The sequence below is a fragment of the Chanodichthys erythropterus genome, chromosome 16 (assembly GCF_024489055.1).
Source record: "Chanodichthys erythropterus isolate Z2021 chromosome 16, ASM2448905v1, whole genome shotgun sequence".
Taxonomy (NCBI): domain Eukaryota; kingdom Metazoa; phylum Chordata; class Actinopteri; order Cypriniformes; family Xenocyprididae; genus Chanodichthys; species Chanodichthys erythropterus.
The window spans coordinates 24,952,059-25,015,222 of record NC_090236.1 but is presented as its reverse complement, the minus strand read 5'-3'; the positions used below and the strand labels follow the sequence as shown (position 1 = coordinate 25,015,222).

Sequence of the window (63,164 nt, the reverse complement as noted above, 5' to 3'; positions counted from 1 at the left end):
GGCATTCAGAATTTTTTTTTCACAGGAAAAAAACATTTAAATTTGTAATTTTGGTGATTAAAGATGAGTTTTAAGGGATAAAATGATTGACTACTGGTGGACTTTAAATGAATCACGCAAAGCGATTTACTAATGTTTGCGCAAGTCAATTTACGGGTATTTGCGTCATTATTTATTGCCCAAAAAAAGTATGTCTTAACCCATTTTGCGACATGGCTGCAATTGTTGCTGCTATAGGAGACACCGCAGAGAACTGAAAATGACAAGTTGTGCCTGTGTCGACCTGCACCTGATGAGCATCAGCTCTGCTTATTTGCAACCCACCGCTAATTTGCACTGCTCTTGGTAGATTGCGTTGGACATTATGTAAATGATTTGACTGCATCTGTGTTCTTTAATTTGCGCATCAGCAGATCACCCACAAAACCTGCCACTCCCATCGGCGCAATTGTGCTCTCGCGCTAATTTGCCCTGTTTAGTAAATCTGGCCCAATGTGTATTTTCAGGTTTGAAATGACAGTTTAATGGAACAAATGAAAGAAGCATGAAAAATTTAAAATACATGATGTACTTTCCAATGGTGGAATGATAAGGGACTCAAACATTACTCACCTTCATTTTAACAGATGCTGTGTTGTTGTTTGCATTAGCCAGGTGACATGAGAGATTTTTCATGTTGGAGTATTTTTAGAGCAATGGCTCTTCGCTTCAGGGCAATAACATGATGTGCATCGGCCCAATGACAAGCCCAAAAGTAATGGATCAGACGTCTATTAATCACATTTTCTCTTAGCTGTCTCTGTTTTCTTTGTTGTTTTGGTCTCTGATACATAACAGGGCTATTCAAGCTCTACTCCCCACTCAACACAATGCATTTGGTCTTCAGGGGATGCTGTATAAAATGAAGGGGAATGAGAATCTCTTCCTCAATTTAGGTCAGCTTTCTGACCTACTTAGGACCCACTGATTGGATTCAGCAATGCAAACCAGACACACTTTCCTGGATTTTAACACTTCCTAGAGGAATGTGTTTAATCCAAAATGCCACATGTCCTCCGAGCCAAACACTGAGCTTGGCAGAGCATATAAATAAAGATGAAGTGATTATGAAGGGAAGGAGACCTTTGATACCAGCTATGAACATAATGTGAGGTCATTTGTTAGAGCTGGTCAGTGTGTGTACTTAAGACATGCCCCAAAGACAGACAAGGCTTGGATACATACACTTGTACAAAGACATGAATACTAGACCTCTGGGTTCAGCACAGACAGACTAAAGCAACCGTAAAAGACACATATAAAGGGAAAATACTTTCCACTGTTGTGCAATTTCTGAAATAAGATGCTGAAAATAGGGTCTTTGTTCAGCTGTACCCCAATTTTTTAATTATTTGTAAATGAATTGGTTTTAAATGGGGTTCTGGCACAGAGATGTCAACTTTAGGGACATTTTGAAAGGCATCACTATCACTATTGTCATTAGTATTAAAGGGTTAGTTCACCCAAAAATGAAAATTCTGTCATTTATTACTTACCCTCATGCCGTTCCACACCCGTAAGACCTTCATTAATCTTTGGAACACAAATTAATATATTTTTGTTTAAATCCGTTGGCTCCGTGAGGCCTCTATAGGGAGCAATGTCACTTCCTCTCTCAAGATCCATAAAGGTAACTTACAGAAAACATTAAATCAGTTAATGTGAGTACAGTGGCTCAATATTAATATTATAAAGCGACGAGAATACTTTTGGTGCGGCAAAAAAACAAAATAACGACTTATTTAGTGATGACCGATTTCAAAACACTGCTTCAGGAAGATTCGGAGCATAAATGAATCAGTGTATCGAATTCGGATCGCGAGTCAAACCACCAAACTGCTGAAATCACGTGACTTCGGCGCTCCGAACTGCAGATTCGACACACAGATTCACAATGCTCCGAAGCTTCCTGAAGCATTGTTTTGAAATCGGCCATCACTAAATAAGTCGTTTTTTTTTTTTTTTTTGACGCACCAAAAGTATTCTCGTCGCTTTATAATATTAATATTGAGCCACTGTACTCACATCAACTGATTTAAATATGTTTTTAGTACCTTTATGGATCTTGAAAGAGGAAGTGACATTGCTCCCTATGGAGGCTTCACGGAGCCATTGGATTTAAACAAAAATATATTAATTTATGTTCTGAAGATTAACGAAGGTCTTAAGGGTGTGAAACGACATGAGGGTGAGTAATAAATGACGGAATTTTCATTTTTGGGTGAACTAACCCTTTAAATCCTAAACATAAATTCTTAATCATAATTATGCCAACATGCTAACAACCACAGAAACTGCACTGCAAAAGTGTTGGCAACCATGCCAAACACCCTGGCAGCATGGCAGAGAGTTTATTTCTGGGCAGGATCTGACTGACATATAAAGCAATCAATCACAGTTATTTTTGTGCATATATGCCATTTAGGAGCAGGTTTATATTATACTAAGCTTTATTATACCAAAATAAAAGAAGAGCATAGAAAAAATAAATAATGGCATGGCTCTATGAATGATTTTACAGAAAATAAAAAGCAGAAAATGCGTAACAGGACAGTATATTATTGGAAATAAGTACTTCACAGAAATATCTCTGAAATCAAAGCAGATATATACACCGATCAGGCATAACATTATGACCACTGATAGGTGAAGTTAATAACACTGATTATCTCTTCATCACGGCAACTGTTAGTGGGTGGGATATATTAGGCAGCAAGTGAACATTTTGTCCTAAAGTTAATTTGTTAGAAACAGGAAAAATGGGCAAGTGTAAGTATTTGAGCGAGTTTGACAAGAGCGAAATTGGATCAGAGCATCTCCAAAACTGCAGCTCTTGTGGGGTGTTCCAGGTCTGCAGTGGGCAGTATCTATCAAAAGTGGTCCAAGGAAGGAACAGTGGTGAACTAGCGACAGGGTCATTGGTGGCCAAGGCTCATTGATGCACGTGGGGAGTGAAGGCTGGCCCGTGTGGTCCAATCCAACAGACGAGCTACTGTAGCTCAAATTGCTCAAGAAGTTAATACTGGTTCTGATAGAAAGATGTCAGAATACACAGTGCATCTCAATTGGTTGTGTATGGGGCTGCATAGCTGTAGACCAGTCAGGGTGCCCATGCTGACCCCTGTCCACCACTGAAACAACAGTTGGCACTTGAGCATCAGAACTGGACCATGGAGTAATGGAAGAAGGTGGCCTGGTCTGATGAATCACGTTTTCTTTTACATCATGTGAATGGCCGGGTGCGTGTGCGTCGCTTACCTGGGGAATACATGGCACCAGGGTGCACTATGGGAAGAATGCAAGTCGGCAGAGGCAGTGTGATGCTTTGGGAAATGCTCTGCTGGGAAACCTTTGGCCCTGCCATTCATGTAGATGTTACTTTGACACGTACCACATACCTAAGCATTGTTGCAGACCATGTACATCCTTTCATGGAAACGGTATTCCCTGGTGGCTGTGGCCTCTTTCAGCAGAATAATGCGCCCTGCCACAAAGCAAAAATGGTTCAGGAATGGTTTGAGGAGCACAAGATGTTTGAGGTGTTGACTTGGCCTCCAAATTCCCCAGATCTCAAAACAATCGAGCATCTGTGGGATGTGCTGAACAAACAAGTCCAATCCCACCTCGCAACTTACAGGACTTATCTGCTGCTAACATCTTGGTGCAGATACCACAGCACACCTTCAGGGGTCTAGTGGAGTCCATGCCTTGATGAGTCAGGACTGTTTTGGCAGCAAAAGAGGGACGACCAATACAATATTAGGTCATAATGTTATGCCTGATCAGTATTTAACAAAACTGAGAATATTACATACTCTTACTCACAGAAATTTCCAAGCCAGTTAGATTTATACAAGATCGAGAAAGTGCTTACCAGTTTTGTGTGCAATATGCATCAGATGGTTAGTGAACGGACTGTGGGTGGTCCGTGGGCATGCCGCTAAGACTATATACCGTCACATATAGAAGGTGTATTTTACTTTAAATGTGGAAGAAACAGACCACTTCACAAAAAGGCACAAAAAATAATGCAGTGATATACTTTTTGATCTTTTATGATACTTTGAAAGTGTGTAAATAAAAAAAGGTTATTCTGGCTGTGATACCAAATATTTATTTCAATATATATTAAGACATATCATCCTCAGTCAAAATACATTGCTAAACAAAACCCCACAAGGCGAAACTTCCAAATATCTGTCAACAGGTTCAACTGAAAAGCCATTTTTCTGATTTACCGTATCTGGTTTGGAGCACTAATAATGAAAGTGTGTCAATGACACTCAAATAATAACCCACTGACCTTTCTCACATCTCAACAGTTTGCTGGCAAAGTTACAAATACCTATTTACAGGGGTAAAAAGATTTAATGATTATCCGGTTGATTCCGCAGAAGGTACCAGCCATCACTATTAAAGGCATCATTTAAAAAAGAAAAGCAAAACAAAACAAATCCTTTAGTTGCAGTACATTAAGTCACCATGCATATTTAAGGACAGGTTAAAGCCATAATGTGGGGTACAATTATACTGTACAAGCACATATAAAACTTTAAAATGTGTTGGTTCTGATTCACTCTTTTAAAACAGACACATTAAAATATGTATATATATATATCATTGAAATCTAAGTTCAATTAAAAAAACATATAAGTGACACTGTACATGAATTAACTAAATGTATCTGTCACCTTGTTCAACATACATTCTTATTTGGCAATATTTATGTATATTACAATATGATCCTAACAAGGATGTAAACAATGAGCTAGAAATACAAATACACAGTTTAGAACTGTTTAGAAATACACACGCCACACCGGACGAATCCTAACATCGTCTATTATGTGTATTTTATTAAAAGTTTAGTTTATGCAGCACTTGTCATTATGCAATGACTGTGCCCGTTTTCCAATGCAATTCGATAGCACAGACAGTAGTTATTTAAAGCGAAGTCAATGAACATCTGTCAATTCTGCACCATTAGCAACTTTTTGTACAGTTACTGCAAGATGGAGCTAAGTAATCACTAGCTAATAGGCATTTAGTTCTTTTTGAGGCACTCTATGAATATGATTATTAGTGTTTTTTTAGACGTTTACAAAAATAAGCAATGTATTCCCACTAGTACCTTTGGGGGCCTCCTATTGCTCTTATATTGTGTATGCTTCTCTGCAATGTGCAGTGAAGTATGAGTCATTTGTTTATGCCCACACGCTTAAAAATGAAGAGAACGACGCACCTCAGTAGCTATATAACCCCATCCTACCAGGCAAAATGGGGGACAACCAAGAAAATATGCACAATACATCACTGTAAATGTACAGCAATGGGCCATAAAACACAATTATACCTGTGCTCAAAGCAAACTAGTATAAAATACAGGGGCTTGCAAATCAATATATATGAGTGAAATAGTGCTCATTGGCCTGTGGAACCAAATAAAAGTTCTACATTATACAAAGGCAATACGATATTAATGTCTGAAGAATGTATTGTTCTCTGCATTACAATGCCAAAGGCTGAGTCTCTATAAATTCATTGTCTCTATGCCAGCAAAGAGCCTTTCAGCTGTCTGAATGTAAATAGCTCATTCATGGTCACCAAAACACACAGTGCATATGGTTAAACAAGCCCACTAAACAAAACATCCATTTGGTTAAAACACTGTCTCTAAAACCTTCTGTAAAAATCACAATAACATTGTCCTATTTGTCTAAAAGCTATGAGTCTGATTGAAAGCCCGTATTAAATATTTCATAGCGACATAGTGAAAACAATTATTTTCCTTAAGCATGTGATTGAGTGGTCCAGTATACATACAAATATTTATATTGAGAAAATATATATAAATTTACAAAGTTTTTAAAAGCACCCACGTTGCCATGAGACAACAGACAGATTCCGATAAGACAATGGATTGATTCAATAACAAAATTAATCCAGAAAAATAAAAGGCAAATCAAACAATCACCCTTACCAAACAGCTCCAAATGTCATATTTTGTGCTTATTTTTTCGTAACAAGACCTACAGAACGTAGACTGAAAATGCATGACGTTGCCTTATGTGTTCTGGAGAGTTCAGGTGTGTCTAATGGTCAGGGAACGTAGATGTATCCAGAATGACTGGCTCTACTCATTCTTTTAACAGAGCCTCCAGTCTTCAGAGTTCAGAGAGCAAGGCAACTCTTAGGATTGGTACAGAAAGATGTTTCTTTCACTCTTTGAAAGTCAAAATGGGGGGAGGTGTAGGGGAGGGTTTGAAAAAGTGAGGCAGATTCCTGGTGTTTTCAGGACTAGGTCCTCTGTCAGGCAGCAGGATAATGTTGCCTTTCCTGCGTAGGGTGGAGTCTCGACTGGAGGTGGTAGAGAGAGTTTCTGACGTGGCTTCACTGCTGGCTTCCACCGGTGTGACTCGGATGGTGGTGATACTCTGTTGGTGGTGGTGATGGTGGAAATGGGGATGATGGGGATTGCTGATGTCCGGTAGGCTCCGGTTGCCATCTATGGAGCCGTAGCCATCTTTCAATGACTCGCAGCTTTCGGAGTCCCGGTTCAGGTCATTGAGCTCGAGAGACTGCCGGATGCTGACCCGCTCCTGTGGTTTCCACCTCCAGGACCCACTGCCATCTGTGGATGGTGGTTTAACCACGGGCTTGTTCTCAGGGTGGGCCTCCACTCGAACAATGCCTGAGTTAGGTTCCTGATCCATCAGGGCTTTGTAACGGATGGATCCAGTACAACTCACGGTGCTGCCCTCACTTTTAGGACTACCATGCAACATGCCTTGCTGCTTGGACATTGCAATGACCTGCATGATACGTGGTTGGCTGTTAGTCCGGCAGGCGGTGCTCTTCTCTGCCACCTTCAACCATTTTGACCGTGCTGTCCCACCCCCTCCCCCACCATCATTCAGCTCTCCATCATCCTCCTGAGGTGAGTAGCTCACGTTCTCTTGGGTCTCCTCAGGGATGTGCACCAGTTGGGAGGATCCTGGTCGTGACTGGATAGATACCCTGGCTCCACCAGCTAGGCCACCAGAGTTATTATGATTGGCTAATGGCACAGCACTAGCAGCAAGCTTCATGTACTGTCCCGGTGGTCCACCACGGAGCTCACCATCCAAGCCCACAGCTGAGGGTTCAGAGCTGCAGCGGAGCTCCATGCTTCGCTGGGGAGAAAGCTGTCCAGCCTCAGCCTCCATCACCTGCAGAGACAGCTTGCGATTCTCATTCTTGGTCTTCCATTGTGAGAGCAGCTGCTTGGAACGTGTAGAGTCCATGGAGGCATGGATAGCAGCATGGCGGCGAGGCACTGGTTCTTCAATTCCGGTTGAATGCACGCGAGGCAGGGTGTTACTGAATGTCACAAAGCTCTCCTTGCAGAGGGGACTGGGTGGCGTAATGCACTCCACCTCGGTGCTTGCCCTCTTCAAGCTGGACATAGAGTGGTTCTCTCTGTAGGACGGTCCACGAAGTAGGATACTTTCAGAGCGTGCCGAGGTGGGACGTTCCCGCATACTCAGGCTCTTAGGTGGCAGTAAGCGTGGTGGATCTGTGTTCAAGTTGGGTAGAGGTCTCAGAGGCTCCCGCATAGCAGGTGGAGGCACCACTGGCTGAGGCTGTGGTGGAGGCTGTGGTGGCTGTGGTTGACGGAGAGGAGGATGTGCATGTGTCTTCAAAGATGTGTCTTCACTAGGTTTAAAGTTCCCGACTGCATACAGACCCTGAAGTAGTGCAAAAAGGTACAATTTTTACCCCAACATAAATCAAAGTTAAGATGCCATAAAGATGTTAGTCAGAATAGTGATACTTATTTTTTGCACATGGAACTGAGGATTTGAGAAATACTTGCATAATCTAAAGGTTCAAAAGGCTGTATTCTCTGCTGGAAAAACCCTCTAGCTGTTTTAATCTGGTCTCCCATCCTGGCCACCTGTAAAGTACCCAAACCCCTCTAGGACCAGTCAACAGATCAGCCTGACCAGAAGATTTAGTTTTTCTTTTCACAACAGGATTGTCCTAAGGTCATATGTCACCAGTAATTGTTTTTCCAACACATTTGCATATTTTTTCAACATCAATACTCATATTTTCCATGGTCTATACACAGAATGTGGGACTTCACAGTTCAAATAGCATTACCCAGCTAATCGCTTGGCCTGATTAATGTAGTTTATGTTAAGCAAACAATAAAACCAGTAGCTGATGTACTGATTTGCCTCAGCTGCGTTAATTCCTCCTAAAGGTGTTTTGGCATTGTTGTCAGTGTTAGAAACCACAGGATGTACATAGACCTCAGAGCAGATTGAGCAGAGGGTAAGGAGAGAGAGTGAGAGAAAAAGAAAGAAATGGTGGGAGGAATGTGAGGGGGGTGTGTGGGTGGAGAACAGAAAAGGAGCCACAAGGGATTTGCATGTGTGAGCTATTTTTACCTATATTAAAGCAGCATTGTCTTATAGCACCTTGCTAATTCTCTATGATTCTTCTCCAGAGTAAGGTTTCATAGAGTAATATGGATCGGTCATGGGATTATGAAATGAACTATCATCCACGCATTGCCTTTGTTTATGCATCTCTGTGACAGCAGGACTCACCAGGTAGACGGCTATGCTCCCTCCGATAAGAAAGCCACAGTAGACATCCACGGCATGGTTCTTGAACTGAATGATGCGAGTCAAGCCGCAAATAATGCCACAGATGATGAAGGAGAACACCAGGAGTGGCTTCAGGAGCTTGGACGAGTCAGTCAGAGTGGCATTAAAGTACATCTGTGGAAGGAGACCAGCCTTTTGACTGAAGTTTTAGGAAATTCTTAATAGTGGAAAGGACAGTGGGATTATTTGGCAAGCAGCTAGATTTTGCTTGAGCCAACTGTGCCATGAGTCAAGTGGATTACTTACGGAGATGTACACAGCCGCAAAGGCTGCCAGAGTGGCATGCTGAGATGGAAAGGACTTCCTGTAAAGAGAGACAGACCGCCTTGTTAGATCATTAGATCTTTTTCACACTGAACACATTTGAGGTACTGTACCATGCTAAGGGACAGATGGGAATGGAAAGCCACAGATGATCACGTCCATAGTGCCATAATTCATATAGAGTGGCAAACAAGATCAGGGCTTTTTATTTCCAAGAATGTTCTCATAAAACCAACAAATATGTCTGTATGCATGTCTGCTAGATATTCTGGAGAGACATTTCAATATATGTCACAGTAGTGTAAGCCTTCGGGGAACACATGCACCACACTGACCCTCTTTGCGTCTAATTTTTAAGTTATACAAAATGTCTGCACAACATGTAATTGTGGCTATTGAGAGTGCATAAAATGAGTGGAAGATTGAAAAGCAAAGCTGTGCAAATGGATGTGTGTGGGTGTGCTGGAATGGGCAGCCGGGTTGTGAGTGAAGCATCAAGACTGAACCCTGTGTGGGTTTTACAGGAACGCCATGTGCCAGAGGACAGCTCCGCATTCATTCTGCTGCCTTCATATTTATCTACACTGTTTACAGCAGAAATTATATACAAATCTATTGATCCAATCAGACCTTTACTGTAATTAGAGCTGTTACGCAGTAGGACCAATTAAATTTCGTCAGCCATAATATGTCTAATCATCTTTGTTTGGTTATATTGTTAATCAGACACACTCCAGTTTCAGAGTCAGCTTTTCATAAGGTCAGTCTTGCATCATTGCATGACACAAGTACTTTATCTGCAGTTGGTTGAGGAAAAATCTTGAAATGGTATAAGAATCTTGCCAATTTGAAGTGGGAGTGAACTAAAAAATATGTCGTTAAGAATCAGATTATTCTAGTTGGACCAGATTAAGTAAGGAATAATTGATGACGGGCTGTTGAATTCTTAGAAAATAATGCACCTCGGGTGTGCATTATTTTCTAAGAATTTAATGGCCCGGAGTCAATTATTCTGCTTATACTACGGTTACTACACATCAAGACACTGTTCCAATGTTGTATTTCAAGACAATTTTCAGGTTTTTGTCCTTATAACACTCTTGTGTGGGACTAATTCCTTACGCATCTCATCCCAAGCATCCATTGCTAATTCCAAAATGTAATTTCAGAACTAGTAACGAAGGCTTGAGCCTTGACAGCAGACTAATACAGTTGATACAGTTATTAACGCAATAGAGATATAGAGAGAGAGAGAGAATAAGCATATGTGAATGTGTGTGTGTCCGTACTATACAGTACGTGTGTACAGTACGTGAGAGAGAGAAAGCGTGAGAGAGTATGTACTTTCAGGACACAATAAAACGTATTTTGTGGCAAAAACCATGACAATAATTTGTCGTTTTCATCCTATTGTTTACTATATTTAATTGCTTGGTCAGTGTTGTTGTGGGTTTTGTTTATTTTGCAGTGTAGGCTGTAGGACCTAATGAAATAACTGAAATCATTTGGCGAAGTGATATGGAACTGCAATGTGGTCAAGACCTGCCTAGAGCTACTTCAGCCGTGCATTTCCCTGAAAATAACTGCACACCTTAGAATGTTGGTCAACCAATCAGATTCAAGCATTCAACAGCCCCGTTGTATAAATCAAAATAATGGACCCTATTTACTTTCTAAACTCATGCTCACAGTCTTATTGTGAGATACAACTGTGACTCGTTGGATGTTCTTACAAAGAATAAAAGTTAATTTTTGTAATCTTTAATCTAAATATAGAAACAGTAACTTGCGCTGCCTCTAAAACTGCCTTCCTTTTCCCCTGACATCATTTTGACTACACAGGCTATTGAATAATGTTAACCAATAGCCAAATAGCTACATACACACAGTCTTAGTCTCACATTAAGTCTGTTTCCATTCTCACACCAAAATGATTCCTGATGGATAAAATGATCTTGCCATATATTTCTTCCTGGTTAAATGTCCTGTTTAACTTGGAAATGCATCACAATATGGAAGTAAAATGGGTTAAAAACAACATTTCATGTTGACTTTGAAATAGAATGTAATATCTGGTCCAAATGTAGACCTTTGTTGAGCATGATTATGCATCAGGGTTGACAAACTACAATATGACACAGATACCACTCTCTGACCTGCCGGCATTGATGGCCGCTGGATCAGGCCCAGAGCAGATGTCATCCACAATGAAAGAGTTTTCATCACAGGAAGTGTTGAGGCTGGTGTAGTTGGGCTTGCACACAGTAAGGAAGTAGGGGGCATGATATCCTGTGGCCAGCTGGATAATATCTGTGATGAGTGCTGTGATGCACAGGCCAAACACGTGAACCCCTGAAAATGAAGCAAAAGACACACACACACACACACACAGAGGTCTTTCAAATACTAGATTTCATAAATAGCAAGTACACTTCATAGGCTTGTGATAAAATAGATGGAGCTTTCATTATTAATATCAAACTCAATATAGTACAAGACTATAAAACAGACAGAATGAGTCAAGATCAAGAGTGTATTCCAAACAATATTTATACAAGTTATATGGCTTTTTTTAGAGTCACAAAGAGCAGAGAAATATACACCCACCCACAAACCTCACAGCCCTTCGGATGTAAGAGTTGAAATTGCAGCCAGCGGCATTTATGTTAGCCTCTGTTTTGATGGCGATATTTCTTCTGGCCAAGCAGCAGTACAGGATCCCTTCCCCAATCATAATCTGTGGGAAGATGGTCATCTGTGTTTACCCAAACATACAGCACTGTTGTTAAACTGCCACTCCTCCCCTTTCTAGTGGCTTCCAGGGGTCATTTCTAATAGAATCACTGACACATCAACTCCATTACTGTAATTAAAGTAATCACTCTCATCCATCCATCCATTCATTTAAAGCCATATGAGGTGGATTTCATCCAAAAGTGTACAAACTGATGAGGGGAAGGGGGGTATCTTGTAAGTCATCCAGGCCTCCACTATTGCAATGGCTAAAATGTTAATTCCACGTAAATGAAAAGCAGAAACCCTATAGATTTATATGTAAATGCTTCTGCAAGGGGGCATCTGCTGTGAATGACGAGATAGGGAGTGAAAGAGATGAACAAGTGATCATACTCCCCTGGGATCACACTTGCTATACACCTACAGTCAAGTGCAGCACTCGAGTGTAGCAGGCGCTTCCATGACAGCTGGAGATACCAGCAGGACACACGTTCACATGCCACCCGCTATCACAGGCTCAGCCATCATACCCATACAGTACTGAGGCTCAAACCTCATTTGGGTGAATTAACATTGAGAGAGTGTTGTTGAGTGATTAGACAAAATTATGACTCAAATGTTTGTGCTGAGGTGGAGATTCACTATTGGTTGATAATCGCTTATAATGACGATGATCTCTCAATTTGCCAATCTCAGAAACCGATTTCATGCTGAGAACACTTAAAGACGTGTGCCTGCCATTAGAGGTATGGTATATACGATATGTTTGCAGTGGCATGCAGTCCTTGCAGTAACTTTTGACAAATCAGCAATTTGAAAACTTTGTAAGATGTAATTTCACATACAGCATGAGTGAATCAGCACTCTCGCTCTGTCTCTCTCAAAATGCACAAATGGCTTCACATCATGTCTGCACAAATGAGCGAAAACTGTTGAAAAAGAAAACGCATGTGTGACAACGCCTCAGGTCTTAAAGTGACAGCAGCCTATAAATACCTGCTGCTGCTGTATCGTTAATGGAAATCAAACAACAAAAGACAAAGAGAAAATCACTCACTGCTCTTGAATGAATAATGTGGCGACCGGCCTTGAGTCCCTCACGGAGGAGCTCCGGGAGCATAAAAGGAGGGGCGACTACCGTGGAGGACGAGAGAGGACCAGGCCTGGACTTTATTTTATGTTTTATTATGTTTGTGTGGCCGGCAGACGTCCGCGAGGGTCTGCCGGCATTACTTTCGTTTTGTTGTTTGTTTATTTTTTAATTAAAGTTACGTTGAATGTTCGCCGGTTCCCGCCTCCTTCTTCCCATATCTACTAACCTCGTTACATTGGTGCCGAAACCCGGGAGGAAGGAGGGACATGCTGTCGAAGAGCCCTCGCTGCTGAGGGGGATCGCGGTGCTGCGGAGTTCGGGCAGCGCGGGAGTGAAGACCGCGAGAGGCTGCCCGAGGCGGTGGTGCTGGAGCCTTGTGAAAGGTGGGACGGAGACCCGGATGCCGTGCTCCTGGGATGAGGTGGGGTGGCTGCCGTCCAAGAGGGAGCGGAGGAGTTGCCGCCGTTCACCGTGGGCCGGAGCCTGCTGCCGTCCGCCATAAAGGGGAGGAGCAGGGAACGGGGGACTCGCTGCCGGCTGCCCTCAGTCGGAGGAGCCATCGCCGGCCGCCAGGAGGCGGTCGAGGATCGGGCCGTCCACCGAGCGTCCAGTGCCACCGCATGGCACCGCGAAGAAGAGCCTCTCGGCAGGCTGAGGACCAAGCGGCAGTGTGTCGGGGAACCGGACCAAGAATTTTTTTTTTTCTTTTTCCTCTCTCCCCTCTCTCGTCCTGTCGCTCCCCTTGCTTCCGTCTCCTTTCTCTCGTCTCGTCTGTCCTTACCCCCAGGTGCTGCGGCCGCCGAGACAGGCCCCGGGGGGGGAGTAGAGCACAGTCTCGGAGGTACCCCCCGGCCAGCGAGGGGCGATGGGGGTATGTGGCGACCAGGGCGGGCGAGAGCCGTGAGGGAACGGCGCGAGGCCGGTGGCGCGAGTGTTAATGAGCTTCACCTGGGAGGCGCACCGGCCTTGAGTCCCTCACGGAGGAGCTCCGGGAGCATAAAAGGAGGGGCGACTACCGTGGAGGACGAGAGAGGACCAGGCCTGGACTTTATTTTATGTTTTATTATGTTTGTGTGGCCGGCAGATGTCCGCGAGGGTCTGCCGGCATTACTTTCGTTTTGTTGTTTGTTTATTTTTTAATTAAAGTTACGTTGAATGTTCGCCGGTTCCCGCCTCCTTCTTCCCATATCTACTAACCTCGTTACAAATAACTTTAATTGTAAGGCTTAATATGTTTTTGATTTATTCAGGGAAGACTATCCGGATTTGATTCCTTATTCAGTTTCTGTAGTATTTCTTACCTGAATACAACTGTTAGAGCTACCTGATAAAAACTTAAAACACTGTTTATTTCATTTGTATCTTTCTTCTATTGTATTTATTTGCGCTACTGCTTGAAATTCACACATAACACTTGAGTCTTTTAATGGGATAGTGGTAGAATTTTTGTTAAACTTGTCAGAGGTTCTGGGTTCTAATCCGCCCTCGTATAGTTGTTCATAAGTGATTCTATATCAAGAGCAGGGACACATTTGTGTGCATTTTGTTTTGTGATTTCACTGGAAGAATAGAGACTCTCTGCAATGGCGTTAAGTGGTAGATTGAATAGCTTATCTGTGTGAACACTGCGCAGTGTGTACGAGTTCCAGGAGAGAACTGATAACAGCGGCAATGCGAGCACTCGCAAAAAACAACACATTCCAGCAATAGATCGCCTCTTATTTAACACAAACAAGCAACGCTTCAAATAGACACCATGATCGGTATCTGTGATCGCTATCGGTTGATACTGCTTCCCGTGATCATTGATCAGCCCCAAAAATCCTGATCGGGGCACCCTTAGGAGATTTGTACTCATGCTTCACTGCAGACCCAAGTCCAATTCTCCTTTCATTTGCAGTGGCAAATGCATAATGCACAGGATAACAAACAGTGATAGCACTTAAAAGAGCATAGCCGCCTTGCAAAATTAATTAGGCCAGTATGGTGGAGCAACTAATGTGATGAAAACACCCAAGCGACATCCTGGGGAGTTGATGAAACAAATATGTCATTAAACATTAAACGAATCTGCTCTCTGATGAATATAGGTGGAGTGAAGTAATTTTTTTAAGATGATGTTGATGAGACCAACAGTGGAATAACAAACTTTGAAAGCCGCTGTGAATATATAAGCAGCTGGAACAATGACATAAAGCTCTTTCAAATCTGTTTAATTCCTGAGAGTTGTAAAATACAAAAGGGCCATATACATATACACTGCAGATAAATTTGGTTGTCAATTCACCTTTTAGTGCTTAATCTAGTAATTTATGGGAGTGACAACCACATTTACAATATTCTATGCACAGTGTACGGAACCGACATGAACATCTATTGTTGTAATTATAAAATACTGTGACCTGCACCTGCCCACTTTATTAACTCTATAAACTTGATCGCTTTAAGAGCCAAAATCAAATAACAAGCCTAAAAACACTTATAATATGAGGACATGCTCTGTGAAGTAGCCTTACAAGCATAAGCAAGACACCCTGTAGTGGCTTTGTCAAAATAGCAGAACATAAGTCTTTGGTCACTGTAATATTATTTTGGTCAAAAATAGCGGATACCAAACGTGCAAGACACCAGAACTTTGCCATGGTTTCCATGGTGTCAACCATTGCAATTTTGGGAGTGAGTAATGTTCCGTATACACACAGAGCGATAATTTAGGGGATTCACTCTCGTATATAAATGTGGTTGTAAGTCTTGGAACTTTACAGAGTTTACATGGCCAAAATATGTTATTACTTTTTACTTGATGGCACATACTGTACTTTCCTGTAAAACATACTGTAACTTTTCTTGAAATTAAAAAAAAAAAAGTTTTTCAAAACCAACATGAATTTCTAAGAATTGACATGTTTTATTCTGGATTTTTACAAGATTTTTCCTTTTCTTTTTTGGGACAGGTTTAGTGTCATTGACCCAGCTGCGACCCAGTGACCTATTTATTAAAAAGCTACATTACCGTTCAAATGTTTGGGGTCTGTAAGATTTTTAAAATGTTTTTATGCATAAATTCATCTTATGCTCACTGAGGCTGCATGTACAAACTACAGTAAAACATAATATTGTGAAATATTATTAGAATTTAAAATAACTTCTAATTAAATATATTTTAAAATGTAATTTATTCCTGTGATGGCTAAGCTGAATTTTCAGCATCATTACTCCAGTCTTCAGTGTGACATGATCCTTCAAAAATTATTCTAATATGCTGATTTGCTGAAGAAACATTTATTATTATTATCAATGTTGAAAACAGTTGTGCTGCTTAATATAATTGTAAAAACCCTGATACTTTTTTTCATAATTCTTTTATGAATAGAAAGTTACAAAGAAGTTTCAAAGATTTATACGTTTTAAAAAGAATTTAAAATCTTTTGTAACATTTTAACATTATATAGGGGTGGAATTCAACAGAGGCCCAACAATAGAATATTATTGCAATTTTAAAAGATTTTCCAATATGCTGAGTATTGCAATATCATATATTGTGCCACATTTGTTTTTATCTAATAAGATAAAGTTTATAATCTGTTCATTTCACGTCTTCATGTCCATCATCCCTTTCTTGTTCAATATTTTCCTTCCTCATATATTTTTTTATTAGAAATTACAGTTGTCAAATAAAAATATTTGCACACTTCAATGTTTTCACACTCAGTTTAATGCATTTGTTTTACAATACCTTATTGTTTTAAAGAGTTTTACAAAGAACAACCTTACTAACACCCTAATGTAAAAGTAATAATAACTATCGACCTGTTACTAATGTAAGGTAACTATACTTTACACTCTTTTTCAGTTATGAAATCGAATTATGTGCTGAATCATTTTTTATTGTTGTTTTAAGAAGATACGGTCACATAAATTTGCCAATGATAATGCTATGGAGTTATTTTCGTTGTTAAAAATAGCCTACACAATAACGTATTGTGACAGTTTGAATTCAAAGGACTATAACCATTATCACCAACTGTACGTAACAGTAATGTAACAGGTGAGCTATCAGGTAATGTGACGGCATTTGTGTGTCAAATTAACATGTTTAATTAGCCTTCAACAAGTAGTCCTTGTTCATAAATATGCCAGAATGCACTTCCTTTACACACTGTGTGTGTCTGTGTTACTTGCACTGTTTGTGAAATTACAGTCTGAAAAACAGATTTCAAACCATTATTATTATTATTTTCTGCATTGTAAGCAGAGAGCTCATGGTACAATTATGCGCAATATTTGCAATCATGAGCCGAAATTCAGGCCCTGCAAAGATTGTGTATCAATACAATATCAACATGCAAAACATTGCAATACTATGCTGTGCCTGTATCGATTTTTTTCCTCCACCCCTAACTTTACAGTCACTTTTGATCAATTTAATGCATCCTTGCTGAGTAAAAGGATTAATTTCTTTTAAAAAATCTTACTGGTCCTAAACTTTTAAATGGTAGTGTGTATGACTCTCAAAAGCTACACTTTCCAAACATTTCCAAACTTCCAACTTTTGAAAGTTTGAAAGGAAATGTGATAATTAGCTATTCGAGATATTTCTACTGAGTTGCCTTTGCAGTGACACTCTTGTAGGCCTCAACATGTACAGATGGTGAAATGCAATTGAGGGCAATCTATTGGACTCCTGAGTTCATCACCCAGGGTCTTGATAATACACTCACAACATGCCTGGAGAGGCTTAGAGCCTTGACGCCCAGCTGATGTTCGAAATGCATGCTGGGTGGGCGGTAGTCAAAACTTCACTGACAGTTTGGGGAAAATACAACACGCAAAAGAGACAGGCAAAGAGCAAGAAATAAAGAGAGAGAAAGAGAGACCTTGAATAGGAATGATAACAGCAATTTAGGCGAGGTGAAAGCTAGGAAAAGGTAGGGTTGGCAAAGTTTTTCATAAACGCTTATACTGGTTGAAACTCTATTCACAACCTGATAGCAATCAATAATAGAAGTGGTCTATATTAAAAAAAATGTACATATATCTTCTGTGGAAGTCTCGGGACCAAAAAATGTTTGTCCAATCATTGCATTCGATCCAAATGTCACAGAGCGTCATAAACAGAAGCCACCTTTTACAGTTCCTCCCGAAACAAAACAATGAGCTTATGCTGCGTTCATGCCATGTCGAAACCTCAATTACAAGATAGCAACCCGTAACTTTCAACCCGGAGCTGTACACGTCCCCAGACTCAGATTTATATGATTCTATGGAAACACTATCAACGCCGAAATAAATCTGCAGCAGTCAGGTGGTACAAGTGAGCACTGTTTAAGTTGTTTATGTTCATTATTATTGTAATGTTATGTGCTTTGAGACATGAGGTAATTTAACACAGCCTCTCTAGACGCTTTGCAGACTCCGCTGAGCGTGTTCATGTGTTTTGGAGGAGGCATGGCTTTGGAGAGCGCTCTGAAGGAAGGGAGGGATCTTATGCTTTCAAAGCTAGCTTGCTATTGCTAGCCTCTCTGAAATTGCCTACCCTACCTTTCATTATGTAATTTGTTTATGCTTAAGTTACATTGGCACATCTGGGTATTAGTTTTAAAGCCATCTAAGTGAAAAATGATGACTCATCCTATACTATACATTAAAGAGCATCTGATTGGACAAAATATCCTTCCCCCTAATACCAACTGCAAATGACTAGGAAGAAGCAAATCATTGTTTGTGGCTAAGACAAAGCTAAAGGCATCAAGCAATTTCATAGGGCCTTTACTTATGTGTGCAAAGCTAGCAACAATTTACAACCAAATACCACAAAACAAACAAACAAAAAAACACCTGCCACATTCAACTTCAGGTCACTACACAGAGATTGTAGAAAAAGAGTCATTCCATCAAAAACTTAATATTCACTTTAATATTCATCCTTGACCCTCTAAAATGAGATCAAACACTAAGCCTGCATGAATAAGTAAGAGTGTCCTCTAAACTAAATAAGAGCAAGAGTGGCACTATGGCATTTACCGTCGCTGCTGGCCCTGCGAAAGCCAGACTGAAGAGCATGAGGAAGGGGATGACCTCCTTTGTGGGCTCAATGTAAGGCATGCTGAGGCTGCGGTCATTGCAGCTGTAGCCTGAACGCACTGGCTTAAAAATGTCTGTCAACTCCAAGAAGTACAAGCTGACCACTGAGGACACCAGAATCGGGAGCTGGAGAGATAAAACAGAAGGAATATGATAAATATGAAGATGAGTAAAGAACAACAATGAAAATTATGCAAAATTTATCAAATGGTGCACAGTCCCATAGTTTGCTTGTTCGACTCATCCAGGCTGATTTGCAAACCGTTGCGAATGTGATAGAATGTAATTATTCCACTGACAAGGTAATCAGCCAATTATAGCACAATGGAGGCACTGCATCTGATCATTTGACTTTTGAACTGTATTTTGCCACTGTTTCATGCTTAGGATTTCAGAGAGAACCTGTTATCAATTTAAGTCCCATTTCGTAATAGTTGTTCTCATTCACGTAACTCCTATCTTCTTCTAAAATAAAAACTATTGTTGTTGAAGCATGAAATGCATTTGGGAGATCACTGCTGCTAAAAACCTGGCTATGTATTTGCACTTGTCAGCGTTATGTTGGTAAATGAGCTTCTTACTTTGATACATGTAATGAGGGTTTGGATGAAACTATGCTAGAGTTACATCTCTTAAGGCTTTTCTTACTCTTTAATGATACCGGGTTCATGCTAAGGTTAGACAGAAGATGTGTGATTACGGCAGAAGGGTTTCTCAGGTGAATATGCATGGAACGTCTTTAGATATCCTGGAATTACTGTTGTCATTGACACAGATTGCCCCATAGTATCTCAGTGAACAAGGATCAGCTGGAGATGTCTTCGCAGCAGCAGAGCTCCCAAGAGGAATATTGCGCTGTGCTATACAAAGTGGAAATGTGTCATCGTACTGAATAATTACGAAACTTGAGTGGACAGCATGAAGATCAAAGGTGGGGGTAGGGGGTTTAATTACTATAATCAACCCCCATCTAAAAAGGGGAGAGCATCTGCAGAAAAAGCCCCTGTGGTCTAAACTCCTATTGATGCTGCATCTTACAGCACAGACAATAATAACCTCTTTAATACTGTACTGGATCGATTATCAGTTACTGTCTCTTCCCAGCCATAACCATTACTAATTCTGTATTTTGACTGCATATTTACAGATGTTAAACAGTGAATTGCAAAAGTATTTTAAACTTAAAACATTTGTCATTTATATTTTAAACAAGTTATTGAAACTCAACTTATAATACACATACTTGCCCTAGATTCAAAAATTGAATTTACCTCGGCATAGTTGAATAACAAGAGTTCAGTACATGGAAATGACATACAGTGAGTCTCAAACTCCATTGTTTCCTCCTTCTTATATAAATCTCATTTGTTTAAAAGACCTCTGAAGAACAGGCGAATCTCAACATAACACCGACTGTTACGTAACAGTCGGGGTGTACGCCCCCAGAATTTGCATATGCCAGCCCATGTTCCCAACATTATTAAAGGCATTAGACAAGGGCAGCCAGTATTAACGTCTGGATCTGTGCACAGCTGAATCATCAGACTAGGTAAGCAAGCAAGGACAATAGTGAAAAATGGCAGATGGAGCAATAATAACTGACATGATCCATGATATCATGATATTTTTAGTGATATTTGTAAATCATTTGCATGTTGCTAATGTACTGTTAAATGTGGTTAAAGTTACCATCGTTTCTTACTGTATTCACGGAGACAACAGCCATCGTTATTTTCATTTAAACACTTGCAGTCTGTATAATTCATAAACACAACTTCATTCTTTATAAATCTCTCCAACAGTATAGCATTAGCCGTTAGCCACGGAGCACAATCAAACTCATGCAGAATCAAATGTAAACGTCCAATTAAATACTCTACTTACGCGATTAGACATGTTGCATGACGAACACTTTGTAAAGATCCATTTTGAGGGTTATATTAGCTGTTTGAACTTTGTTTATAGCTGTTTAAGGCAAGCACGAGCTCCGTGGGTGGAGAGCATGAGATTTAAAGGAGCCGCGCTGCATAAATCGGCGCGTTTATAATGATGCCCCAAAATAGGCAGTTAAAAAATTAATAAAAAAAAAAACTATGGGGTATTTTGAGCTGAAACTTCACAGACACATTCAGGGGATACCTAAGACTTATATTACATCTTTTGAAAACATGTTCTTGGGCACCTTTAATATTTACACACACACACACACACACACACACACACACACACACACACACACACACACACACACACACACACACACACACACACACACACACACACACAAACAGAACAAAACTTTGTTTATACCTTTGTTTTAAGTCATCAAAACATATGGTTTCTGGTAATAATGCAACACCTGGAATTCAACTTTAAAACAATTTCCTCGTTAAACAACATTTGTTGGAACAAAGCTAAAAGTGTACATGCATGTCTTTATATAAATGGATGCACAATATATCTGCCACATGTCTGCTGTGTTGTATTCCTTAGTTTGACCTAGTTTCTGTCTGTCAGTCTGTTAATCATGTAATTAGTTTCCACCTGTGTTCATTTACTCCCTCATTAGTTCCTTTGTTTGATACTTGTATTTAGTCCTTGTGTTTTCCTTCAGTCTTCGTCCGTTCTCGTTAATGTTAAACTGAGTATAGTGAGTTCCTGCCTGTTTTTGTTATTAAATATCCTTCTTCGTATTCTCCCTCAGCCTTGTGCCTTTCTACACACACGTTACATAACAATATCTGTACTTTATCAGTTATTGGCTTATTTGGGATATTTTTTTATATAACAATATTGGATATATATTGTCATACACTGAATGTTTAGCGGTGCATGCCAATTTTTACTTTTGCTGTCATCTAATGATCACTTGTTTAAGTGCTATAATCAGGTCCCCGGTGCATCTACCAAACCAGAAAACGTGAAAATAGACAACCCTGTAACTTTGTTTTGGTAAGCCTTTCTCTGCAGGCATGTGGAAAAACAAGACATTCAGATTTCGCTCCCCTTGTGACATAGGAAGGAAATCTTATTATAATATTACCATCACCTAAATCTGTATGTTTCCACCCACAGCGCTGCCATTTTGTTTTCGCAAGCGACAATGGTGTACCAGTAAGAAGTTTAGCTACAACCCTGATCAAACACACTTAAAATGTCTTCAGGATTACTAAAGCTATGTGAAGGGAGGTGAGTTGAGTCAGAGCAAAACTCTGCAGGACAGCAGCAGAATAAAAAATCCATAGGGTATTTTGAGCTGAAACTTCACACATTCTGGGGACACCTGAGACTTATATTACATCTTGTAAAAATGGGCGTAATAGGTCACCTTTATATGTTAATCTTTAAAAACATTAACAATGTTAAATTAACACTTAAATGTAGCACTTACAGTGGGTACGGAAAGTATTCAGACCCCCTTAAATTTTTCACTCTTTGTTACTCTAAAAAATTTTCCTCATTAATGTACACACAGCACCCCATTTTGACAGAAAAACACAGAATTGTTGACATTTTTGCAGATTTATTAAAAAAAGAAAAATTGATATATCACATGGTCCTAAGTATTCAGACCCTTTGCTCAGTATTTAGTAGAAGCACCCTTTTGATCTAATACAGCCATGAGTCTTTTTGGGAAAGATGCAACAAGTTTTCCACACCTGGATTTGGGGATCCTCTGCCATTCCTCTTTGCAGATCCTCTCCAGTTCTGTCAGGTTGGATGGTAAACGTTGGTGGACAGCCATTTTTAGGTCTCTCCAGAGATGCTCAATTGGGTTTAAATCAGGGCTCTGGCTGGGCCATTCAAGAACAGTCACGGAGTTGTTGTGAAGCCACTCCTTTGTTGTTTTAGCTGTGTGCTTAGGGTCATTGTCTTGTTGGAAGGTAAACCTTCAGCCAGGATATCCCTGTACTTGGCCGCATTCATCTTTCCCTCGATTGCAACCAGTCGTCCTGTCCCTGCAGCTGAAAAACACCCCCACAGCATGATGCTGCCACCACCATGCTTCACTGTTGGGACTGTATTGGACAGGTGATGAGCAGTGCCTGGTTTTCTCCACACATACCGCCTAGAATTAAGGCCAAAAACTTCTATCTTGGTCTCATCAGACCAGAGAATCTTATTTCTCACCATCTTGGAGTCCTTCAGGCGGGCTTTCATGTGTCTTGCACTGAGGAGAGGCTTCCGTCGGGCCACTCTGCCATAAAGCCCCAACTGGTGGAGGGCTGCAGTGATGGTTGACTTTCTACAACTTTCTCCCATCTCCCGACTGCATCTCCGGAGGTCAGCCACAGTGATCTTTGGGTTCTTCTTTACCTCTCTCACCAAGGCTCTTCTCCCCCAATAGCTCAGTTTGGCCAGACGGACAGCTCTAGGAAGGGTTCTGGTCATCCCAAACGTCTTCCATTTAAGGATTATGGAGGCCACTGTGCTCTTAGGAACCTTAAGTGCAGCAGAAATGTTTTTGTAACCTTGGCCAGATCTGTGCCTTGCCACAATTCTGTCTCTGAGCTCTTCAGGCAGTTCATTTGACCTCATGATTCTCATTTGCTCTGACATGCACTTTGAGCTGTGAGGTCTTTTATAGACAGGTGTGTGGCTTTCCTAATCAAGTCCAATCAGTATAATCAAACACAGCTGGACTCAAATGAAGGTGTAGAACCATCTCAAGGATGATCAGAAGAAATGGACAGCACCTGAGTTAAATATATGAGTGTCACAGCAAAGGGTCTGAATGCTTAGGACCATGTGATATTTCAGTTTTTCTTTTTTAATAAATCTGCAAAAATGTCAACAATTCTGTTGACATTAATGAGGAAAAAAAAAAAACTTAAATGTTTTTAGCAAATGGCTGCAATATAACAAAGAGCGAAAATTTAAGGGGGTCTGAATACTTTCCGTACCCACTGTAAAACACTTTGTTTTAGTTTTTGGTGTTTTTTTTATATTTTTAATTTATTTATATAAAATAGTATTAATTTCAGCTATTTATTGGTCATATAAATATCTGATATATTTGAAAATAATGTGGAAATTTATGAAAATAATCTGCTTATAGGTATCGGCCATTAATATTCGTAGCAGCACATACATACCTAAATCCCAAAATAAAAACATATTTTGATATCAATGTCACATACAAAGCAGTGTTTTATTATAAACAGCATTAACAGGGCTAGCTAACTTTGACTGAGCAAATGAATAAGAACCAATTTGGTATTTAAATCATTGTAAGCAATTGTGGAAACATTGTAAGAATGTGGGAATGTATTGTAGAAGGCTGGTATGGTAACTTACAACCTAAAGTGAGATTTGTCAGCACATTTCAACCATCAAAAGAATCCCTTTTTATTATTTATTTTTTATTGTAGGAGGACAAGTTAAACTTCCCAACCATATTGTAATTTATTTAGTAAACTGAAACAAATTAGTCAAACAGAGAATTTAATTAGCAAAAACTAGTGAAGTGAAGCAAATTAATTCTCAGCTTAGGACAGAAACAAGGTCTCTGCAGCAAGCCAACTCTATAGAAGGCAACCAGGTCACACCAAGAGACATGATATTCATTTCAGTGCAGCCAACGAGCTTTGATTCTGTCTGATCTGACAAAACAGACTATTCCAGGTTAGGTCTTTCTTCTTCACTTGATTTACACTGGATTGGAGCATATATGTATCATGAAATCTTTCTCTCTTCCAAAATGACAAAGATAACCTATACATAATCAATAAAGATATTATTACACCTTTATCAACAACATATTTGAGTAGAGCCTTATGTCAGTCTTTAAGTTTTTTCAGTCAGTTCATTATGAAATGAAAATGAACTTTTAAAGCAGAATAGAAAGACACGACCAATTGTTCATGATCATGCTGTTTAATACAAGATTAATGTTTAAAATTCTTCAATATTCAGAAAAATAGGGACTTCAGTACTGCAGCTTGACAAATAAACAAGGCAGATCAAAGACTGCCACCATTATCTCCATGACACCAGTGATCAGCACTCATTTGTTTGTAATATCTAGGCCACATCAGATTGGCCTTCATATAATAACTGCCCATATTCTAACTCCATTTATTTAGGTTTCCAGTTTTATAAGAAATGTGGATGATTCCCTTCACCTTGACTTTGAAGTAATACTTTATTAAGGCCATGTTGTCTATGCCACTGAATCCTGCACATTACAATCAGGAAAATGGTGTTTTTGAATGGCAGACATCAAGAAGCAAGTCAAAATTTGATGCGCAAATGCCAGCAAACAATTTTTCAATGTATTTCCCCCACATATCATAAAATAACGTTTTGTCCTTTTCACGACCATATCTGTATATGTAAAGTTAACGAGTAGTCATGCAGAATGAACACTGACTGTGGTTCAAATCCGCTTGACTGCTTTGATTTCGAACGTGACCATCGCGTAAATGAAGACTATCATACCCTTAACTCTCTTTATTAATTACACATAATACATAAGAAACATATCTCTCAATGTGTACTAGACTCACTTACCTCCACGAAATAAAAGCAGGGCAGCAAGGTAACGCTGTCTTTGGTCATCTTGCCTTTGAGTCTTTCCTTCGCAGACATGATAAACGGTACGTCCCTTTATAACGCGATATGTGAAGAGAGGAATACTGAATTTCTCCCCGTGTGCAGTAATTGCGCTCCTTCAGGCTGTCGCTTTCTCCATCCCCAAGTGCGCTTTTACTGCGGATACAGACACACGGAAAGATGCTGTATCAAACCTGGCGACAACATGACTGAAACCATGACAACACAATCACCATCCCCTGGGGACGCGCCGATGGAGATGTTAACAATGTCCAAAAGCGATGAATGTTTTAAGCCAACATTCAACCTTCTGATTAGAGGCAATATGCTGACCAGATGACGTCAGAGGTGTGCTAAAAACCCATTTTCACCATTAGCGCGCGCACGTGTGTGTTGTGAGATGGGGGCGTTCACGCTTGTTCACACTATCATGATAGTCAAATGGCTCAAATACGGCTCAGAGAGGTTGTAAGGCGTTGTTTTTGATATGGTTGGATATATATATATATATATATATATATATATATATATATATATATATATATATATATATATATATATATTAGTCAGTACACTGCACTTACAAGTAGGCTAGTAAACAGCTCAGACGTCATATAAACATGTTTGTCCTTCTGTCAAATATGCATAAAGTGATAGGCCTACGTGAATAATAAAGAGTAGGCTAAATTATAAAATGAGAATCTGTCTGGAGCTCTACATACTTAGCCTAAAATTGTTTATTATTATTATTCAGCATATAACTCAGAGTTTTCTTAAATGTTCTCCTAAACTCATTTAGAGAGAAAAGATGGCAAAAATCCAACATGAATCTAAGTTTTCTTTCAAGTTTGTTTCAGTGGTCACACACGCCATCTAGTGGATATTTCATTCCATTCATCCAGTTTTACTTGCTGTCTGTTCAATCCCATCATGATTTTCTCAGCCCCAAATGCAGTATTACGTGTTTCATTCATTCAACTTAATGTGTCACAGGAAAACAATTTGCATATTAGCAAAACATTACGTCTTGTATAGCCTACTTAAATATTGTATTGTAGTGGTAAAGATATAAGCCTAGGCCTACATTAAAAGTTGCAAAAAGTGCAACCCTGTGGTGAAAATCAAGATTTTAATGTTGTTTTTGTCTTTGTGGTGTTTTTAATAAGCTTTAAGACAAACCATGTGCAAATTCATCCGTCAACACCACTGCTGAGTATTTTCTCCTTAAAACTGCAGTGAACCAAAAGCGTGGTTTAAAATAGCCCTTGTTCTCTATGTCACAAATATAAAGTGCGGGCGTGCTATGCTCTGAAGCAGTGGGGTCACCGTTTCAAGAGAAGCCAGGTTCCCAGTATACTGATATGAAAATCGTGTAAATTTAACATTATAGCGGGTGAAATGTGTATATGATGTATAACGATGTTATGATGAACTTTAATGCCTTTCTTCACTGATGTTCCAAGTTGTTCAAAGCATTTCTAAGGATACTGATTTTTAGAAGGCAGACTGAGATGGCAAATGGGAACATGGTTTGTGTAACATTAGCAACACATTATTAGCTGTTTAATAACATAGTAAAGCAAAAGGCCAATCATATTAATTACACGTCCTACTTTGTAGAGCGATAAAATGCATTACCATTTGGATACATCGACTTTTAGACGAGCCTGTATAATTAATTCTTCCACTTCTTCTTCTGAATCAGTTTCTGGTTCAGACATACTGTATATGGCTGAATTAAACCAGTAGGCCTATTTCCACTTGCCATTATGTAGCGTTTACTACAGTAAAGTTGACCGAGTGGATCAATATTGTGAACTCATTTGAGTGAGTGGAGGAGGGGTTAATTTGCATGTTCATTCATCTGCATATACTAAATGAAGCAAGGGTGTGGAGTTACATTATGGATATTTTAAGGCATAAAGATTTTTTTTCACAGGAAAAAATGTTTAAATATGTCATTTTGGTGATCAAAGATGAGTTTTAAGGGATAAAATGACTACAGGGGGACTTTAAAACCAGCCTTGTCAAACTACTACTACTACTACTACTACTACTACTACTAAAATATGACTGTGAAGAGCATCAGTAATTATGGGAAATGAATATAATCTGCAGAAAACGTATAGTAGTTCAAAAGTTGTCTTTTTTTGCGATTAATTTTTTATTGTCTTTAGATTTAAAGGTGCCCTAGAATTAAAAATTGAATTTACCTTGGTATAGTTAAATAACAAGCGTTCAGTACATGGAAATGACATACAGTGAGTCTAAAACACCATTGCTTCCTCCTTCTTATGTAAATCTCATTTGTTTAAAAGACCTCCGAAGAACAGGCAAATCTCAACATAACACAGACTGTTACGTAACAGTCAGGATCATTAATATGTACGACCAATATTTGCATATGCCAGCTCATGTTCAAGGCATTATCAGGGCACAGCTCAATCATCAGACTAGGTAAGCAAGCAAGGACAATAGTGAAAAATGGCAGATGGAGCAATAATAACTGACACAATCCATGATATCATGATATTTTTATTGATATTTGTAAATTGTCTTTCTAAATGTTTCGTTAGCATGTTGCTAATGTACTGTTAAATGTGGTTAAAGTTACCATAATTTCATACTGTATTCACGGAGACAAGACTGTCGTTATTTTCATTTTTAAACACTTGCAGTCTGTATAATTCATAAACACAACGCCATTCTTTAAATCTCTCCAACAGTGTGTAATGTTAGCTTTAGCCACGGAGCACTATCAAACTCATCCAGAATCAAATGTAAACATCCAAATAAATACCACTTATGCGATTAGACATGCTGCATGACGAACACTTTGTAAAGATCCATTTTGAGGGTTATATTAGCTGTGTGAACTTTGTTTATGCTGTTTAAGGCAAGCACGAGCTTCAGGGGCAGGGAGCACGAGAATTTAAAGGGGCTGCAGCCGCAGCGCATATAATGATGCCCCAAAATAGGCAAAATAGCAAAAAAATGAATTAAAAAAAAAAAATCTATGGGGTATTTTGACACATTCAGAGGACACCTTAGACTTATATTACATCTTTTAAAAAGACGTTCTACGGCACCTTTAAAGGGTTAGTTCACCCAAAAATGACAATTTTGTCATTTATTACTCACCCTCATGTCGTTCCACACGTGTAAGACCTTTGTTCATCTTCGAAACACAAATGGAGATATTTTTGATGAAATCCAAGGGTATCTGAACTGCAGGCAGCAACGTCATTGCACCTTTTGAGGTCCAGATAGGTAGTAAAAACATCGTTAAAACAGGCAATGTGACTACAGTGGTTCAATCTTAATGTTATTAAGGGAAGATCAACTTTTTGTGCGCAAAAACAAAACAAAAATAATGACTTTATTCAACAATTTGAACCATTGTCATATGTAGTTGACATATGTAGGTTTCTACAAAATAAAACCAGAAATCGAGGGTAACGTGGGTATGATGTCACAGACTGTTTATTGCAGCTAAGATACCATGAATATAGCAATATTTAAAGAGAAGTCGTGTTATGTTTTTTACATTTTCAAATTTCTTTAGTGTGTAATGTTGCTGTTTAAGCATGAAAAAGGTCTGCAATGTTACAAAGTAATTCCTGCCCAAGACATTTGCAAAAAAAAGAAAAAGCGAGGCCCGGTTGAGTTACATTAGTAGTGTGTTAAAACTCTTGGTTATGGTTAGGAGCATGACCCAGATAGCATGGTGACATTGATAAAATGTTGAGTTTTGATCCAAACCATTATTTTGTTTGAGATTGAAATTTCAATGTTTAAAGTGTGTTGGATCAGCATTGAAATTTTCAAGTCGACAGCACACAATGGTGATTTGTAACAGTGATTTGTAGTTGATGATCACAAGATGGGTGGGCCATGATTTTAGCAAGTCTTTTGAAAAATGGTTGAAAAACATTTAATGTACTGTAGTTTGAAATTGGCCACTGATTGGTAAATGCCCATTTTGGTTTTGCATGTGCACCACTCAGTAGTCTAATTGATGCTTCCTCATTAGAAATGAAAACACAGGTGTATCCTATACAGATGTCTTGTGTGTTGAACCATCTGACATACCTACATGACTTCTCTAGCACAGTTTCAAACAATGGTGCATCTACCTTATTATTTCTCTGTTCCTTTGTTTTGCATGCTTGTTATTTGCGTTTGACTTGTGTTGTTACTGACTGTAATTAATGTTAAGTGCTTCAATAAAGCATCAATTTTTCTACATTTCCTGAATAAAGTTCTAACATCATTTAACAGATTTTGTGAAGTGCAAGAGACATGAACATGAGCAAAATTGTCACTTCACACATAGCCCATGTCTTGCATCCAACAGTGCTTGCAGAGTACATTGCTCCTTTAGTAGGAGTGAAAGCATGAAGATGGACAATTAAACAAAATGAGAAGCACCCTCCTGATAATGCTGACATTGATTATACATTGAGTTGTTGTCGACAGCATAATTACCTGACCTGGGACTTGATGCTATCCTGTGCCTTACCTCCTGCTCCCTGATTACTGCTTAATCAGGTAATCATTCATATTCCTGAATCACTATTAAATTTGAGGAACGTAGCCTGTTTTCACTGAAACACAATCAGAAAAACATTTTGTGTTTATTGAGAAAGTGACTGACATGACTATTTTGTTTAAAGAGATTAAGGTCTAAATATAGTGAATATGCAGCTTTAAATGCATAGTTCAGCCTGAAATTAAAATTGTGTCATCATTTACTCAACCTCAAGTTGTTCCAAACCTTTATATGTTTCTTTTTCTTCTGTTGAACACAAAAGAATATTTTTTTAAGGAATGCTGGCGGAATCAGCCGTCAACTGATAAAGAATCATTTGACGGTAGCCACTGACATAGTATTTTTATTTCCTACAATGAAAATCAATGGCTACTGGTTTATCAGCATTCTTTAAAATATCTTCTCTTGTGTTCAACAAGAAATAAACTCATACAGGTTTGGAACAACTTGAGTAAATGAGTAAACATGAGTAAATGATGACAGAATTTTCATTTCGGGGTGATCTATCCCTTTAAAAAAAATTTCATTAAAAATTAAATACAATTTAATTAATTGCATTTCAGTTGTATTTTCAGTGTTTCAACAAAACTGATTTAGTATCAACATTGATGGACATTGATATTACCAAAGACTATTTTTGTTAATTTCAATATTGATTCAGCACCAGTGATGTAGAATCAATCATAGTGTAATGCTGATTCAACAATATTACCATTGATTATTTTCATTCATTTCAATACTGATTCAACATCAGTGATGTAGAATCAATCATAGTGTAATGATTATGGAAGTAAAATAATGCCAAATGTTTTTGAAATAAAAAGCTTGTTGAATTGCACTATTTGAAAAAAATATGCATTACATTAGCTGTACTTGCATTTAGATGCACTGTATTTTTAAGGCTTGCATTTTTATGGGCTGAAATTCAACATGGTCGTATATTTAGGCTGTGAATATTTCAATTAAAAATATTTCACACACATTTTCATTATTAAAAATTCAATAATTCATATTCACCTTTTAGATTTCACTTCCAAAATATTCATTCTGTTTAAAAATACAACCTATAAAATTCAACTAGCAATTTTCAGTCCATTTTATTTCGCTTTACAAATTCGCTTCCACAAATTCAGTGGCTCAAATTCGGCAGAAAATTCAACATTTCACATCCGGGAACTGCAGGAAGAGCAGTAGAGTGCCGATGCATCATCTCTATCTGCTGTTGGTCTTCTTCACCAGCAGGTGCCGCTAGCGGCTGTTTAAGACGAGATCACGGCTAGTAAGTCATCATTCATTCATAAAAACAGATTTACAGAAATGGAGCAAGCGGTAAGTGAATGTGTGATGATTATCAGGGCCAGTATAAATGCAGAAAAGCTGATAAAGACACAAAAGCTGCATTTATGTTTAATTCAGTGTCTTTACGCTTACTTTCCCTGTGTAGCTACAGCTTTCTCTACAGTGAACAAGATAACGTTATTGCCCGATGCTGGTGTATAGATCAAACGTTAAATCTGAGATAGACATATATTTTTCTCTGTTGTTTAGTTTCCTTAACTTTATATCACAGCGCTGTGTTGTAATACTAGGGCTTCCCTCATCCGTCATAGCTGCCATCAGGACATATAAACTCTTAACACAGCTTAATGGACTCGTACAGTGATATAAAAGACCAAACTCGCACCTCATTTGTGATGTAGGTTAGACTATATAGGCTCCAAGAAAGCAGATACTGGCATTAAGTTGATTTGACGCTGAAAGTTTTTATTATGATATTCGCAAATTTAGGGACTGTCTCTAAAGTTACAACATTATGTATTCACGTTTCTACCTTCAATAGCATTTAAAGAGAATGACTTAGTCACAAAACCAACTGTAAATTGTTAATCTAGGTGTCAGGTATAATGCAAACCTTTTAGATTTTTGATGTTTATTACAATAAAAGTTAACACTTTATATTAAATAGTTGATATGAACGAACAATGAACTGCACTTCTACAGCACTTACTAATCTTTGTTAATGTTAATTCCAGCATTTACTAATACATTATTAAAATCAAGAGTTGTATTTGTCAACTTTAGTTAATGCACAGTGAAGTAACATGAACAATGAACTGCTGTATTTTTATTAACGTTAACAAAGATTAACAAATACAACAACAAATGTGTTGCTCATGGATAGTTCACATTAGTTAATACATTATGAACCTTACTGTAAAGTGTTTCCAAATAAACTGTCAAGTAATATGTAAAGATTGCTATGTATTTCACTTCTGTATTGGATCATACAAAAAAATGCCATAATTTAAAGCTCAATAGCATTTGATGAGAATGATTTACAATCACCAAAACTACCTGTGAAGTGTTCATCTATAGGTGCCAGGTCGAAGAGTGATGCACCCTTCTCTCTCTCTCTCTCTCTCTCTCTCTCACACACACACACACACACACACACACACACACACACACACACACACATATTCAAACACACTCAACTCAAAGTACATGCACATATACTTTTTCTTTTTTTTACACATTCATCACACAATTAGTTCTACTTAGTTAATTTTATTTCTAAATTTAATTTAAAATTTGTATAAGCAGGATAATCTATGATCAGGTAAAATAAAAAATGAACAAAGTAAAAAAAAATTGTGTGATGAACGTGTAAAAAAAAAAAAAAAGAAATAGTATATATGCATGTACTTTGAGTGGGGTGTGTTTGAATATGTATATGTGCATGTGTGTCTACAAGAGTTTGGTAGAAGGTAGAAACGTGAATACAGAATGTCGTAACTTTAGAGACGGTCCCTAAATTTGCGAATATCATAATCAAACGTTCAGCGTCAAATCAACTTTATGCCAGTATCTGCTTTCTTGGAGCCTATATAGTCTAACCTACATCACAAATGAGGTGCGAGTTTGGTCTTTTATATCACTGTACGAGTCCATTAAGCTGTGTTAAGAGTTTATATGTCCTGATGGCAGCTATGACGGATGAGGGAAGCCCTAGTATTACAACACAGCGCTGTGATATAAAGTTAAGGAAACTAAACAACAGAGAGAAATATATGTCTATCTCAGATTTAACGTTTGATCTATACACCAGCATCGGGCAATAACGTTATCTTGTTCACTGTAGAGAAAGCTGTAGCTACACAGGGAAAGTAAGCGTAAAGACACTGAATTAAACATAAATGCAGCTTTTGTGTCTTTATCAGCTTTTCTGCATTTATACTGGCCCTGATAATCATCACACATTCACTTACCGCTTGCTCTAATTCTGTAAATCCGTTTTTATGAATGAATGACTTACTAGCGTTGCTTTGGTCTTCCTAAACAGCCGCTAGCGGCACCTGCTGGTGAAGAAGACTAACAGCAGATAGAGATGATGCATCGGCACTCTACTGCTCTTCCTGCAGTTCCCGGATGTGAAATGTTGAATTTTCTGCCGAATTTGAGCCACTGAATTTGTGGAAGCGAATTTGTAAAGTGAAATAAAATGGACTGAAAATTGCTAGTCGAATTTTATAGGTTGTATTTTTAAACAGAATAAATATCTTGGAAGTGAAATTTGAAATGTGAATATGAATTATTTAATTTTTAATAATGAAAATGTGTGTGAAATATTTTTAATTGAAATATTCACAGCTTAAATATACGACTGTGTTGAATTTCAGCCCATAAAAATGCAAGCCTTAAAAATACAGTGCATCTAAATGCAAGTACAGCTAATGTAATGCATATTTTTTTTTCAGTTAGAGCAATTCAACAAGCTTTTTATTTCAAAAACATTTGGCATTAATTTACTTCCATAAATGATGATTCAATAGCATTACCATTGATTTTTTTGTTCACCATTGTTTCACCATTAAATGCGGGTGCAATCGTGATATTGAACCAACATCACTTCATAATGTTGATTTAATGATATTATCATTGATTTTTTCAATGATACATCAACAGTAACGTTGAATAACATGGGAAAATAGCGTATCATTTAATGAATAGATAGCCTATCGGCTAAAATTTAGGATTCGATTCTCATTCATCTTGATGGTATCCGCAAACAATGATTGACTGTTGCACAACTGAAAGAAATTCAAGGACGTCAAGGCTGTAATATGATTGGTTATCAAGGCACGTCTAATCCAAGTTGGCCGTTATGCTTTCTCCAATGGTAGAACCACAGACCCTGGTATTTCCCAATAATAGGAGATAATAGGTCCCAATAGGTCCCCTTTAAATGTTGGGGAAAAATGAATTAAACTATGAAACTAAAACCGACAGTAGGTGGCAGCAATGTCTGCATCCGAAATCCCATACTTCCCTACTATATAGTAGGTGAAAAACAGTATGTGACAAAGAGATGTATGTCCGAATTCACAGTAGGCCTACTCATAAAACAGTAGGCAAAAAGTACTCGGATGATCTACTGCACTACTTCCAAAAAGATTAATACGAAAGTGTGCATACGATAGACACTTTACTACCCAATGAAGCCATGGGAGAGGATTTGTGAATGGTGGTGAAGCAACGTAACTGATGCTGGTAGGTCACATGATAATGACAGCATGGTAAATGTAGTACCTGATTACATTCATACTAAGCACAGTCATACTACTTTTTTTAGAGGTCATTAAAGGTGCTAAAGAGGATGTTTTGTTTATACATTTTTGCAATATTACTTGAAACTGTCTTTACTAACTGATAAAAGACTATTAGGTGCACTGAAAGTAATAATATTAATATACATCATCTGTGCACGAGGTAGGGCCTTAAAAACATCAGCCAATCATTTACGCGATCATCACTTAAACGATTGGCCCCTTGGCTTGTCAATCACTGCCATGACGTTCCTTGTGAGAGACGGGCGCGGCTGTGCGCTCCAGTAACTTTCCACACTCCACAGGCGCGGAGACAGGAGTAACAACTGCAGATTATGAGTTACCTGCGGTGAGTCCGACATAATGAATCCACTAACACGATACAGCGAATGCCGGTGGTAAACACTCGTGTTCCAGTACTCGTGCACGAGATTGGGAGGCGTTCCCTCAAAAGGAGGGGGGGGGGTTGTTCTTACGCATGCGCTCATTTCAAAAACTCAGTAACAGTCTTTGGATTCTCAGTCGACGAAAAGATCCTCTTTATCACCTTTAAAGGGATACTCCACCGTTTTTTCATATTAAACTATGTTATTCCCTTAACTAAGACGAGTTGATACATACCTCTCTCGTCTCAGTGCATGCTCTAAATCCCTCTTTCTCGCGGCGAAACTTTATTAGCACTTAGCTTAGCCCAGTTCATTCAATAGGGGCCAAGCAGAGAAGCTACCAAACACCTCCACGTTTTCCCTATTTAAATACAGTTACACGAGTAGTGTAACTCGACCTAGGACGGCGACACAAAACAAAACGTTGCGCTTTTCTAAGCGTGTAAAATGGATAACTATATTGTATGGCGGAATACCACAGCAAGTGCTCTGGAGCACTTTGACTTGGCGCAGTAATATCTTCATTCGTGAAAAGTCCTCTCACCGGCCCCCGCTCTCTCTCCTCCTCCCTCTTATTTCCGTCAATAGAACCAACGTGACACTTACAGGAGAGGGAGCGGGGTGAAGATATTACTGCGCCAAGTCAAAGTGTTCCCGAGCACTTGCTGTGGTATTCCGCCATACAATATAGTTATCCATTTTACACGCTTAGAAAAGCGCACGAGAGAGGTATGTATCAACTCGTCTTAGTTAAGGGAATAACATTCCAACAAAACGGTGGAGTAAACGGTGGAGTATCCCTTTAAGTAATACTTAAAATCATGACTCAAAATAAGTACCTACTCAAGAGAGTATGCGATTTCAGATGCAGTCACTGAGGCTTTCAACCCATTTGTCCAAATCGCCTGATTCTATGAATGGGTCAGTGAATCATTATCTCGCTGGATTGATTCAAAAATGCGGAATGACTTCTGCTGTGACTCTGTTTGAAACAAAGAAAAATCAGTCGATATCGACAATATTGTATCTAAAATGTACGCCACTTAATATTAACATAGCATTTTTTTTTTACATTTAATTATTTATTAATTATTCACCATTGGGCATAAAACAGTGATGATCTTAAAAGGATAGTTCACCCAAAAATGAAAATTAGCCCATGATTTACTCACCCTCAAGACCTTTGTCTTCTTTCAGACAAACACAATTGGAGATATATTTAAAAATATCCTGGCTCTAATAAGCTAAACAGGGGCACGTTTGAAGCCTCAAATAAATGCATCATGGGATAATCTTCATTTTTGTGTGAACTGTCCCTTTAAAAGGAATAAATGAGGGTCTGGATGCTGTGCTGACATGGTAGGCCTGCCTATTTTAAACCCCAAAGGTCTGCCTTAAAACTGGACAGGTGACCACCCTATGACTCACCTTTAGTGCTTGGGCCCTGATAACAAGAATACCTTTACTTTATGTAACACTGGCCAGTGGTCAGTTTAAATATAGGCTAAAAAACAAGCAAATCAAACACACAGAGTGGAAAAACAAAATGTCCAAACAGTATAGGATAGAATAGGCTGCTGCAGTGATGAAACAAACCTCGTTGAAACAACGTGGAAATTATTGTTGACTGAATCCACAAGTTCAGATGAGTGTTGTATGAAGCGCATCGGAGAAAAAGAAAAGGCAACAAATTCGCTATGAAGCAGCAGCATGCAGTAAACAAACTTCAAAGCATCCAGACCAGTAGGTGTCAATACAAAACCCACAACAAGCTCTGGCATTACTATGAGGAATAAGAGCAGCGCAAACAAAACTTTAATAGGCACGTTTCCAATTTACATTTTTATTTAATATATTCAGTGTTTTTTTGTGGTATTTGTTTTTTTTTAAAGTGAAAGTGATACATATTTGTCAAAGTCTAACATTGTACATTCACAAGAGGGCAGCAGCGCTCAGTTCGTCATAAGTCTTCAAAAATACATCGAAGCCTTTACTTTTCTACATTCACAGTATGCAAAATATCGAAGAAACACAATGTCAGTTAATTGTATTTAATTGATTTATCAACCAAAGGGTTGTAGCATGGTTTACCCAATTTAATTATTTTTTTTTTTTAATAGTCTATGTTATTTTAGAATTTCTGTTTAGAGACTTTGCAAATGTAAGGTGCTCTTCTTATTTGACCATATTATTAATGAAGAGAAATTTGATTGATAAGTTATGCTAATCAGTATTAGCAAGACTCCAAGTATGAAATATTTGGGAACATAAAACGATTCGATAATATATAATACCTTGAGATAAAACAGTTCAAGTGCATTTTTTGCAGGCATCCCATCACTTATTAAAGTGAGGCACGCCTACAGCCCGTGCAGCTGCCCAGTCTGCGCGAGCTCTAACCCAATTCATTCTCATAGACTACAACGCACTTTACAGCGCTCTGACCGTCAGTGACAAAATGCGCTACTATTTCTGGCGGATTTACTAGGAGTGATAATGGAATAAGAGGAAATCATGCCAATGCTATCGTAGGAGACGAAGAACCTTCACTTATTTCCCAGGATCTGTATGACCCTTATCGACAATGCTTTACTTTCAGTTGGTGATCATGGCAGGGACTGTCATGCTGGCATACTACTTTGAGTACACCGATACTTTTAACGTGCACATCCAGGGATTCTTCTGTCATGATAATGCCTATACGAAGCCCTATCTCGGACCAGAAGAGTCCGGCGCGATCCCGCCAGCTATCCTGTACGCGGTGGTCGCAGGGGTTCCTGCACTTGTGGTGAGTGTGTGTTGAAGAAGGAGTTTAGAACGAGCAGTTCTTGGCAGTATCTTTATTTATATAATAGCAATCAGTTTGTGAATTTTAGAGTTAAAATGTTGGATAGAGTCTCTTATTACTGAGTCAGCCTGCCTGCAAACTAGTAAGGACAACATATTCATTTAAAGAAAAATAATTATACACACAGGAGAATGTGGCCTATTATGTAACTTGATGTACAAATATTTATGAAACCATCAATGTAAGTTCAGAATGAAATGCTTTACACATCAATTATGCATGTTTGATTATGAATAGTGCAAATGAATTATCTAGTGTGGTTTCTGATTACAGCCTAACAGTGTATTTTTGTACCTTTCATGGTGGGTCAGTGTATAAAGTTTGGGGTCAGTAAGTATTTTAAAAAGAAATGAATATTTTTATTCATCAAGGATGCATTAAATTGTTATAATTTATAATGACAAGACATGCCTATAATGTTACAAAATACATATTTCAAATAAATGCTGTTCTATTAATCAGAGAATCCTGAAAATAAAAATGTATCACAATTTCCACGGAAATATTTAGCAGTACAACTGATTTCAACAAGAAATATTTTATGAGCATCAAATCAGCATATTAGAATGATTTTTGAAGGATCATGTGACACTGAAGACTGGAGTTATGGCTGCAAAAAAAATCTACATTGCCATCACAGAAATAAATGACATTTTAAAATATATTTAAATATAAATTAAATAATTATAATTATAGGGATAGAGATACCTATAATTAAAGGGATAGTTCACCCAAATATGAAAATTATGTCATCATTTAGTCACCCTTAAGTAGTTCCAAACCTGTATGAATTTCTTTGTTCTGCTGAACACAAAAGAATATATTCGGAAGAATGTCAGTAACCAAACAGAGTTTGGGTGAACTATCCCTTTAAATTAACATGGCATAGTTCAGAGAAGTTGGTCTTTTAAGAATGTGACATTTTCCATCATTAAAGGAACACTCCACTTTTTTTGAAAATAGGCTCATTTTCCAACTCCCCTAGAGTTAAACAGTTGAGTTTTACCGTTTTCAAATCCATTCAGCCGATCTCCGGGTCTGGCGGTACCACTTTTAGCATAGCTTAGCATAGTTCATTGAATCTGATTAGACCGTTAGCATTGCGCTTAAAAATCACCAAAGAGTTTCGATATTTTTCCTATTTACAACTTGACTCTTCTGTAGTTAAATCGTGTACTAAGACCGACGGAAAATGAAAAGTTGCGATTTTCTAGGCTGATATGGCTAGGAACTATACTCTCATTCAGGCGTAATAATCAAGGAACTTTGCTGCCGTATCATGGCTGCAGCAGGCGCAATGATATTACACAGCGTCTCTCACATACGTCTCCATGGTTGCAAGGCACGTTCCCTGTGCAAGCAGGGGCTCACGGGCGCTGCGTAATATCATTGCACTGCTGCAGCCATGGAACGGCAGCAAAGTTCCTTGATTATTACGCCTGAATGAGAGTATAGTTCCTAGCCATATCAGCCTAGAAAATCACAACTTTTTATTTTCCGTTGGTCTTAGTACACGATTTAACTACAGAAGAGTCAAGTTTTAAATAGGAAAAATATCGAAACTCTTTGGTCATTTTTAAGCGCGATGCTAGCGGTCTAATCGGATTCAATGAACTGTGCTAAGCTATGCTAAAAGTGGTACCGCCAGAACCGGAGATCGGCTGAATGGATTCGAAAACGGTAAATCTAAACTGTTTAACTCTAGGGGAGTTGGAAAATGAGCCTATTTTTTTTTAAAAAAGTGGAGTGTTCCTTTAAATCTTTGATGGTTAATTGAACCTTAATTTGACTTTTAAATCTAACTGTTTTTCTTAACAAAGTTTGTTACACTGTTGAGATCTCTTCAGAAACTCTAGAGGTGACACAAGATTATTCTGTCTGAGAAGGAGACTTAAGACAAAGTGTTCATTTAATCTTATTGTTGTGTTGGAGAAACAATATAAGCAGAGTAATTCCAAGAGGGTCCTCACACTATCAGTGCTCAGGCCTAATAAAAAGATATCAGTAAGTTAAAAAGCCTGCATTTGCAGGGTTGACATTGCTTAATGTTTGCTAGTTTGGCCACACTGAATGTTGGAATCTGTCTTTGAGAGTCATTTTTTTGGCTCCAGACTCTAGCTCTGTGTGCCTACAGTATATTAAAAGAGAATTTATGATGAGCAAGATATTGGCAGCTCCGAGGATCAATTAAAGAGCACCAGGATCACTACAGAGCCTCTCTGCTTTCATCTCTCATAAGAATTTCAATGGATTTGCTCAATCGATCTAAGAACACTCTGCATGGCCTTATATTAATGCCATGCAAATTCACCCCCAAATGACTATTATTATCAACCATTTGCTAAAAGCATCACTTTTGAGCCAAATGTGGAGTGAAAACTTCGATCTGGTCTCAGACGTGCTCTGAGGTGGACAGTAAAGGTCAGCTATCAACCCTGCAGGTTCTAAAAGTGCAAGGCTTATATACAGTGTTAGTCCCAAATATTGCTGGCATGCTGAACTTGGCTATTCTGACAAGACAACTGATAAGTTTACAGTATCTGAGACTTTTATGCAGCAGTACTTATCCTCATGTTGTTTCAAATTGTGTGACTTTTTCTTCTGTGGAATACAAATGGAGAAATTTTGAAGTCATTTAGCCATGAAATTATAATTAATGCTGATTGGAGCTTTTAAGTTGCAAAATCACTATAAATGTATCATAAAAGTAGTCAATTACTCTTTCTGAATTTGTGTGTGCATTGAAGTTGCTACAATCTTCCCGTCCAGTGAGCTGTTATAATTCGGAGACAAAAAGTTTAAATTATGACATACTAATCATAATTATGAGATAAGTTGTGAGTATGACATAAAAATTCAAATGGGACTTCATAGATTTCATTTTGTTCGTCACATAAAGCTATCATATAACTTCTTTTTTATAATACATTTATGGTGCGCATTTGAAGCTTGAAAGCTGAAAGTTAATGTAACTGGATGGAAAAAATCACCAGTGTATTCTTCAAAAAAAAGAAAGAAAGAAGAAAAACGTCATATGAATTTGGAACGAAATGAGGATGATTGATTGATGACAATTTTTTGGTTACACTTTATTTTAGTGCCGTAGTCACATTGTAATTACTCAATTAATTACATTAATTACTATTAATTACATGTACTATAGAGTTACAGAATTTTGGCCTAAGTCAAGTTTGAACTAAGTCAGCTCTGTATTTGGAGACGCACTTAACAAACATACAGTTGCTTGTTGTGGCACTTGTGATACAGCGTGTGTATACCGACTGTTGGTGTCTCGGGCGTCATCAAAACTGTCATTTAAAACTGGGAAGGTACAAAGGCACTCTGAAAAATGATGGTAGCTTTAGCAAGTCAGCATATATAAGCGCTCTGACAACTAAACATCTCTTGTATTAGTGGTTTTGCTTTCAGAGCGCTTATACTGTACGTATATGCTGCTAAAGCCGCCGTCATTTTTCAGTGTGCTTTTACTTTTGTACCTTCCCAGTTTTAAATGGCAAAAACCTGCCAGAAAGAGGGTTTTAACTGTTATTATAGCGTTCGACTCACACTACTCTCCCCAATTTCAATATGACCACCCACAAATAATTGAAACTTAATTTGAACACTTTCCAAAGCTTGAACTGCCCTTGAGGATTTTACTTGGTCTGAACCAGAGTATGATTCCACTTCTCCCACTGCCTCTGGGAAACGAGCAACTTTGAGAAATGTATTATAATTGTGACCTAAAGCATGCAAAGATGCAAACTATATATTAGGATAGATTATAAAGTAGGATGAATTGCTTCAAAATAATTGCACCCACATTTTTTGATGCGATGGAAGCTGAAGATGATCTTAAAATATATAGGCGACATTTTCATGTATGCAGATTCATTTATACCGCGAAAAATATAATATCTAGAAAATGTTTACTTTCTGTTTGGTTTTATAGAATAGGTTTTTAGAATAATCATTTGTGATGGTCAAACTTATTTAATATTATTCATTTTCATTTTTTTAATATTATTTTTTTATACTATTTTTCTCAGAACTTTTTAGAGGATTCGCTAACAATTCTAGCCCTTTGGAGGTCCCCGAACCCTGAAAAGTCCTGCCTTAAAGTCTGGTCACGTTACCATTTTTTTACAAAATTTTCCTTGGCGAAATTCATTAGTTTTAATAGGAATCCACACAATCGTGATTTCCACCTGAAGGCGAAATACAATGGGTTCAAGATGCTCACTTGAATTGACCAACAGAATGCTTTGTTTAAATGTGACTTCTGTGTGACTTCACACATCACTACACTATTGACAATAGGCCTTTTTTTGGTCAAAATTAATGTAATATGACCTATCACCTTTAGACAACCCTTTCTGGTAGGCTCAGAGTTTTTGGGAAAGCACTCTGATTTCTGCATTAGTTAAACAGTAAATCTTCTCATCTCAACACAGTTGTGTTTTAGTTGAAACTTACATTTTTGAAAAGTCATTGAACACCCGATAAAAGAGGATATTGTCTTTATATAGTCCATGTGTAGTTGGAGGCAGAAGGCAGATTCACAGAATTCTACCTTTGGGCTGCATCTCAGATTCTTCATATTAAATATGTATATGAAAACAAATAAAAAATAAATTAAAGAATTCTTGGTCAACCCATATGACAGTTAGAGGAACCGTCTCACTCATCAGGCTTGGCTGTGTGACATTTATGGGCCAGGATGCCGTGACGTCTATTAGAAGTGAACAGCGAGTCATGCCAATCTGCATTCACTGTCCTGAATTGCATTTGTTTAAGAAATATGAATTCCGTTTGTAGAAGCCATGAAAGGATTTGTCGTCCCTTGTTCATTGACAGATCAGACTTTATTAATTATGAAAACGTGTACATTCATAAATGTCAGAATTTGCCATCTTATTTTCTGTTGACGATCTAAAGGAATATGTCATGAAAGTGAAGTAGACAAAAATAACAAGTATGTCATTCTCTAATATCCGTCTTAAAGAAAGACTCAACCACCACGCATAATTTATATGAAGCCTCTAACTTTTGAATTCAAAGTTTCTACATTTAAGAAATGCAATTTGTCTTTCTGTACATACCTCAGATGTAATCAATAAATAGTAGAGATTCATACTGCAGTACTAACAAGTGATGTCAAAGTGATATATCCTCAGTCTCTTGGCGTAGAGTTCTCACTTCAAAAGATTGCTCAGCCGTGCTAATATAGAGATATTACTGTCGTTGTAACCTGGCGTTTGCTGCACCGTTGAGTTTAGCACAAGAGTTCACAAGTTCACCTGTCACTTCCTGTAATTTTTCACATTGGTAAAAGTATGGTAAAAGGGTGCCAGGCTCTGCAGCTAAACTCTTCACATGCTGTGAACTGGTTAGTAGTGATGTGAAACAAAGTTGCAAATGAGTAACCTGTCTAGTATTTTCTGTGTGACCTGTGCATTGACAACAACACAATGCAGCCTTGTTTCTGCGATGAAGTCTGACGTGTTTACATTTTACTTGGCATGAGAAAGTGACATATAGGCAGAAAAGTTTGAAGTTGTAAAATCCAATTAGAGTGGTCGGAAGAAACAGATTTCCAGGAAGGAGATTTGAATTGGATTTCAAACCATATATGAATGAATTTTTATTATTATTATTTTTTTGAGAAGCCATTTTACTCTGATATATGTCACAATAGGGAAGAGAAGACTATCACAGCTTCTGTTTCATGATGACTTTAAAGTGACATGGCATACAAATATTGACAATTACAAGTTTGGCAAGTTACAAAATTGGCTTGAAAGACTTTGTGTACTACAAGTGGTAAATAAATATATTTTTTTTAATACAGAGATATGTTAAAAGTGCATTTTTGTTCATATTCATGGTGTCTCAAAATAGCACATTTGAGTACACTTAGATGTTCTTAAGATTATCTTACAGGGTTGGTTCATCCAAAAATGAAAATTATGTCATTTATTACTATGTTGTTCCACACCCGTAAGACCTTTGTTCCTCTTCAGAACACAAATTAAGATATTTTTGATTAAAATCCGATGGCTCAGTAAGGCCTGCATTGCCAGCAATAACATTCCCTTTTTCAATACCCAGAAAGCTACTAAAAACATATTTAAAACAGTTCATGTGACTGCAGTGGTTTAACCTTAATATTATAAAGTGATGAGAATACTTTTTGTGTGCCAAAAAATAACAAAATAGCGACTTTATTCAACAATATCTAGTAATGGGCGATTTCAAAACACTGCTTCATGAACCTTCAAAGCTTTATGAATCTTTTGTTTCAATTCGTTGGTTCGAAGCGCGTATCAAACTGCCAAAGTCACGTGAACTATTGCAGTTTCAAAACACTTATGACATAACGAAGCCTCGTTTACTGAAATGTGATTTTGGTGCTCTGAACCACTGATTCGAAACAAATGATTCGTAAAGCTTCAAAGCTTCATGAAGCATTTTTAAAAAAAAATCTCCCATCACTAGATAAATAAAGTCAATAAAGTCACTATTTTGTTATTTTTGGTGCACAAAAAGTATTCTCATCACTTTATAATATTAAAGGGTTAGTTCACCCAAAAATGAAAATTCTGTAATTTATTACTTACCCTCATGCCGTTCCACACCCGTAAGACCTTCATTCATCTTCGGAACGCAAATTAAGATATTTTTGTTGAAATCCGATGGCTCAGTGAGGCCTCCATAGCCAGCAATGACATGTCCTCTCTCAAGATCCATTAATGTACTAAAAGCATATTTAAATCAGTTCATGTAAGTAAAGTGGTTCAATATTAATATTATAAAGCGACGAGAATATTTTTGGTGTGCCAAAAAAACAAAATAACGACTTATATAGTGATGGCCTATTTCAAAACACTGCTTCAGGAAGCTTCGGAGCATAATGAATCAGCGTGTCGAATCAGCAGTTTGGAGCGCCAAAGTCACGTGATTTCAGCAGTTTGTTGGTTTGTCACACGATCCTAATCATGATTCGATACACCGATTCATTATGCTCCGGAGCTTCTTGAAGCAGTGTTTTGAAATCGGCCATCACTACATAAGGCGTTATTTTGGCTTATATAGTCAAAAATATTCTCGTTGCTTTATAATATTAATATTTAACCACTTTACTCACATGAACTGATTTAAATGTGCTTTTAGTACATTAATGGATCTTGAGAGAGGAAATGTCATTGCTGGTTTCAACAAAAATATGCCATCGGATTTCAACAAAAATATCTTAATTTGCATTCAGAAGATTAACGAAGGTCTTACGGGTTTGGAACAACATTAGGGTGAGTAATTAATTACATAATTTTCATTTTTATTTGAACTAATCCTTTAAGAAGTACTAAAGAAGAATTTTTAGTACTTTAGGTATTATTTTGAGCACTTTAAGTACATTATGGAAGTGTACTTTCTTTCCACCTGGGCGACTCAGGACTCATTAGGTTAGAGGCAAAATCATATGTGAAAATCACTTTGAAGAAAGCCATGCAAAAGATCCTGGGTTTCCCATAAATTGGACTGAAGCGTTTTGTGTTAGCAACCTGACTCCTAACATTTCATAATTTTTCCCAAGACTGTCAAATTATATGCCAACTAAAATAGAGATTTAGATTAATGCCTTATACGACAGACATTCATCAACATCAATGCAAGTTGTCACAAAACCCCCTATAGCCTTATACAGCTTTTTTTTTTCAAACTTATCCAGCACTAATTGTGAGTGTTTTTTCTTTTTCTTCTTTCCATACTTCCTTTGACCCTGGTGTTCCCTGCCAGTTTGGCAAAATCAAGTTCAAGACCTTGCTGAGAACTGGCATCTGGCCAGCAGGAAATCAGACCTCTAATCATTTCTATTGTGTTGATGAATTGGTCTTTCTGCTTCTTCCAGTGTTACAAATAGCTGAAATACAGCCTGTTTTCTTGATTTTGCCTTCAAGCTGAGAATTCGATTTTAGCCTCATTAACATCTTAGATCAAAGTAAAGATCAAGGAAAAAGTAAAAAAAAGAGAGAGAGTCTACAAACAAAATGTGCCATTAAAAGCCTTGTTTGATTTTTGTTTTTTTCTGCAGATTACAGTGACAGAATCCGTGCTCTTCTTGCTGCAGTATGTCTCCGAGGATCTAGACAACCGAGAGAAGATCATTGTGATGGGCGACTGTTGTTACCTCAACCCTCTGGTCCGAAGGACATTTCGCTTTCTTGGTATGTCTTCACAAACTGGATCGGCACTAATTAGGACAAATGTAGATTGAGACTTTTTCTTTTCCTTGTGCATTTGTGCCTGCAGCAAAAGAAAAGGCAAATCGAGATCAGAGTCAGGCACACATACAGTACTTGCAAGTTTCTCGTGCAGGGCAGACGCTCATGGTACATGACAAAGCATTCTCTTAAATTATTTATAAAATTTCTTCTGCAAGAGGAGTTGAAGGGGAAAACTATGGGATGTTCCTTGCCTTGAAATCACACCAGACTAGATATTATCTCCCATAACTCCAGCAAACATTGAAAGGGAAGCACAATATATATTCATTATATTCATGTAATCTTTCAAAATTAAACAAATATATTTTACATATATGTCCCCACTTATATGTTTATATGCCCCTCAGAGAAAACACCTGTGCTTCTGTTTAGATATGGCTTCTTTTTTGACCTATAGAGTTTTAGCCGGCAATGGCGAATGGCACGGTGGATTATGTTCACCGACAATGTTTTCTGGAAGTATTCCTGAGCCCATGTTGTGATTTCCATTACAGTAGCATTCCTGTATGTGATGCAGTGCCGTCTAAGGGCCCGAAGATCACGGGCATCCAGTATGGGTTTATATAAGAAATATAGAGAAGTTGCATAGTTTCTGCATTATTCCAGTACAGTAAATTTACAGGCTTGTCTGTTGCTCCTCTCACAAGTATGCAATCATGTGGTTTTACGAACCATATGATTACGCTTGAATTCTGTTGTAAGAATGTCTCAGCTGAAATTCAGTGCTGTGCAACTTTAGGTTTCTGGTTAAAAATGGAGTCCTCTGGAGCATAATGAATAAGCACGTTAATGTGGGGGCAGACGGAGGAGCTGTGAGTAAACTGACAGCAGTGGCACTCATTGTAAACTAGTTTCAGTGTGCTGCTTCTCCAAGATTCGCTCATAGACAACATTCAATGTGACAAAGCTGCCCACGCTTACATTAAGATTTGAGTCCCGTGCCTCTGCATTCATGCCCAATATTCTGGTTTGTAAAAAAGCTGTAGACTCACCCAGCGCTGAATGGGCTGTCATTTTCCATGATGTGATTACAGTTTGGCATCACTGAGCTTTTCAGGATTTGTTTAGTAGGCATTACAGGCAAACAACAGAAGTCATTGTCATTGCTTTTGTGAGGTATTTATATTGGGGCTGTCTATTTAACAAGTTCATTTAGTGTGATTAATAATGTGTAATTAATCATCCTCCTGACCCGTATTCACACTTCTGTTTGAAAGTTTGGGGTCAGAATTTTTTTATTTATTTTTTTTAAAGAAATTAATACTTTTATTCAGAAAGGATACATTAAAATGATTGAAAGTGACAGTAAAGACATTTATAGTGTTATAAAATATTTCTATTTCAAATAAATGCTGTTCTTTTGACCTTTCTATTCATCAGAGAAACCTGAAAAAAATGTATCACACAAATATTATCGTTAATAATATCGTTTCCACAAAAATATTAAGCAGCACAACTGATTTCAACATTGATAATAATAATAAATGTTTCTTGAGCAGCAAATCAGCATATTAGAATGATTTATGAAGGATCATGTGACACTGAATACTGCAGTACTACATCTTATCAACCCCAAACTTTTGAACGGTAGTGTAAATTCCTTACGTAAGACTGAAATCCTTGATTTGCCTCTGGATAAAACAGTCTTTGTGTTCCTCCAGGTGTGTACGCTTTTGGCCTCTTTGCCACAGACATCTTTGTAAATGCCGGGCAGGTGGTAACGGGAAATCTGTCTCCATACTTCTTGACGGTGTGCAAACCCAACTACACAGCGCTGGGGTGCCAACAGGTGGTGCGCTTCATCAACCAACAAGAAGCCTGCACAGGCAATGAGGATGATATCTTGCATGCTCGCAAATCCTTTCCATCCAAAGAGGCGGCCATCAGTGTTTATGCAGCTCTTTATGTTGCTGTGAGTAAACCCTATGTAGACATACAGTATACAATAGAAAGGGATGGTTTAGTAAAGTTAATAAACTGGTCAGTATTTGTTTGTGTCAGAATGACAAATATGTATACAGTATGGTTTTCTACAGCTAAACAAGTTAAAATTTTATTTGGAATCTGTTACATTCTGTTTGTGGAAGCTTCATGCATGTTATGTAGAAGTTAATTCAGCAAAAAAATATAAGTGGAGCTTAGGGAAAAGTACAATTCTTGTCAGAGCATAAAAGGATTTTGCTCTAACACTTCTGATGAGAGAAATTTTTTATCCATACTATGGTATTGATCCAGCCATGAATTGGGTTTCATTACGTTTTTTTTTTTTTAAATGGTACCCCTTTTTAAAAAGCATAAAAAGCCATTTTCCATTTATTCTTGAAGTCTAAAAGCTACAGGGCCTGTCTCAGCTTTTGCCAACAGAAAATTGATTTTCATTTTCCATCAGTTCTCTGAAGGTTTTTAAGTTACTTTGCCTTGTTATCTGATTTTTGATCATGTTAACATCTGGAGTGAACTGTGAGATTTAATGCATTCTCAGGGATTTCTAGAAATGCATCTGCATCGCAGTTAGATCCATAAGATGTTAAGCATTGTCACAAGTCGGTGTACACAGCAAACGTCACATTTTTGTGCTTTGCCAGAAATATCTTTAAAGTCCCCCTGAAACCAAAATTAATTAATATGTTAGCCTTAAGGTTATGAATAAGTTGGTGTGTTCCAAAACAATGAAAAAAATTGTATTTAGGAGATATAAGCATTAAAAACTTAGTCTCTCACTTCTGCTAAAATGGATCACAGATTTTCATGACATCACTGCGCACTTCAGCTTTGCATCAAATTTTCTGTCCAATCAAATGCTCTCCAGAATCTGAAGTCCCACCCCTCCTACACTATAAACAGACCCTGAAGCGGTGGCTGAAATTGGTCATTTGTTCACATTTACTAGTTTCTAGGAATGAAGAACGTTTTTGCGTTAGTGTCATGTGAACCGCCGCAGCGCGAGCACAGTCTGCTCTGGTCCAGAGACACGAGAGCACAGAGCTGATCATAAGCGCGAGTCGGCGCAGATCACAAAACGTATCGGATCCATTTGAATTCTGCACAGAATGCATTATTTTAAAGCAATATAGAGGAGATTAGGAGGAGAAACGGTTAGAGATTAGGAAGAAATTGCGGTTTTACCGAGTTTAGCGGCTCTGGCCGCTGTGATATAAACAAAACGCTATTGGCTATTTTAAAAAGGAGCGGGGCTGTTTGAATAATCCCGCTCTGTCTTCCTGTTTCAGTTGAAATTGCGTCAACACATTAAATAATGCTGCACGTTCCAAGACACTTCAGTGGACCTTTAAGACACAAAAATAAATAGATAAAAAAGAATGATGTAAGTGCATATTTTACCTAGCAGCCTTCAAACCTTAATCATACTAATCAAATTAATTACTCTGCATGAACTCCAGTCATTAAATAAATCAGAAATGGTTTACATTCCAAGTCGGCATAGTTTAAATGCTAACAGCGTCAAGGCAGATGTTAAGAAGCCCAAATTGGCCTTCTAGGAGATTCATTTATTGGTTCCTATGACAATAATAAAATGAATCACTTCCCTATAGACAGAAAAACTTTCACCTGTCATATCCAAATGCCATTGTGTCATAGAGTTAGAAGAGAAGAGGAAAATCAATGGATCTGCCATGCCTAAGGGCTGCTCTATTACTTAATCACCTTGTTTTGCCTATAATGGAATCTTAAAATGGCACGATCTAAATTCTGCCACTATTTACTTGCTCATTCTCATTCCATTTGCTGTTATCTTTGTCCAGTGTAGCACAAAAGTACAAATTCATGAGCTTTAAAATACACCATAACACTGACAAAGTTTACATCTATTTTGCTTTAATATTTGACACCAAAATGACACATTCTATGAAACAAATCTTCAAAAATGTCTGCTTTTGTGTTCCACTGAAAAAAATTCAACATGAGATTTTAGAATGAGATGAAGTTAAGTATATAATGACAGAATTCAAATGTTTAAACTGAGAAAACAAGGGAAAAATAAGTTGATTTTAAATGTCATGGCATCAACACATCTCAAAAAAGTTGGGACAAGGCCATGTTTACCACTGTGTGGCATCCTCTCTTTTTATAACAGACTGTAAACGTCTGGGGACTGAGGAGACAAGTTGCTTAAGTTTAGGAACAGGAATGTTGTCCCATTCTTGTCTAATACAGGCTTCTAGTTGCTCAACTGTCTTAGGTCCTCTTTGTCGCATCTTCCTCTTTATGATGCACCAAATGTTTTCTATGGGTGAAAGATCTGGACTGCAGGCTGGCCATTTCAGTACACGGATCCTTCTTCTATGCAGCCATGATGTTGTAATTGATGCAGTATGTGGTCTGGCATTGTCATGTTGGAAATTGCAAGGTCTTCCCTAAAAGAGATGACGTCTGGATGGGAGCATATGTTGTTCTAGAGCTTGAATATACCTTTCAGCATTGATGGTGCCTTTCCAGATGTGTAAGCTGCCCATGCCACACGCACTCATGCAACCCCATACCATCAGAGATGCAGGCTTCTGAACTGAGCGCTGATAACAACTTGGGTTGTCCTTGTCCTCTTTAGTCCGGATGACATGGCGTCCCAGTTTTCCAAAAAGAACTTCAAATTTTGATTGGTCTGACCACAGAACAGTTTTCCACTTTGCCACAGTCCATTTTAAATGAGCCTTGGCCCAGAGAAAACGCCTGTGCTTCTGGACCATGTTTAGATATGGCTTATTTTTTCCTTGGTCAAAAAAAAAGAATGTTTCTGGAATGTTTTCTGGAAGTATTCCTGAGCCCATGTTGTGATTTCTATTACAGTAGCATTCCTGTATGTGAGGCAGTGCCGTCTAAGGGCCCGAAGATCACGGGCATCCAGTATGGTTTTCCGGCCTTGAGATTGTTTCAGATTCTCTGAACCTTTGGATGATATTATGCACTGTAGATGATGATAACTTCAAACTCTTTGCAATTTTTCTCTGAGAAACTCCTTTCTGATATTGCTCCACTATTTTTCGCCGCAGCATTGGGGGAATTGGTGATCCTCAACCCATCTTGACTTCTGAGAGACACTGCCACTCTGAGAGGCTCTTTTTATACCCAATCATGTTGCCAATTGACCTAATAAGTTGCAAATTGGTCCTCCAGCTGTTCCTTATATGTACATTTAACTTTTCCGGCCTCTTATTGCTACCTGTCCCAACTTTTTTGGAATGTGTAGCTCTCATGAAATCCAAAATGAGCCAATATTTGGCATGACATTTAAAAATGTCTTACTTTCAACATTTTATATGTTATCTATATTCTATTGTGAATAAAATATAATTTTATTAGATTTGTAAATTATTGCATTTCTTTTTTATTTACAATTTGTACAGTGTTCCAACTTTTTTGGAATCGGGTTTGTAGTACCATTTTGGTTATCATACAATATTGCAGTTTTTTTTTTTATTTTTTATATAGGGCCTATCAATATCGGTGGATATTGGATATTTAATTGTCCGATATTGACCGATACTGATGAATAATAAAAAAAATATCTGTAATATCGTATAATAACCAACTTTTTTAGCTTTAGATTGTCTAACACTCAGATGAAGTTAATATTGAAAAACACAAATCATTTGTAATCTTCAATCTAAATGTTTTTTACCATTTGCAGCTTTTTTTTTTGCTTCCACAGGAACAGTTAAATGGAAGTTTGGTAGAATAACATCTGTCTGAATGCCGCTGGTGCTCCCTGCTCAAAACATTAAGTTGTACTTGATCAAACCAGTGAGATGAATACAAGAACACCCCCCACCCTACCTTTGTCTACCTTTCCTTTTTTTTCCCTAGGGCTTGATTCTGGACTAAAGCTATGCAGGTTTTCTTCAAATACCAGACTAGCAAATGCCACCCTTCCAGTCAATGCCAATGTCTTGGATAAGTGAATCAATGTACCTGAACCATGCAAATGTATTAAATTTGAAGAGCACCTGCATGTCAGCAGCATCAGACACATTCAAATGTTTGCGTATCAGAGTAATTAGTGTATCACTGATCAGAGTAATTGGTGCATGTTAGAGTGCAGTTTGCTATTGAGAAAGCCAGTGTTTAAACAGTTAAAATGAAACCTGTGTGTATTCAGACAAACATATCCACACGTGAGCAGGAAATGAATGAACTATGAAAAGCGTTTACACAGTGGTTAGAATGAAGATGTATTACAGAGTGCTCTGTTCTTCCTCAGATGTACATCACATGCTCGGTGAAGGCCAAAGGGACACGGCTGGCCAAGCCGGTGCTCTCTCTGGGGCTTATGTGTCTGGCCTTCCTAACTGGGATTAATCGAGTGGTCGAGTACCGAAACCACTGGTCTGATGTCATTGCTGGCTTCATCATCGGTGGAGCTATCGCCGTCTTTATGGTGAGGTCACATTTGAGAACATACACTGATACAAATTCAATTCATTTTTAAATGCAAATGTATATATATAGTTGATCTTCATGAATATTTACATACACAAGTACTGAGTGTTTCTAATGAACTGTTTGTTCTTATTTGTGAATACCTTTTATTAATATTATGTTTAGTTATTGTAATTTTTAATATAGGGCCTATCAATATCGGTGGATATTGAATATTTAATTGTCCGATATTGACCGATACTGGTGAATAAAAAACAAAATCTGTAATATCGTATAATAACCAACTTTTTTAGATTTAGATTGTCTGAAGTTAATGCATGCAACATGCAAATTATGTTATCTAAAGGTTACATTACAAAATGCACAAATCTAAGTGACTATGAAGTCACAAAAGATGTGACACAATAAAATAAAAACTGTTTCAAGTAATGTGTCAGGGAACAGCAAAAGTTTCATTGAAACTCCTTTTTTAATCTGGTCTTATGTTACTGTATGTACTGTAATCAGACAGACATTTCTAAGCTGGAAAAGTAGGCATCAAAAAGTTTGAAGACACCTGATTTAGACAAATTATAAATAACAATCTTTATTATACTGAATATTTTAGTAGTCCTTTAACAGAAATGCAAGCTTCTGTTCAAATTCCAGTTTAAATGCCTCAGACTTTTATTGATATTGCCTTACTGAGCACAGTTTTTTACAATACACGTCAAATCTTTACATACAGTTTGGAGGGATCTGCGGCACTAAGTTGCCTTCAAGCTATCTGAAATGTAAAGAAGTCAAAAAACAGCAAACTACTGATCTTATGCAGACTTTTGCCCATCACACACACTACATATGCCTACATACTAAGAGAAAATATTTATGTTATATTTCTCAGTAAAAGCAAGAAATACATAAACTATATGTGCATTATTTATATGAAAATAAATTGGTAATTCATAAAGTAATGTTACACTCAAGAAGAAATGTGACATATGGATAGGTAATTAGGTCAGACCACAGGATAGGGCACATGTGTGGCTTCCTCTTCAACAAAACACAACAGTTTGTACTGTGCTGGGCACACTGTTGTTTGAAGAGTGCACAGTGAAGATGAGAAACTCATTGTGAGCTTTAGAGGAAGGTCACACATGAGCTCATGCGTGCTTTCCTCACATTAGGCATAACAGCATTGTGAGTGAGTTTGTGGAAGCGTGAATGTTTTATTTTTTTGTGGTGCTTTAGTCATACTGTATGAGATATGCACTGACCTATTTCTGCTGTTAGGATGGGTTGGGGGAGGGGGGTGAAGGGAGGAAGGTGAATAAAGACATCAAACTCGTGGTCAGATCAAATCTCTTAAACGTCACATCATCAGAAAGGAGGCAGTGGTGGGGAACAACAGCTTGTGCTCAAGTAAATGCATTGTAGTATGCTTTCTAATTACTGTTATCCTTCCCTAGCAGTTTGTTTTGCAATGGAGGTCAGCTCAGGGCTCAATAATGTTTTGTTTTTTTCCTGTTGACATTGTCACGACAGGAGAGTAGTTCAGATTTTTACCTTTTATTTGTGTCAGTATAATAAAATATTTAAGCAGTGCCATACACACAAGAGAACTGTTTTGTTCTGAATATTACAAGGAGTAAGCCAAAGCAGAACGTCTCTAGGTAATACACAGTAGTGGTGTTTGATTCCTGAATTAATTAGTGTTCCAGAGTGAATTATTTCATGATTCACACATAAATATAGTCGCTTGTTTCAGTTCTGAATGAATTAGTGTTTTGAATTAATTGATTGAGTTGACTCACCCATAAAGACAGTCACTTGTTTAATTCCTCACTGAATCTGAGTTTGGTGTGGGGGTGTGTTGTGCCGACAGGGTCCCCCCGCAGCTTGTCTGGGACCAAACAACCCCCAGATGCAGTATATTATATGTTTCATGTTATATTTTATTATACGTTATATGTTTTCATGAATTTCAGTTACATAAATAAGTTTTTTGAATAAAACAATTCAGTGAATGATACATTGACGCACTTATGAACACAGTAATGACGTATCAATCTAAGCGTTGTTGCGTAATTGAGTATTTAATTAAGTTCCCTTTCATGGGAACATCGCTGCGTCGATACGCATTGGGATTACCTCTGCGTGAAGACGTCTTGAAGCACTTGTGAAATCGAACCAATGGCGTGAAGGGACGTCAGAGTTGGGTGACGTCACGGACCAGGAAACTATAAAGCATATGAGAACCAGGAACGCCAGCTTCTGTGTCTTCAGCAAGCGCTCTGTGCTATCGTGTGTCTTATTTGGTGTTGTCTGTCAGTTACACATACAGAATACAATCTCTTCATCTGAGGACAAGAGTATCCAAGTTGCACCACACACACACATATATAAATAAATATAATCTATATAATCTAAAAGACACTATAATGGCAAGCAAATAGCAGTTTGTAAAGTGTTTTCATCCCTGCCCTTGCTTCATCACGGGTGGGGATACACACGAGATGTGTGTTGTTTGTTTAGGAGTGGAGCATGCCCAGGCAGGTCTCGAGGGAGCTGTCTGCGTGCATTGTGACAAACTGACTCTCAGAACACTCCATTCTCGCTGGGACCAGTGTTCCCCCCTTCGAATCGGGTCCCACTTCTGCTGAGGCAGAGCAGTGGCTTCATTCGTGGGGTTCACAGATGGATCTGACAGAGGGATTAGAGACAGGCCCAGCCCTTTCTCTGCCCTCACCTCCAGACCCAGTGTCTCTCCTCTGGTGGAGGAAGCACGCGCTGCGGTTTCTTCCCCCTGGAGAGGCTGTGGCTTGCTTACATACAATGTCAATTTTGCAAGCCTACCAGGCTGACCTGCTGGGGGAAATGGATGAGAGTGGAGAAGCGAGCTTTGAAGCTATTCAAGAGCTTAGGAAAGCCACTAATCTTTCTCTCTGGGCTGCCAAGGAGACGGCTAAAACAATTGGCAGTTCTATGGCAGCCCTGGTGGCCACGGAAAGGCATTTGTGGTTGAACCTCTCAGAGAACAAAGACAAAGATAAAACCACCCTTATGGATGCGCCGTTGTCTCCTCTGAGCCTCTTCGGTGACTCAGTTACATCTGTCGTCGAGAGGTTCCAGGAAGCCAGAAAACAGTCAGAGGCCTTCCAGAAATTCCTTCCCCGCCGCTTTCTACCCCCCGAGGCTGCTGAGCGGGAGCAGCCTCGGCCGTCAACCAGCTCCTCAGCGCTTAGAGCACAACAAAAACAAAGTGTCACCACCCGTGCTCCCCCACAAAGAGCTTGGGGACAGAGACGGGTGGTGGTGGAGCCTGAGCAGTCTCTGGTAATGGAACAGGAGGTTCTGATGCTCTTGCAAAAAAGAAGCTACAGAAAGGGTTTCTCCTCCCAGCAAGCTGTCAGGGTTTTACAGCCATTACTTCATTGTTCCAAAAAAGGATGGAGGGTTGCGTCCTATTCTAGATTTACCTTGTGTCCTATTCTAGATCATCCCACAGATCAGATCCGAGGACTGGTTTGTGACAATAGATCTGAAAGACGCTTACTTTCATGTATCCATCCATCCTCAGCACAGGGGGCGAAGCTTATCAGTACAGGGTTCTTCCTTTCGGCCTAGCACTTTCACCCCGCACCTTCACGAAATGCATGGATGCAACTCTGGCTCCTTTGAGACTCCCGGGCATTCACGTGTTGAATTATATCGACGATTGGTTGATTCTTGCTCAATCCAAGCACATGGCAGTCCAACATCAAGATGTTGTTCTGTCCTACATGAGAAGGTTAGGGCTGAGACTCAATGACAAGAAGAGTGTGCTTCTTTCCAGCTCAAACTACCAATTATCTAGGGGTAGTCTGGGATTCCACCATGATGCAGGCATGTCTGTCTCCTGCTCGGGTGAATTCCATTCTCTCAGCCATGAATGGGGTGAAATTAGGCCAGACACTCACTTTAAAACAGTTTCAGAGACTGTTGGGTCTGATGGCAGCTGCATCCAACGTGATACCTTTTGGCCTGCTGCACATGAGACCCTTACAGTGTTGGCTCAGAACCAAGGGGTTTTCTCCGAGGGGATATCCTTTTCGCGTGATCAAGGTCACTCGGCGATGCCTTTGTGCCTTATTCATGTGGAAGAAGCATTGGTTCCTGTCCCAAGGACCGGTGTGGGGGGCTCCTTGTCATCTTGTAATGCTAACGACGGATGCTATCCTCACAGGTTGGGGGGCGATCATGAGTGGTCGCTCAGCTCAGGGTCTTTGGGAGGACCATCTACTTTCCTGGTACATAAATCAGCTGGAAAGGATGGCGGTATTTTGAGCTCTCAAATACTTCCTCCTAGACCTGAGGGGCCATCATGTGTTGGTCCACACGGACAACATGTCGGTGGTCTCCTATATCAACCACCAGGGGGGTCTGAGGTCTCGCCAGTTGTGCAAGTTGGCCCATCGGATCCTCCTGTGGGCCCAGGGGAAGCTCCTCTCCCTGAGAGCAGCTTATATCCCGGGGCATCAAAATGTGGGGGCAGACATCCGATCGAGGCAGGGGCCGAGGCCCGGGGAACGGAGACTCCACCTAGCTATGTCTGTACGCATTTCCACCGATCGCTCTGCTCCCAGGCGTTCTAGAGAGGGTTCTCTGGGACAGGGTCCATCTCATACTGATAGCCCCATTCTGGCTAACCCGAGTTTGGTTTGCAGACCTGGTGTCTCTTCTCGACGTCTCTCCTATGGAGATCCCCATCAGATAGGAGCGCCTGTCGCAAGCGGGCGGCACGATACTTCACCCCCGCCCGGAGTTGTGGAAACTGGGCCTGGCCTCTGAGGGGGCTAGGCTCATAGAATCTGGTCTCCTAACTGAGGTTGTGGAGACCATACTCCACTCCAGAGCTCCCTCCACTCCTTCTACTTTGAAGGTCTGTATAGCGGCTATTTCCACCTATCATGCTCCTGTAGGGGACTCTTCTGTGGGAAGAGACCTCCTGGTTATATGCTTTCTCCGTGGTACCCAGAGGCTGAGGCCTTTGCTGCGTACAAGAACTCCGGCCTGGGACTTGGCTATTGTGTTGGAAGGGTTGGCTGCGGCTCCCTTCGAACCATTAGAGTTGGTTTCTGAGAGATTCCTTTCTCTGAGAAACTATTTTCCTGTTGGCAATTTCATCTCTCAAAAGAATTGGAGATCTTCAAGCACTTTCTGTTGCTCCTTCATGTTTGGAATTTGCGCCTGGCATGGTCAAGGCTTTCCTTCATCCTAGACCTGGTTATGTACCTAAGGGCCGATTGTACTGCAGGCCCTTTGTCCTCCTCCTTTTTCTAATCCGGATCAGGAAAGACTTAAACTGCTTTTCCCAGTTAGGGTGTTAGACACTTGCGTTCACAGAGCTGCCCTGTGGCATAGATCTGAACAACTGTTCGTCTGTTATGGGTCTCCTAAGAAAGGAGGACCTGCGTCTAAGCAGAGAATGAGCAAGTTGGTGGTCGAGGCTATCTCACTTGCTTATGAGTCTTCTGGATGTCCGGGCCCATTCTACTAGGGGTATGCCTGCCTCAAAGGCTTTGATCTCGGGGGTCCCCCTCCATGAGATATGTGATGCGGCTGGGTGGTCCTCTCAGCATACATTTATTAGGTTTTATAACCTTGACTTGGGCTCCACTCCGGGGTCTACTGTACTCTCCCCGCTGTGCTCTTATCTGCTGAGCTCAGATAGGCACTATGTACTATGGCGTAGTTGGGATAGGGTTCCCAATGCGTATCGACGCAGCGTCGATGTTCCTATGAAAGGGAATGTCTCAGGTTACGTCTGTAACCCTGGTTCCCTGAATATGGAACAAGACGTTGCGTCTCCTTGCCATACTCCCTGCATGCCTGTGAGCGTCTTGCTTCAACCAATCAGAAGCTGGTGTTCTTTGTACTCGGTATGCTTTATAGTTTCCTGGTCCGTGACGTCACCCACCTCTGACGTCCTGTCACGTCATTGGTTCGTTTTTTACAAATGCTTCAAGACATAATCATGCAGAAGTGATCCCAATAAGTATCGATGCAGTATCTCATTCCCTATTCAGGGAACCAGGGTTACAGACATAACCTGAGATGTTTTCTTTAAAAAAAAGTAGCAGCATGACATCTATAAAATCATATTCACTTTTAGTGGCATATGGTGCAAAACATTACTGATATCATTTTCAACTTCTGATAATTTTAATACTATCACAAGTCATTTTTTTTGTTGTGATAAAATCACAGCTATATTAGCCAAGAGGACAGTGCTACCTTAGTGACATTACCTAAGTAAAATTGGACAATATTGTTCAGTGCTGCTGTATGGTTTTGAAAATGGTAAGGGCAGCACACACAGCACAGAAAATTAATTCCTCCATCTGTTTAGTTCAGCTTATGGCTCCGGGAATGAGAATGCCCTGAGATGTCCTCCGCTGAAACCCTCTCTTGCATTATGCTGCAGTCTAGCAAAGAATTGCCTGTAGTGTCTCATTGAAAGTACTCATTTTGGTCCGATAATGGATGAATCTCCTCCAGGACATGGACTCGCATGTTTCCTCTCTCCCGAAAGAGCACAGAGCCTTTTTACTTTAGGCAACAAGTCATGCGAGCATTTTTGCCCTTTCAAGACTTACATAAATCATCATTTACAGCTTGAGAAAAGCCATACATGTGTATGTGTACTACAAAAAGCCTTTCAGAGGTGTAAAACTTCCCTCTTTTCTCTCTTTCCTTTCGTTTCCCCTATGGGTGTTCTTGTGTTAGGTGGTGTGTGTGGTGAAATATTTCAAAGGGAAGCCCTTACTGGATGAGATACCGCCGGAGGAGAGTGTGTCCAGTGGTCCCATGATCACTCAGCCCAGGATGGAGCACAGCATGGAGAAATACATAGCATCCCAGGTATTCAACCTCAAGCCTTCATGTACACTAGAATCATTAATAAAATTGAGACATTAATAAAATGCCTTATTATAGTTAGTGGCCATTTTATATCCAAAATGAGATTATTAACAGCATTAAGGCCTGTTCATATCATCACAAATGTTTTACATGAAAATTCTGTCCACTTTGTCTTTAGTTGACTGAACGTAAAATCTCTGAAGTAGGTGGCACTTATAGAAAAGCAGAAATACAATGGTTACTTCTATACACAAAGCAGCTTGACTTTCCTTTTCTGACACCTGTTTGTCATGGAGAAGTCAAGTAGTATTTACACATTTTCAAACAGCATTTCAGATTTTTGTATTCTCTACAAGATAATTAAAAATAAGAGTACAGTGATGAGAGCTGATTCTGGATTGTTATATTCAATGTCACTTAGCAAAAAACTCATGAGTGCCACCAAGTCATCATTTTTCGTACTTTTACTCAAGTCAAATTGGAAAAGAGTACTTAAAACATTTATTGGAGTAATATTTTATTAGTGTATCTGTACTTTTACTCAAGTACTTGATTTGTGTACTTCGTCCACCACTGCACAAATCTAATTGGTTGACCAATTTTTTCACAGTATGATGGAAAAGAGATTAGAATATCTCTCCGTAAAAATCTGACATATTGATGACATGCGATGGTCGGTCAGAACAGATGCATTAATAGCCATTCATTAAAAATCAAGCTTCTTAAATTCGGATAGATTCTGATTGGCTGTTATTGTTTTTATCATTCATCAGCTGGAAAAAAAAATCTTTTGAAAGTGATTCCAACAATATCTTTCCTCTGTGTTGTTATCATTATTTGTGGCATGGAATTTGCTGTTCTCATAGAATTAGAATGATTATTAATCTTTTATAGTTATTGGCCTTGGTGTGAAAGGTCCTTTACTCTAATATAGATGAGCTTCTTACATATGTCTCCAACAAGATAATTCATTCACACTTTAAAAATTTGCAAAACAAGATGTCAGCCTTATGTGGGTCATCTTATGAGTTTCCCTGTGGCAATTTTCAGTTTTTGCAGCATTACATTTTTTAACTCTTACTGCATGGTTATGAATATAAATCCTTGAACAGTATTAAACACATATTTTGTAAAGGGGGTTAAAAATGGCAAAGATCACATGGAATATGGCTGTTTGATAAACAGATCTTTCCTTTTAGCTTCTTTTTTGAGTACTGAACTAAATCTCTGTCCACTTCAGTTCCTTCAAGAATAAATACTTTTGATGACAGCCATCACATTCAACAGCCTTTGGACACTGAATATCATGTTCTGAATGTTAAATGTTCTTCCCAAGTAAATCCCATTATTTCTTTTCAGTGTGTTCATTCGGCTCATTTGCCGCAGGCCAGAATTTCTTGTATCTGTGTCACAAGAAATCAGAGTTAGTCAGTGGGTTTATCTTCCAGTGTCAGAAAATATAAGCACATGCAGCTGAATATTCATTATCATTTCTACTTTCTGCATTTGAACCAAAATTATGAATTAGATATGCACAACTTTCTGTTGTTGTTGATTTCCAGGTTGCATGAATCAGGCTTATAAATCCCATGCTTTCCACTTCACTTTCTATCCTCAGTCCATTGACACCTCAGAGAGCTAATTATAAAATCACAGATCAGATATATACTGCTGATTATTTCAGTATTCAACAGCATTGTTCAGCAGGTCTGCCATACAATATTCAACAGGTAGTCTGTCCCCATGAGGTCATCAACCCACAGTCCGGTAGCAGATATTGTTGCCTTTGAACTCCATTATTCATCATAATCAACAGGAGTCCCGCCCATATTTGATTAATAGTTTAATATGACTTCCCAGGATTCATTTGGATTCATATAAGGGTGAGCCCAGGGGCTCTGTGAGGCAGTTCATCAAGATTACATATAAGCCCAAGACATATGCACCTGCAATGCATGGCTAGACTCACACCACACTTGGTTATTTCAAGGATACGTCATTAATCTTTAAGGTAGTTATTACTTATTCCCACAGCCGTAGAAAAGTGCGCACAGTTCTTTAACTTTGCAATGAGATAGAGAGGTAGAAAAGCAACTGTGAAAAGCAGCTGTAAACATTCCTCAAGTCTCAATTACCAAAAATATTTAAAAACAAAAACTATATTCTTTATTCTACTTTAACTATAACTTTATACTATTTTCAAGCGAATTTTAAGGCATCTAAAAATGCAGTGTGCTATTTAAACATGATATTTAAGGCATCTAAACTACCATATTAACATATTTACCACATAGTTTATTAGTAATTAAATAAAAAACAAAATGACAACAACAACAACAACAAAAAAGAAGGGGTAGGCTGGTACTGATGTCAGGGCAGGCAAGGGCCAGAGCCAGGCAGAACCAGAGGATGGGCAGATTGGAGGGCAGGCTGCTCACAGACCACAAAGAGGCAAAGTTGACCACTGAACAATCCAGGAAACAGGCAGGTATGCTTGGTGGCCCAGGGCAGGAGAAAGTGAGAGATCCAACAGTCCAGGCTATTAGAACCAGGTCAAGAGAAGAAAACCTAAGGGTCCTAAGCAGGCCAGATCAGGCAGACTAAGCCAGGCAGGGGTAGACTAAAAGGGAATGCAGAACAGGCAGAGAATCCTGGAGCAAAAAAACAAAAAAAAACTAGACTGGACACCTGACAAAAACATTAACTAGAGAAACATTTGCAGAGGCAAACAACTATCTGGCACATAAAAGGGAAATAAATAGGGCAGCAAACTAAGAGAGTAAAAAGAGTCAACAGGTGAGACAAATACGCTAATGAAAAGGAAATGAGTTGGTGATGCTAAGACATAAACAACAAAGGAGCACATGGTACACAAAATAAAGAGAAGCCATGTGCTAGAAGCACATTGCAACCACAAAACACAAACAGTAAAGACCCAGATCAGCCCAGAGTCCTGACAGTGTGTTTTCCAAAAAGTTCTTGTCATAATTTTAATTCAATTTAATTAATTATCTTGTCTTTGTCATTTTATAAGAGAATATGGACATACAGTCATAAGGGATGATATCATTTGTTTTCTTTATTTTTCTTTATCTTAAGTTAATAAGCAGTGATGCTTTAATAAGTATCCTGTTATTTTTTAATAACCAGGTTTTAATAATACGGATTTCATCTTTTTATGAGGCTTTTTTCTTGATTGTGTTATTAAGGCAGTTGTATCATCCTGACATTTGTGGCATTATGCTCACCAAAAATACTTTAATTCAGACATTAAGAACATGCTCAGCATAGAAGAGGTGTTTTGAAATGATAGTATCTATGAATTGCATTTGAAAGTTTTTGAATTAGATCTGGACAAAAAAAATGAGTGTGATGTAATTGACCCAGATGTTAAACTTTACTTTTTTTGTTTGATTTTCAGAATCCCATCACCTACGCTGAGATAACATGACAATGAAAAGCCCGCTAGCCAGAAGAATGCTGTGGATAATGTTGCTGCTCTCTGGTGCGACTTCTTACTTTGAGTGCAACGTCGATATGTGCTACTTTTAGACTTCTATTTTGAAGTGTGTGAAAAAAATTGTTGTCCTCCTTGTAACTCTTTTTTTTTTTAAATAGTTATGGTAGGGTCTCATCCGTATTTTTATACAAACATATCACTGTTAGCATTTTTTGTGTTACGGAGGTTATGGAGTGAAGTTGGAATTGCAACATGATGTCCAATGAAATAATGTTTAACAAATTCTGATGTTACATTTACAACTTTGAGTCCATAGTAGA

At 38.7% G+C, this 63,164-nt stretch overlaps 2 protein-coding genes across 2 annotated transcripts; one reads left to right on the top strand and one right to left on the bottom strand.

The window, feature by feature from the left end:
- Positions 1–5,787: 5,787 nt before the first annotated feature.
- plppr4a (phospholipid phosphatase related 4a) lies at positions 5,788–25,464 on the bottom strand. Its single transcript, XM_067363240.1, has 7 exons — positions 25,387–25,464; positions 18,814–18,999; positions 11,568–11,697; positions 11,117–11,312; positions 8,943–9,000; positions 8,637–8,810; positions 5,788–7,766 (listed from the first exon to the last, which is right to left on the bottom strand). The coding sequence occupies exons 1-7, from the start codon at positions 25,462–25,464 to the stop codon at positions 6,258–6,260; spliced, it is 2,331 nt and encodes a 776-aa protein (XP_067219341.1). The 3' UTR covers positions 5,788–6,257.
- Positions 25,465–37,554: 12,090 nt separating this feature from the next.
- On the top strand, positions 37,555–62,919 carry plppr5a (phospholipid phosphatase related 5a). The gene is made up of 6 exons (XM_067363361.1): positions 37,555–37,761; positions 45,914–46,046; positions 47,768–48,018; positions 52,324–52,500; positions 59,250–59,384; positions 62,806–62,919. Exons 1-6 carry the CDS (start codon positions 37,558–37,560, stop codon positions 62,833–62,835), a joined length of 930 nt encoding a protein of 309 aa, XP_067219462.1. The 5' UTR covers positions 37,555–37,557; the 3' UTR covers positions 62,836–62,919.
- Positions 62,920–63,164: the final 245 nt, after the last annotated feature.

Excerpts from the sequence above, each read along its gene's own strand:
- plppr5a (XM_067363361.1), top strand. The coding sequence starts at position 37,558 with ATGCTTTACTTTCAGTTGGTGATCATGGCAGGGACTGTCATGCTGGCA. Across the intron at positions 48,019-52,323 it reads ATGCAGCTCTTTATGTTGCT|ATGTACATCACATGCTCGGT; the intron begins GTGAGTAAACCC and ends GTTCTTCCTCAG. Across the intron at positions 52,501-59,249 it reads GAGCTATCGCCGTCTTTATG|GTGGTGTGTGTGGTGAAATA; the intron begins GTGAGGTCACAT and ends TTCTTGTGTTAG.
- plppr4a (XM_067363240.1), bottom strand. The coding sequence starts at position 25,464 with ATGTCTGCGAAGGAAAGACTCAAAGGCAAGATGACCAAAGACAGCGTT. Across the intron at positions 19,000-25,386 it reads CCTGCTTTTATTTCGTGGAG|CTCCCGATTCTGGTGTCCTC; the intron begins GTAAGTGAGTCT and ends TTATCTCTCCAG. Across the intron at positions 7,767-8,636 it reads GGAGCATAGCCGTCTACCTG|GGTCTGTATGCAGTCGGGAA; the intron begins GTGAGTCCTGCT and ends GCACTACTTCAG.